At 52.5% G+C, this 56,022-nt stretch overlaps 5 protein-coding genes across 7 annotated transcripts; 2 read left to right on the top strand and 3 right to left on the bottom strand.

Moving 5' to 3' along the window:
• Positions 1-260: 260 nt before the first annotated feature.
• Positions 261-1,745, bottom strand: HCST (hematopoietic cell signal transducer). Of its 2 annotated transcripts, none has more exons than XM_030298841.1 (4): positions 1,653-1,745; positions 1,240-1,263; positions 643-774; positions 261-414 (listed from the first exon to the last, which is right to left on the bottom strand). In XM_030298841.1, the coding sequence occupies exons 1-4, from the start codon at positions 1,693-1,695 to the stop codon at positions 374-376; spliced, it is 240 nt and encodes a 79-aa protein (XP_030154701.1). In that variant the 5' UTR covers positions 1,696-1,745; the 3' UTR covers positions 261-373. The 2 variants fall into 2 exon arrangements, with proteins under 2 accessions (XP_030154701.1, XP_030154702.1); XM_030298842.1 differs by having other exon boundaries at positions 261-411.
• A 3,604-nt stretch (positions 1,746-5,349) lies between these two features.
• On the top strand, positions 5,350-10,671 carry NFKBID (NFKB inhibitor delta). The gene is made up of 9 exons (XM_030298840.1): positions 5,350-5,599; positions 5,835-6,025; positions 6,108-6,213; positions 6,311-6,457; positions 6,573-6,624; positions 6,708-6,856; positions 8,740-8,856; positions 9,205-9,369; positions 10,004-10,671. Exons 1-9 carry the CDS (start codon positions 5,594-5,596, stop codon positions 10,055-10,057), a joined length of 987 nt encoding a protein of 328 aa, XP_030154700.1. The 5' UTR covers positions 5,350-5,593; the 3' UTR covers positions 10,058-10,671.
• Positions 10,672-14,832: 4,161 nt separating this feature from the next.
• On the bottom strand, positions 14,833-24,465 carry APLP1 (amyloid beta precursor like protein 1). Of its 2 annotated transcripts, none has more exons than XM_030299152.1 (17): positions 24,269-24,465; positions 23,234-23,377; positions 22,352-22,484; positions 22,029-22,141; positions 21,663-21,796; positions 21,369-21,553; positions 20,782-20,912; positions 20,332-20,406; positions 19,308-19,466; positions 19,102-19,230; positions 17,601-17,700; positions 16,521-16,628; positions 16,237-16,263; positions 15,977-16,047; positions 15,681-15,743; positions 15,406-15,549; positions 14,833-15,287 (listed from the first exon to the last, which is right to left on the bottom strand). In XM_030299152.1, the coding sequence occupies exons 1-17, from the start codon at positions 24,413-24,415 to the stop codon at positions 15,189-15,191; spliced, it is 1,962 nt and encodes a 653-aa protein (XP_030155012.1). In that variant the 5' UTR covers positions 24,416-24,465; the 3' UTR covers positions 14,833-15,188. The 2 variants fall into 2 exon arrangements, with proteins under 2 accessions (XP_030155012.1, XP_030155013.1); XM_030299153.1 differs by having other exon boundaries at positions 16,237-16,260; positions 24,269-24,464.
• A 1,140-nt stretch (positions 24,466-25,605) lies between these two features.
• On the bottom strand, positions 25,606-33,785 carry KIRREL2 (kirre like nephrin family adhesion molecule 2). Its single transcript, XM_030299583.1, is given in 16 exon segments — positions 25,606-26,540; positions 27,703-27,768; positions 28,116-28,219; positions 28,511-28,615; positions 29,108-29,327; positions 29,492-29,592; positions 29,899-30,031; positions 30,123-30,250; positions 30,479-30,627; positions 30,741-30,846; positions 31,370-31,520; positions 31,914-32,074; positions 32,234-32,383; positions 32,926-33,075; positions 33,276-33,737; positions 33,740-33,785. Coding segments are annotated over 16 exon segments (2,568 nt in total). The 3' UTR covers positions 25,606-26,204.
• Positions 33,786-36,830: 3,045 nt separating this feature from the next.
• Positions 36,831-55,756, top strand: NPHS1 (NPHS1 adhesion molecule, nephrin). Its single transcript, XM_030299588.1, has 29 exons — positions 36,831-37,091; positions 37,201-37,416; positions 37,500-37,622; positions 37,827-37,955; positions 38,481-38,562; positions 38,938-39,041; positions 39,226-39,353; positions 39,436-39,607; positions 39,791-39,948; positions 40,206-40,350; positions 40,472-40,596; positions 41,802-41,988; positions 42,163-42,292; positions 42,462-42,634; positions 43,068-43,208; positions 43,291-43,431; positions 43,975-44,096; positions 45,084-45,255; positions 45,354-45,510; positions 45,606-45,757; positions 47,161-47,272; positions 47,356-47,537; positions 49,594-49,650; positions 51,349-51,468; positions 51,608-51,632; positions 51,739-51,814; positions 52,208-52,301; positions 52,398-52,510; positions 54,775-55,756. Exons 1-29 carry the CDS (start codon positions 37,034-37,036, stop codon positions 54,904-54,906), a joined length of 3,726 nt encoding a protein of 1,241 aa, XP_030155448.1. The 5' UTR covers positions 36,831-37,033; the 3' UTR covers positions 54,907-55,756.
• Positions 55,757-56,022: the final 266 nt, after the last annotated feature.

The following is a 56,022-nucleotide window of genomic DNA, read 5'->3' as shown; positions in this document are numbered from 1 at the left end:
CAGGCGCCCTTACAATCTTTTTTTTTTTAATGTTTATTTATTTATTTTTGAGAGAGAGAGTGTGGGAGAGGGGCAGACAGAGGGAGACCGAGAATCCCAGGCAGGTGCTGAGCTGTCAGTGCAGACGCGGGGCTCCATCTCACCAACCACGTGATTATGATCTGAGCCAAAGTCAAGAGTCAGACGCTTAACTGATGGAGCCACCCAGGCGCCCCCCCAAAACATCTTAAAAAACAAACAAACAAACAAACAAACAGAACTAGAGGTATTTCAGTTGCTTTATTCCAACCCAAGTCGGGAGTGGGTATCCTGTGCCACCACACACAATGCAGGATGAGAGGGTCAGAAGTCAAAGGTGTCACTTACAAGGGGGTCAGCCCCTGCCAGGCATGTTCATGTAGATTTTGTCATCTTCTGGGGGTGGGGGGAGAGAAAGCATGAGGCCTGACCACCTACCAGCCACCCACGTCTCCACCTTCCTGGGGACCCCCTGCCTCAGGGGTTTCCTCAGGAGTTCCCCCATGCACCACCCCCAGGGTTTCCCCAGCATATCCTCCAGGGCTTCCCTGGGGGACACCTCCCTGGGGACCCCCTCCCTAGGGCCATCAGCCCCTCCGGGCCCCATCCTGTCTCTGCCCTCACCTTGGGTGGGCCTGCGGCGGGGGCAAGCACACACAAACACCACGGCAATGATCAGCAGCGACACCACCAAATCGGCGGCCATGAGGCCTACCAGCATCGGCAGGGAGGGGGGCCCACATCCGGAACAGGAACCTGGTGGGTGGCGCCCAGACAGAAGGGGATTGAGGTGGGGGGAGGGGGTTCCAGACCCTCAGGACTGCACTTTGGGCATATGGGACAGAGGAAGTCCCTGGGGTGTGGGGGGTGGGGGGGCGGGTGTCAGAGATTCTCTGGGTTTGACTTGGGGGATGAAAGGGGAGGTGGAGGACTGGAGACAGGTGGGGGTGTCCCAGCACAGAGAGACATGGGTGGTGCTTCGGGCCTAGTGGGTACTCCCAAAGAAGGCTGGGGGGGTGGCTGAGTCCCTGGGGCTTCAATTTGGTGATGAGAGCAGTGATACGGGGACCCAGAGAGGGCTGCAGGTCCTCTGGGGGCTCTGATTTGGGGGTGAGAGGTGAGGTGGTGACCTGGGGTGTTCCAGGACCCTCAGGCCACACTTTAGGACAGAAGCAGTACCTGAAGGGCCATGGCAAAAGGGAAGGAGTGCTGATTTCTCACCTGGGGTTGTCAGAGCCGCAGCCACTGTGAAAAGAGAGGGAAGGTGGGTCAGCAGGGAGAGGTGGTTCCCAAAACAGGGTGCAGGGAAAGGTGGTGTCCTGAGAAGCAACCTCCATTCCAGAGGGAGCAGATGAGAAAGAGGCCAGATGGGAAGGGGAGCTCCCAAAGACACACAGAGATAGGAAATCAGAAGAAGAAGTAGAGACAGACCCAGCAGGGAGATGGGGCGATTAACAGGCAGAGGCTCCAGACTCCGTTTCTCTCCCCAGAGAACCAGCCTCTGAAGCCAAATGGATCTCGAGGAAGGAAGGGGTACTGTGAGGATCTGCTCAGCACCCCTCCCTTCAGATGCCACCTGAGCCACCCTTTTCATAAATACCGTGCCTGCCACCCCCCATAGCCACTGGCTTCACCTGGGAGCAAAAGCAGAAACAGGATGTCACTGGAAGGGGCCATGGTGGTTAGGGGCTAGAAGGGGTCTGGCAAAAGGCTTTGGTCCAGAGAAGTCCTGAGGAACAGTGGGGGAGTTAGAGAAGCAAGCAATAGCGGATATCACCCTGCTGGTGACAGGCCACCTGCTTCCTGTGTGTGCGGGAGGGGTAGAAGTGGTGAGTCCCTGTGACTGCCTTTGGGGGTAGGGTCAGAGACCAGGGAGGCTGCTATGTTTGTCCAGGTGGGAGGTGACAGATGGACCACGTTGTGGGCACTGGAGAGATGGAAAGATTCTGGAAGTAGAACCAACAAAATTTGTTAACCATGTAGGTATGGGCGTGTGAGAGACAGAAGGATTCAGGAAGACTAAAACTTCTGGACTGAGCAACTGAAAAGTTGGGGCATCCTTTGACAGAGATGGCAAATGAGGGGAAGCAGGTTTACGGGAAAGTGTCAAGGTCTGGGGACACTGAGTTGGAAATGCCTGACAGATTCCTCGTGGAACTGAATGACCACAGCTGCATCTATGAATTCAGGGGATAAATCTGGTCTGGAAATGTAAATTTTCAGGCTGATGGCTTATGGATGGTATTTAAAGCCACGAGACTGGATGAGGTCACCAAGGAAGTGAGTACAGACAGAGGAGTGCCCCTGGCCCCCAAGAATGGGTGAAGAGGCGGAAACAGCCAGGGAAGCAACAGCATGTGAGGGAGGAGAACCAGGAGAGCAGAAGCCTTGAGAGCCTGGGAGAAATGATTAACATGATCACTGAGATGGGAACCGAGAATGAGCCTCCCCTGGAATGTCAGTTGGCTTGAGGGCTGGGAATTCCTGGCTGCTTAGTTCACAGCTATACCACAGCACCCAGCAAAGTACCTCTCTTGCAGTAATAAATCATTTTTAATGATGATGAATAAATGAGAACTGCCCTCTGAAAAAGAAGGTGATGTGGGGGAAAGGGAGAAATTTGAGCCCACCTATGGTCGCTCTTACCAACAGATCTTCCCTCCCTGGGGACCGGGACCCCAGTCCCCTCTTCCCCAGGACACAGTAATACTGTCCCCTCTCAGCCCAGGGCCCAGAAATCGAAACCTCCATCACCCCCTTGGATAGAGCCTCAGAAGTCTAGGCCCTCAGTGCTCTCCTCCTTCAGGACTCGGCTGTTCTAGGCCCACTTCTCCTTCAGACCTAAGATGGGGCCCCCAGCTGCCTCTTTCCTGGGAGACTCAGGAGTCTGGCTCGCAGCGTCAGCCCCGCCCATTCAGAGACTCGGCTTGCTAGAGCGCGACACGGGGACTCCCAGGCCTGTGGGCGGGGCCCTACCCATGACCGGGCGGTGCTAGAACCCCAGTTTAAAAACTCGCGGGGCACCAACCCTAGATCGGGGACCCGGCGGCGGCTCCGCGGGAAAGAGCGAGGCTGGCGCAGCGCCGAGGCCGCGGCCCTGGGGGCCCGCAATCCGCGCCACGGAATCCCCGAGGTAATGGGGGTGGGGTGGGGAGGTGAGACACGCTCGGCCCCTTGAGGGAGCGAGGGGCTGGGAGTCCGGCTCTTGAGGATGCCAGAGACGGAGCTGGGAGGATCAGGCCTGGGTGCTGAGAGTCAGGGTACTTGGTGTTTGGAGGGGCCAGGAGGCCCGGGCATCTGGGTGGTGATGGAGGAGCGGCTGGGACTCTGGACTCCTGGGTCCTGGGCGGTAGGGGATTGGAGGTTCGGAATCCCGGGTCCCGGAGGTGAAGGGGCTGGAGGCCCGACCCCTGGGTCCTGTGGGAGGACGGGGCTGGGAAGGAGTGTAGAAAGGGGCTAGGTTGAGTCCTGGGGGAGGGGGCGTGGTTGTTTGAAAATCAGCCACGGGTCCGCGGGGGTAAGATCCGGCGCCTGGCCGCAGGGGTCCACGCAGGCCTTGACCCTACCCCCCACCCCGGGAATTCCCGAGTCTCCACCAGCCCTGGGTCCCTGGGCTGCTCGGGAATTCCCCACGTGCGGGGATTCCACGCGCTCCACGCTTGGCCAAGCGCCCCGCCTCTCAGCGGGACACCTGCTGCGCGCGGCCAGGCGTGGAAGGGGTGGTTGGAAGATTCCCTTGCGTGAGAGCCGTGACGTCAGCGCGTCGCGGCTGGGCTGTTTCCGAGTCTGCCCTCCCCCGCTTAACCCTTCCTCCTCCGGAATCCGGGCTCTGAAGGGTGAGCGTTGAACGCCCGGACTTCCGGGGTGGTGTGGACCAGGCTTCTGCAAACTGGGACTCCCAGGTGCTAGAGAGGAAGAGGCTGAGGGCCCGGACTCCTGGGTCTTGGGGAAACGGGTGCTAGGCTCTCGGACTCCCGCAAAATGGGGCCTGGACTGTTAGGTCTCAAGGGGGAATGGCGTCTGGACTTCTGGAACCCAGATGAGCTAGGGGCTATTGATTCGTGGTTCCTTGGGGAGAGGGGCTGGGGACTCGGACGCCTGGTTTCCAGAGGAAAGTGTGTCAGCTTCTAGGGCAGAGATGTTGAGAACCTAGATGTGCATGCGTCTCAGGGAGTGATTCCCAGAGACCCCCGAGGCCTCGGGAATGGGAGATCTGGGGGCTGGGATTTTTCACGGAAGTTGGGGGGAGGTGCTGCAGAGGAGCGCCCTCCTCCCCCTTCCTCAGTTTCCACGACGCTGGTGGAAAGTTGGGTCAGAGGGGAAAGTGCGAAGCAAAGGGAAGGAAACAGCGGCGGCGGAGGCGGATGCTGCACCTGAAAGCTAAGATTGGCTTTGGAGTTCGCAGGCGGAGTCAATGTGCCAGTTTTTCCGTGCAGGAGGGTGAGGCAGGGAGCCCAAAACCACTCCCCCGCGTGGTTGGGTGACTTAAAGACCCCTAATTATTTCCCTCCATCTCTTCCTCCCCACCCCCCCCCCTGCCCCCCGCCGTAGTGAGCCGGGGTGAACGCAGCCACTGCCCTTCACAAACAGTGAAGAAGCTCCTGGAGGAACAGAGGCGCCGTCAGCAGCAGCCTGATGCTGGTGGGGTACCGGTAAGGCCCATGGAGCCTTGTGAACTACAACTCTCATGAGGCTCTGCCCCATTGGGCAAGGACTTGATGGCCTGCTGGGCCCTCAGAACAGATGAGAGGCTAGTCCTGACTTAGATACGCTGTGGGTGGGGGAATGGATGCTGAGGGATCGGTCATATAAATTCTCCCTTGTTCCTTTTTGTCTCTGCCTCTACAGGGACAGTTTCCACCTCCTCTGGCCCAGTCCCTGACCCCATCTGTGAATGAGAGTGAGGCAGGTAAGTCTGGAAAATCATCTGCTTCCCTCAGCTCACAGCCCCAGCTTTCTTCAGGGACTCAAACATTCCAAATCTTAGGACTTTTGGGAGCGTAGGAGTCAGACCTTCTCTTGCTGGGACCCAGTGGCAGTTTGATCTCCCAGATTCTTTGGAGCCCTGTAATCTATGTACGTAGCCCTTCCGTGTTGCAGGCGCCCAGGCTCCCAGCCTTCTGTTGCTCCGGGAGTCTAGGCCCTCAGCCCCACAGTGTCCCAGGAGTCCAGGTTTCAGAAGTCCAAGCTTCCAACCCCTCGGCGTCCTGGATTCGGGGTCCCAGCCCTTTGGTGTCCCACACGGACGAGGACTAGCTCCCAGCACCTTGGGAGGTTCCGGGCTCTCACACAGGTCCTCCAGCCTTGATGACTTCCCTGACTCTGGTAACCAGGCCTGCCCCTGCTCCTCCTCTCACACACAGGCCATTCTCGCTTGCCAGTACACCAGGAGACTGTGGGTTCTGGACTTGGCAGCCTGGCCCCCACCACAGGCTTTCCAGACTGGGACCCCAACACGCATGCTGCCTACACAGACAGCCCCTACTCTTACCCTGCTTCTGCTGCTGAAGGTTTCCTGACTCCCGACTTCTACCCACCCTCCGACCCAGGGCGCCAGTGTCCATTTTCTGTGGGGATGGAGGTGAGATACAGAGTGGGAACAGGATACTGAAGGGCCCCTAAAATCCCCAGTTGCCCTCATGCTGGATTAAGGTCCTATTCTTCAGATGGGCAACACTGAGGCCCAGAGGTCCAAGGTCACTTGGTACAGATGGGACACCCAGCCACTGTACCTGGCACTCTGTATGTGTATGTATATATGTTAGGAAGAGAGAATGCTCAGCTGATTGGCTCTTCCCACCACATGCACCCTTCAGGACCCCCTGGATACCCGGCTTTATGCAGAACCTTCCCTGCCACAGGCAGGATCCTGGAGAGGTTCTGGACTCCCCTCAGGACCCCCACAGATGCCTCCTGTGACCACCGGACCATCTCTGGACACAGCCCGTGCTCACATGCTGGCTTTGGGGCCACAACGGCTGCTGGCCCAGGATGAGGAGGGAGACACGTGAGTATAGGGGATCGCAGTCTGCATGCTCCTGGCTTAGCTGGGGTGCTGTGCTCACTGGTGTCCCCCTGCCTGTCCTCAGGCTCCTGCACCTGTTTGCGGCTCGTGGCTTGCGCTGGGCAGCATATGCTGCAGCTGAGATGCTCCAAATGTACAGACATCTGGACATTCGTGAGCATAAGGGCAAGGTGAGGGCCAGGGGCCTGGACTCCTGGATTGAAGGCAGAAGGTCTGGGGCCTGGATTTCAGACGGGGGCCCCAGACTGACCTTCTTATGTCTTGCAGACCCCTCTCCTGGTGGCTGCCGCCGCCAACCAGCCCCTGATTGTGGAGGATCTACTGAACCTGGGAGCAGAGCCCAATGCCACTGATCATCGGGGACGTTCTGTCTTGCATGTGGCCGCTACCTATGGGCTCCCAGGAGTCCTCTCGGTATGGCCCGCTGACCAGGGGGGTGGATGGGATGGACTGGTTGCTCAAATCATGGCTTCCGGGGCTAGGAGGCCCAGGGAGACTCTAATCCAGCACTCTGCCTTCTCCTACTCAGGCTGTGATTAACTCCGGGGTTCAGGTTGACCTAGAAGCCAGAGACTTTGAGGGTGAGTTGGGTGGTGAGCAGGGCAGGTGTGGCAGGTGGGGTGGGTGCTTCAGACACAGAGCCCTCACTGTCTCCATTCTGCAGGCCTCACCCCTCTCCACACGGCCATCCTGGCCCTCAATGTTGCTATGCACCCACCTGACCTATGTTCCCGGGTGCTGAGTACCCAGGCCCGAGACAGGCTGGCTTGTGTCCAAATGTTGCTGCACATGGGTGCTGATCACACCAGCCAGGTGAGCTGGGCAGTGGGCCGCCCCTAGGAGGGTGGGTCACCTGGATGGTGTGGGGCGGGTCACCTGGATGTCCAGGGGCTTCAAACAAATGCTGGCTTTGTCTCTTCCCAGCTATGTGAACTTGAGCCTATGACTTCATTTTTCTGTGCCCCTAAGAGTAACATTACTGATCTTAGCTTATATTTATTCAGCACCTACTATTCATCTAGTACTGCGTTTCATGGATTAGCTAATTGAGTCCACAAACATCCTTTGACATGTGTGCTATTATCACTTTTTCTGTTTCACTGGTAAGAAAAACTGAGGCACAGTGTCAAAAATCTTACAGCTTGTGAGTATCAGAGAAGGGATTAGAACCCAGGTGGTCTGACGCCAGAATCCACCTCTTCATAAATATATTATTCTCCTTCCTCTGATAGTAGCTTCTTCACAGGCTGGCTGAGAGAATTAAACATCCACTTATTATTTAGTTTTGTTTTTTAGTTAAGGAATTTTGAACACAGATAAAATACAGAAAATGGTATAGTGAACTCCCCGTACCCAACATCAATAATCAGCAACTAGTAGCCAGTCCTGCCCCATCCATTCCCTCACTTGCCTATATTATTTTATTTAGAAAAAATTTTTTAGTGTTTGTTTATTTTGGGAGAGAGAGAGTGAGTAAGAGAGGGGCAGAGAGAGAGAGGGAGAGGGAGAATCCCAAATGGGCTCTGCCATGTCAGCACAGGGCCCGATGTGGGGCTGGGTCCCATGAACTGTGAGATCCTGACCTGAGCTGAAATCAAGAGTCGGATGCCTAACCGACTGAGCCACCCATGCATCCCTATGTTATTTTAGACCAAACCCGAGCATTTTTTATCCATAAATATTTGTGTCTTTAAAGTTAAGAACTCTTTTAACCTCAGTACGATTATTCCACCTTAAAAAAATTAACCTCAAAATACCAAATTTCCTGGCCGTGTTCAAATTTCTGATTGACTCTAAATGGATATTTATTTTTTTTCATTACAAAAACTAGGATCCAGATAAAGCCCACATATTGCCATAATAAGACTTTTAAGGTCCCTCTTAATTTAGAGCTTCTCCCTCCATCTCCTTTTCTTCTCTTCATAATATATTTGGTGAGCCAACTAGGTTATTTTGACTTGTATAAACAAACATATATTTTTTTTAAATTTTAAGGCTTATTTATTTTGAGAGAGAGTGTGTGTGCACGCACGTGCATGCATGTGCAGGGAAGGGGCAGAGAGAGAGAGAATGAATCCCAAACAGGCTCCTTGCTGTCAGTGTAGAGCCTGACTCGGGACTTGATCGCATGAACTGTGAGATCATGACCTGAGGAGAGAGAGGCACCGGATGCTTTACCAACTGAGCCACCCAGGCATTCCTAAACACATAATATTTTTTAATGTCCGTTATCATTACAAACTCTTTAAGGGTACATAATAAGGTTTCACCCTGGAAAATGCATTTATTTGCTCCAAAGTATGAAGAGAACAACTCAGTATAGAAGTGGATATAGGCTTGCTTAGGCTCCTGATTGATGCTGCTCAGGTCCCATCCTTATAGGTAAAGACTGTCCATGTGGGATGCAGGTACATTTTACTGTGCCTCTTAGAATGTGGAGTGGCCAGGCAGCTGCTCACCCAGAGTCACTTGGGCTGGAAAATTGTCATAATAAATGTATAGTTCTGGGATGTGTTCGATGTGAAAGGCACCCCCTTAAACGTGGTACTCTTGTATGGTGCACAACACCTATAACTGTATAAGGCACCGCTGGGTGCTTGTAAAGGGGAGACAAGGTGTCTAAAGGCTCTTGGGTTCCATGGGAGGGACCCTGGGTGTGAGGACTGGCCTGACCTCTGCTGTTCCCTTCTCTATAGGAAATCAAGAGCAATAAGACGGTTCTGCATCTGGCCGTGCAGGCTGCCAATCCCACCCTGGTTCAGCTGCTGCTGGAGCTGCCACGGGGAGACTTGCGGGCCTTTGTCAACATGAAGGTAGGGGCCTAGGCTGGCATGTGCAGGTTGTGTGAGATATGACAGAGAGGGGCAGTGGGATGTTGGGAGTCCTGTGGGCTATGGCTGTGGAGGGGACAATGTACGGAGCATGGGAGGGGACTGTGTAGGATGTGGATGTAATTGGGGGAATGCATAGGACATAGAGGGGTGTGTGGAATGTGATTGTAGAGGGGATTCTGGGATGTCACTGGGGGCATGTGGGACATGGATGTGAAGGCGGGAGTGTGGGACTTGGGTGTGGCAGAATGTGGAATATGAAGGGTACCTGTTGAGGGTCCAGGCCAGCTGAGTCTGAATCCTTATCAGTCCTCCCCTCACTGTCTCCAGGCCCATGGGAACACAGCCCTCCACATGGCGGCTGCGCTGCCCCCTGGGCCACCCCAGGAGGCCATCGTGCGGCGCCTGCTGGCAGCTGGGGCAGATCCAACACTGCGAAACCTGGAGAATGAGCAGCCTGTCCACCTGCTGCGGCCCGGGCCGGGCCCCGAAGGGGTGAGCACTGAGCCCACCCTGACTGTAGAGTGGCCTCTGACTTAACAGGGTGAACGCCTGACGCTACTCATTCATGACTTTAGAGGGTGATTTTAATCTCAGAAGGTGACTTTGATCCCTATCCAACCCTGACTTGAAAATATGATCTCTGACCCCAGTGTTGGATTTCATACCTGGTATTGGTGACTCCTCCTAACCTCTCCTTTCAACCTTGACCTCAGAGTATGGCCTCTACTTCTACCCCTGAATCATGACGTCAGGGTGTGACCTTTGATTCCCAAGTTTGACCTCCAACGCCCTGCCCCAGCCCTGATGTCAGAGTGGGACTTCTGACCCCTAAATGTGACGTCTGATCCCTTGCCTCTACTCTTTGACTCCCAGTCCTCAATGGTAACCCCAAGGTGGGAACACGCCCCAGCTTTCCTTCCATCCCCAGTTCTGGCTCCTGAACCTTTTCTCAGTGTTTGAACCTTCGTCCCTAACCCTAAATCTTGACTCTGAACCTCTGACCTGCAAACCCAGTTGATCTTACTCTGCTTCTCCACTTTAACCCCCAACTTCACAGTGTTTGTGTCCCCCCACCTCTCCTTCCAACCTCCCTAACTTCTCTTCCTCTGCCTTGTCTTGTCTGCAGCTCCGGCAGCTGTTGAAAAGGAGCCGTGTGGCACCCCCAGGCCTGTCCTCTTAGGACTCAAACCCAGAACCTGGACTGATTTTCCAGTCCCCACCGTCCTGTGGGACAGCCAGCGTATGCTAATGTTGCAAATCCGTGATAATGTATGTGGAATGTCCTGCCATTGGGGTCTTACATTAAAACCCCAAAATGGCTGCGGGGGTGTAAACAATCCCCAATATTTGGGGTGGTGTAATACCCCTCTCCCACCTACAAGGAGCCCTCTTGATGATTTCTGTGAAATCGAGGCCCCTTGATTGTTTCTGTGAAACACCTGGACCCCTAGCCCTTTCCCCATTGGGATCTTTTGGGGCCCCCTCCCCTACTCGACCGTTCACACCTAGAACCCCAGATGTGATTTCCCTACACAGTACTTGGAGTACCCCCAAATAGCTCCCAGTGCCACCCAGTAGAGCTCCTAAGATGACCCCCCAAACCTCCCCAGGACCCACACCATTCAGGTCCTTACCTCTGAGACATAGGAAGGACTCTTCTAGATGTGAGTTCCCTAGGTCATACGCTTTCTAATTCAGAACTCCACTGGCTGGACCCCCCTGTCCCCAATCTCCCCATTTCCATTGAATCCCTCCCCGATGTGGAACTCCTTATTAAACTCAATTTGGACTCAACTGTCTGTCTTAATCTCTGGAGGCACTGGTGCAGGGGAGTGGCTGTGGTGCTTGGCTGGGTAGGCATGTTTGGATGAAGGTGCCTGGGGGGTTTGTAGCAGACACTGTGGGTGCTACTGTCACCCTTACGGTATCAACATCTGGTGGTCTGACCTGCTCTGTCCTGGCTGTGAGCACGGCAACCTTAAATGCCAGTGAGTTTATACTGCTTCCCATCTAACAGCCCTCCTTTCAGAAGGAGATGGCATAGAACTACTCCAGGTCCTGGGGCGCCTGGGTGGCTCAGTCTGTTGAGTGTGTGACTCTTGATTTTGGTTCAGGTCATGATGCCAGGGTTGTGGGATTGAGCCCCATGTTGGGCTCCGCCCTGAGTGTGGAGCCTGCTTAAGATTCTCTCTCTCTGTCCCTCTCCCCCATTTGCTCCTCCTCTTTAAAATACACACATACATACATACTCCAGATCCCTCACCTCTCTGTGAGGATAATGGGGAAGTATGTGTTCTGTACAGGCTCTCAGTTTCCCAACAGAATCAAGCTCCAAGCCCCGCACTGGTTCTGGCTTGATAACATACTCTTTCTCGACTGCTTTCCCTTTTCTGTGTCATATCCCACCTCCCCTACCAATAAGTTGTCCTCAAATCCTGCTTCTGGAAAAACCCAAACTAGAGAGAAGACCTCCATAATGCCCCCTTCTCGTAATTGCCCCAACAGCCTCTGCTCCGGACTTCATCTGAGTCTCATCACTCAAAGAGCCCCTCCCCCTCTGAAAGCCCTCTGACCCATCATAGCCCCCCACTGCTCAGAGCCTCTCAAGGACAACAAACCAAGCACACTTCGGGGCATGTACTACTGTCTCTACCCCGAAACTTGAGGCTTAGAACAACCATCACTATTTGCTCATGATTCTGCAATCTGGGCTGGGCTCTACTGGACAGTCCTATCCTGCTTTGGTCACTCATGTGGCCACAGTCAGCTAGAGGCCTGATTAGGCTGGCCAACTTCACTCACGTGTCTGATAGCTCAGTTGAGATGGCCGGAACCACTGGGTGTGGGCCGAGCATCTCTTTGTCCGTGTGGTCTCCCCAGGAAGGTGGGCGGATCTCTTCACACGGCGGTTCCAAGAGAACAAGCCCTTGCTTGCATCGTGCTTGCTGACATCACCTTGGTCAAAGTCATTTACGTGGCCAAGCCCAGAGTCTGGGGAGGGGGAACCACACGAGGGCTTGAAACTGAGAGGTGGAGTTTCAGAGGCCACATCACCTCCCTGTACCAGCATGCGTTGCTTTCCTGTGTATGCACGTAGTGGCAGCTGACCCATGAAGAATTCATGGGAATGTTATGTCATAGATTCAAACAATTTAACTGGAGTTAATCTTACAGTCATAGCGTGGCTTAATTTCTGTATTTTGGGGTGCCTGGGTGGCTCGGGTAAGTGTCTGACTCTTGCTTTCAGCTCAGGTCGTAATCTCATGGTTTGTGAGTTCGAACCCCACATTGGGCTCCATGCTGACAGTGTGGAGTCTGCTTGGGAGTCTCTCTCCCTCTCTCTCTGCTCCTCCCCTGCTCTCTCTCTCTGTCTCTCAAAAATTAAAAAAAAAAAAAAACCACAAAACTTTAAAAAAAATTTCTGTTTTTTTCCCCTTGTGGTAAAGACAATTCTTACCATTGATGGCATCTTAGATTCTTTTTTTTTTTTTTTAATTTTCTTTTTTCAACGTTTATTTTTGGGACAGAGAGAGACAGAGCATGAACGGGGGAGGGGCAGAGAGAGAGGGAGACACAGAATCGGAAACAGGCTCCAGGCTCTGAGCCATCAGCCCAGAGCCCGACGCGGGGCTCGAGCTCACGGACCGCGAGATCGTGACCTGGCTGAAGTCGGACGCTTAACCGACTGCGCCACCCAGGCACCCTGATGGCATCTTAGATTCTATTGACATATAAGATGCATATCCCAGGGCACCGGAGTGGCTCAGTTAAGGTCTGACTTCAGGTCATGATATCAAGGTTCGTGAGTTTGAGACCCACCTTACCTCTCTGCTCTCAGTGCAGAGCCCGCTTCAAATCTTCTGTTCCTCTCCCTCTCTGCCCCTCCTCAACTCGTTCTTTCTCTCAAAAATATTTTTTAAAAATCTAAAAAGAAGATGTATATCCCAACATGTATCAACACACACATGCACGTGCACACACACACACACACACATACACACATTAACATGATAAAATTATGTCTCTAAGAAACTGTATTATTAAAAGAAAAATTAACAAATTGTTTTCAATGGGAAAAGAGGGCAGCGTCAAGCAAACAATAGCAAAGTTATTCTTCCTGCTGGAATTTCAATAAGTGTTTTAAAATTACCCTAAGTATTGCCATTAATATGTAAACATTAAGGAATCATACACTGAGCGTAGTGAGCAAAACGGCCTTTCATTTCCTGTTCCATCTGCTTGGAGCTCCTTACCCATTGTTAGCCTGTTGATCACACTTACCTGTGAAAACACACAAAAGCAACTTTTTCCCCTACCTGTGGTGCTAGTTATAGGTTTCTGCTAGGGTTGTCTCAGTACAACTGAAGCTAAAACCGAAATCAGAATGACGTCGCAAACTGGGTTCTCTAATGAAGCTGTGGCATTGTATCCAACTTGCATCATGTAGGCATCTCCCTCACAATGTCTACTAGGTCTGTATTTAATATACATGACCTGTATTTACATGCATGTATTGTAAGAGACATTGTGAGCTCAAAGGCCCTCGGGAAAATTAGAAACATGCTCCCAGGCGCCTGGGTGGCTTCGTCGGTTAAGTGTCCAACATGATCTCATGGTTGGTGGGTTCGAGACCCTTGTTGGGCTCTGCACTGGCAGTGTGGAGCCTGCTTAGGATTCTCTCCTTCTCTCTCCCCTTCTCTGCCCCTTCCTGACTCAGGCTTTCTCTCTCTCTCAAAATAAACGTTAAAAAGAAAGAAAGAAATAGATGCTCCCTCCCTAGGCCGTATGTCAGAAAATTGTGTGACATTAGAACATGGCATATTACTGCCACCTGCTGGGAAGTTGTGGTAAAAATGCAAATCCATAGTGAATGGTATGACTTGGAATTTTGCAGTGTACAGCTTGAACTGCCTCAAATTACCAGACAGCTGGTTAGCAAAATGGCCAAGAGTATGGGTGCTGGGGTGAGGTTGCCTGGGTTGAATCTCTAGCTCTGACCATTCCTATATAGTGACCGTGGACATGTGATATGACTTCTTATATCCATTTCTTAATCTATAAATGGGAATGAATAATCATAATACCTCCTTTATGGGATCGAAGTAATGATTAAGTGTGTCAGTGTATGTAAAAAGCTCTCAGAGCAGGGGTGCCTGGCTGGCTCAGTCGGTAGAGCACACGATTCTTGAGCTCAGAGTAGTTGGCTCAAACCACGCGTTGGGCATGGGGCCTACTTAAAAAAAAAAAAAAGCTCTTGGAGCCGTACTCAGCACAGAGGGAGTGCCATGAGTATTTGCTGCCACACTGTTTTAAAATTTATTTAACAAATACTTGTGAAGTGGTTGTGAAATGGCAGGCACATTTCTAAGTCTCCACAAGTATCAACCCTTTTAATCCCTGTAACAACCCTTTTGGGACAGGTAACAGCATATGTAGAGGGTTAACTCCAGTGTTACAAAATGGGGCGCATGAGGGTTTAAATTCCAGTAGGGGCTTGCAGACATCACATACCCCTCCCTAGGACATAACTGGATTTCCACATATCAGGGGGATTCCTATTGCCTCCCAAAGAAGTGATGAAGGCTTGTGAATGGGAAGAGAGTTTCAAGATCCTCATTCTCTCCTTAGGCTCGAAGGTTGGGGGTGGATGCTGTGTGTGACTGAGAGTGAGGGTGAACAGAAGGCAGGAGAAACTGCTAGAAACAGCTTCCTCGGAGTCTACCCTGGGGTTCAGCAAATACAGGTCTAGAAGTAACACACCGTTTGGCACCTCGGAAAGCTTCTGAGCGGGCAGAGGGAGCCTTCCAAGTCTTTGGGCCCCACCCTTCCTAAAGGCCCCGCCCAGATTTAAAGATCCTTCTTACTGTTTTCAGAGGTGAAGGAGGCCTGGGCAGGGATCCGCACCAGAGTCCAGAGCTATGATTACACACTGATTCCCCCCCAAGAGACGCAGGATGGCCTGGTGGGGAAAAGGATTTTATTGGGATGTTAGTGGGGATCACATGGGAGGGTGAATTCTAGGCAACAACAGACACTGGGACCAAGCTGGTGGTCACCTTAAGGAACAATAAATTAACTTACAAAATAAATTAAAGTGAGGAGGTCCCAAGCAGGGAGGCAGCTGGGAATACCTGGGGATTTCTTGGGGATGGAATTTGGAATTGGAAAGGGGAAATAAGAATTTCCAGTCCCCTCGCAAAGAGTGTGAAATGAACAATTTTGAGACGCCTCCCCCAGGCTGGGAGTTGGGGTTCTGGGGCTCCAGGAAGAGGGAAGCTCTGGGCTCAGCCAAAGGGGTGAAGGGGGCTGGTTCAGGGTCGTTCCTCCAGGAAGCGGTAGGTGGGGTTCTCATAGCCATGACGCTGCAGTTCACGCAGCTGCTGCTCCTCCAGGGTCAGCATAGGGTCCACCTGCATTTGGGGCGGGGAGGAACAGAGGGGCATAGAGACCTGACCGCAGATCTCACAGCGCCCCTGTGCCCAGGCTCTGGAACTCCTTCCCCATATACCATGTCTTTGTGCCTCTCACCTCCACCACTCCATGGCTGATAGCCCCATAGGGCTTCTTCCTGCGCAAGAGCAGGAGGGAGAGGACGATCAGGGAGCCCCCACCTGCTCCCATGATCAGCAGACCAGACACGGCCTCTCGGGATACACCTGTCCCAGCTGGTGCCTGCATGGAGAGGACATGGGGCAGGGGCCATCTGTGAGGCTCACCAGGGCCCTGTGTGGCTTTGGGAGTCACAGCCTAGCCACTGCCTTCTGACCTCTCCCCCTAGGTATCCAGAATAATCCTCCTCTTACCAGCTCATCTCTCTGAATCTCCGCTGAGTGGAAAGGAAAACCCCTTGGAACAGATACATTCACCTGGGGGAGCAGGAGGTGTCAGGGACTCAGGCGTCTGGGCACCAGCCTCCTCCTCCCCTGGGCCCCAGTAGGGCATCCCCAGCCTTCTTCTTCCTTAGGACCCCAAAGTCCTTGTCCTCAATCCCTTATTCCCTCAGGCCAAAGAATCCAAACCCCTAACACCCTCCTCCTTCAGACCGAGGAGTCCAGGACCCCTCTCCCATCCACCCTCAACGTCCACAGGTCTCACTTACCTTTCGCTCATACTGCTCCAGGGGGGACATCTTCTCTTTCCCAGAGGATGCAGCGTCTTGTTCTGTGGACCCTAACCCCCAAGTCCTATCTCATTACTGAGAGTTGAGAATGGTGCTACCCCTGCCTGAGGAGGCGGTCAGAAGGGGCACTGGACTTTACCCCGGCAGGTCGGGAGTTCCCAATGTATGGACCCTTTTCCGTTCGGGGCTCAGGGACTAGTGGGATTTGGTGGCTGGGGTCTATTCTGGGAGATACTCACCTTTCGGAAGGGCCATGGGGGTGTCTGCTGGCAGCCAGAAGAAGCAAGACAGGTGGAACAGTGAAGAAAGGAGGGCATCATGGAGGAAAAGGGTGGAGACACACCCTCCCAGCCAAGGCAGGAGGATCAAGGATCCTACAGAGGCTTCCACAACCTTAGACATCCGTTCCTATCCTCTCCCATTCACTGTGGTGGCTAAGATACCCCCCAAATTTAAGGGATTAGGATTGGGTTGGGTGCCTGTCCCCCAAAGTCTAGGGTTATCTACATTTGGGTGAACTCACCATCCTTGGAATCCAGAGGCTGCAGCCCACCCTTGTCCTCACTGCTGCCCCCTGGGGCGGGGGCTTCCAATTCATTGGGACCCAGGTGCTCAGAGTGGAGAAGTTCCTCTGAGGGGAACATGCAGAAAGGGGGTCGACATCACGACCCCCATAGGGATGCCACAAAACAAAACCAGGTGAATAAATGGCACCCTAATACTAGAGTGATTGGGGGTAGCTGTAAGTATGATCTGGGGAAATTGGGGAGCTAGATGAAGGCACCCCTGGCAGGGAGGACGGAGGTTGAAGTTTCAAGAGAATGGCCTCTTTTTAAAAAATGTTTATTTAGTTATTTTGAGAGAGAGAGAGAAAGAGCATGAGTGGGGGAGGCATATAGAGAGAGAGAAGGAGAACGAGTGAGAATCCCAGCAGGCTCCACACTGTCAGTGCAGGGCCTGATGCAGGGCTTGATCCCACGAACTGTGAGATCATGACCTGAGCTGAAATCAAGGTCAGACACTTAACTGACTGAGTCACCCAGGCACCCCAAGACTGGCCTCTTTAAAGAGCAGGGATAGGTGTGGGACATCCAGTAGGAAGTCACAATAGATCTGGGGGCTTTGGGAGATCACACTTTTTGGTGCTCACACTCTCATGTAGGCCTCCTCCCTTTGAATCTGGACTGAGTTTGTCACTTGCTTTAATCAACAGAAGGTGGGCCCCTGCCTTAAGAAGACTTGGCAGCTTTCACTTTCATGCTTTGGGGAGCGTGAACCACTGTGCAGGAAGTCCAGGTATCCTGCTGAGAGACCATGCAGAGGGGCTCCATGGATAAGAGACCCTGAGCTGACATGGAGAGGAAGAGAGGCCTGTTTGTGCCAGAGTCCCATCCCTTAACTGATCTGCTAGCCAAGAGTAGCCACATACCGACCAGATGGCAGAATCATGAGCAAAGAAAATAGTTGTCTTTAAAGCCACTATGTTCTGGAGTTTGTTACATAGGAATAAATAACTGAAACGGTGGAGGGGGGAAGAAAAGTTTGGGGGTCAATATCTGCCTTCACAGATCAGGAATGGGAACCAGGGGTCACAGGCACTCACGGATCTGGGGCCGCAACTCCTGAGCCAGGCGGGGGTTCTGGTCCAGCAACCCCAGGCTCTGATTCATCCTTTCCTCAATTACTTGAAGGTGGGTCTGCACCTGTGGGGAGGTGAGGATGAACGATGAACTGGGCAGTAGGCAGTTCTCTAGCCTACTGCCGAGAGATGGGGAAACTGAGGCAGAGTGCAGAAGGAAGGTCAATAGGGTCCAAGGAAAAATAGCATATACAATGGACAGGAAGTAGGGCACAAGAGCCAGTAATTGGGCCAGAGGAGGAAGGAAACTGGAGGCGAAGCAGAATAAAAAGAAAAGGAAAAGGTGTATAGAAGACAGGAAGTGAGAGGCTTGGAAAAGGAATTAAGGCAAAAAGAAAAGGAGTAGTCACTAGGAAAAATGCACAAGAGACAATGTACGTATAACATACCAGGGATATGGCATAGAAGATAGGAAGTGGAGGAAGTGGGTAGGAGGAGCAGAAAGTAGGGTCTGAGAAATAGAAAGTAAGGTTTCAGGGATTATAGAGAAAGAAATAGGATTAGAGAGTCATATACAAATGATGTCTTTCTTCTTTTTTGTTTAAAATTTTAAAAATTTTTTATGTTTATATTTTGAGAGAGAGACAGATACAGATACAGAGACAGAGCACAAGTTGGGGGAGGGCAGAGAGAGAGGGAAACACAGAATCTGAAGCAGGCTCCAGGCTCTGAGCTGTCAGCACAGAGTCCAACATGGGGCTCAAATTCACGAGCTGTGAGATCATGACCTGAGCCGAAGTCACTCAGCTGACTGAACACCCAAGGCACCCCCTGTTTAATGTTTTTTATTTATTTATTTTTGAGAGAGTATAAGCAAGGGAGGTGGGGGGAGAGAGAGAGAGAGAGAGAGAGAGAGAGAGAGAGAGAGAGAGAGAGAATCTGAAGAAGGCTCCAGGCTCTGAGCTGTCAGCACACAGCCTGACGCAGGGCTCGAACTCACGAACCGTGAGATCATGATCTGAGCTGAAGTCAGATGCTTAACCAACTGAGCCACCCAGGAGCCCCAGAAATGATGTCTTTCAAGGGCAAGACATGGAATTCAAGAGCACAGAATGGAGTATTCATGGACAGGAAGAGAACATTGAAGAACTAGGAATTGGGATCTGAGGGCACAGAATAAGGGTTGCATGGAAAATAAGTGGTGTTTGGGAGGAAGGAGAACTGAGGGACAGGAATAGGGTTCAAGGCATTGGAGGAAAATTCTGGGAAAGGAAGTAGGAATCAAAGGGACAAGAAGGGGGTCAAAGGCAAGGAGCCAGGGTGGGGGTAAAGGGCAACATTCCAGGGGCAGGAAGTAGGGATCCAAGGGGCTGGAAAGGTCCCAAGACTGGGGAGAGGCGTGGGGGCAAGCTTGCCAGGGATAGGTAGAGGTCCAAGGGACAGAAAGAGGGTCTGAGGGGTGGGGCCCTGGAGACTGGGGTCTGAGGGACAACAGGGTATTTGGGAGCCAGGAGCATCTGAGCACCTGGAAGCGCATCTGCTGGGCCTTCTCAGGATCCACAGCAGCCACGTGCTGGTAGTGCCTCAGCGTGTGCCTTCGTTCCTTCTGCTCTGCACGCAGGTAACGCCGCAGGGCCAGCAGGACGCGCTCTGCCTGTGGAAGGGACAAAGGCTGCCTAGGCCTGCCCCAGACCTTTTCACCCACCGCCCCTGCCCCCACGGCTCCCACACCTGAGGCGGATCTCCCTGCAGTGCTGCCAGGAAACCTTCCAAGGCTGCCCGGCGCTGGTCGTTGATAAGGGCGATGACTCGGGTGGCATGGGTCTCCACCAGGCGCTGTCGCTCACCAGACACCTGCTCCTCCAGGGTCTGCAGAATGGACTGGAAGTGCTGGCAAGGGGGTGAGCACAGGGCCAGGAGAGGTGAAGATAGGTGAAAGTCCAGGTCAACACTCTGAAAAGGCAGTCTGTAGGGCCATGTGGCGGAGGGTGGTGCGGTGGGTCTAGGCACGAGTAGAATCGACTCTAGGGTGGGACCAGATCACAGGATGTGGACTGGAAGGAGTGGGGATACAGGACCAGGCAGAGTGCAGGCAGGACCAGGCCAATTGGGAGCTGATCTGAGGATGTAAACTCTACCGGGTGGGAACAATCTAGGAACTGAGGCAGCTCATGTTCTGGTGAAATATTTTCCAAGTATTATAGGAAAGGTAAGGCTGTAGGCCTGGGCGGGGCCAACTGGAGATGGCTGTGCCTAAATAGGACCTAGAGGGGTGGAGCAAAGATCAGGAATGGGGCTAACCTAAGAGGAGGGGGTGGGGCCTCTAGAGGTGATCAGTGAGTCATGAGGCTGGGCCTACTGAGGAGGGACTGAGAGTGAAAGTGAGATTAGAGGGGTGGGACCAGAGTCAGGGGATGGGGCCTAATAGGAATGTGAATGAATCAAGGATGCTGAGAAGGACCAGGATGCATCTTGCTGGGACTCAGTTTGGGAGATGACCACAGAGCCTGCTCTGAGAGGTAAGGATCAAGTGAGGATCAAGGCAAAACAAGGCCAGTCTGGAGAGGAGAGAAATGCCAGGTCAGACATAGGCCAAGAGGAGTGGAGCCAAATGGAGGGAGGGGGCCAGGAGAGACCAATATAAGTAGGAAGGGGTGGGACAGGATGAGCCAAGACCAGGCCTGGACCCAACTGAGACCAGGTGTGTCCTAGGTATCGGACAGGCAAAAGTAGGACCCGCCAGAGGGTGTCCTACCTCGTTCAGGGCCTGTCTGTCAGCTTTCGGCAAGTTCTTGGACTGGTTGTCTGCCATGGCCCATTCACGCATCACCTAGGGGCAAGAGGAACTTCGGGATCCTCGAATCTACCCTGCTCCACCCAGTGAGTCCCCCAATCCCTCTTCCAGACTTTGGAGGCTCCAGATCCTATAAGTCCTACTTGCTCTTGAGTTCACAAGAGGTCAGGCTCTGAAGGAATGTAAGTGGAAGAATGCAGTTCACCAGAGTTTCCATAGAATCTGCTGGCATCTCAGTGGGATTCTAGGTGGGTCAGTGATCCCTGGTCATCCCAGAGGTGGTGTTGAGGATTAGGGGTTGGATGGGGGCTTGGGGAGTCTTTGGAGGTAGTCTCAATGTGCCTCTGAAGAAATTCCTGGTATTCAGGGAGTTCCATGTTGTGGGAAATCCTGAGGCCCCAGTATCATCACCTCATTAATCTGGCGCATCCTACGTTCCTCCAGGTCCATCTTGGCTCTCAGGAAACCCTCATGTTCGCTGATTTCTCCAGGCATGCCAAAGTACACGTCCACACCATCTGTGGGCCTTGCGGTGGTGGTCACTGCAAGGCCAGGAACCGGGGAATCAGTCTGAAGCCCATCTTCAGGTTACCCTCCCTTCTTGGAGAACTACATTTCCTAGAGCACACTGGAGACCACCATGTGTCTACTTAACCATAGATGGTGCAGGGCATCATGAGAGATATAGTTCTGAACTGGGCATGTTCTTGCAAAGCTTAGAAATCTACACCATCCTTCAAGCTTCCCCAAAATAATCCTTAGGAACTACCAGATGGCTCCTCCAGTTTCAGGTACCCCCAAGCCACCCTCACCCTTTGCATTCTGCACAGGACAGCCCTTCCACCTCTTCTTTACCCAGCGTTACTCCCATCCCTTCCATTCCCCCCAGTTGGGTCTCTCCCCAACAGGTCCCTCCCAAAGATGCCTCTACACCAAGGCTCCCTCAAATCATCCTCCCTCCAGGATAGAGGGAACTAAGAGTTCAGAGACAGTCTCACCTTTGCTGAACCCTGCAGGGCTATGGGAGCTTGAGGGTGGGACTCTTTCCTCCTCTTCTTCCTCTTCAGCCCGTGGGGGCTCCACGAAGTAATCGTCTACTGGCTGTAGGAAGGATTCCTCTTCTTCCTCGTCCTCACCCCCCTCTACTCTGCCCCCTAGGGGCCAGGACCGGGTGGAGGGGTCACTGAGGGAACAGAAGACTTGAGGCAGTGAGAATACGACCCAGGCCCCCAGGCTTCCATTTCCTGCTTCAGGAGCCTTGGGATGGGCGTGGAGGGTTCCTTCCCACTCACCCAACTGCTGTCCCAGATGGATCAGGGGTGACTGGAGGGGGGCAGCACACATACTCCACACCTCGGAACCGATCCGTGCCACAGGGCAAAAGCATGCCCGAGCCATGCAGGATGAGGCCCTGGGAACGGCAGGCCTGCGGGAAGAGTAGGCCCAGATGCCAGGATTGTGGGCTAGGAGAGGGTAGAGAGGGAGCCTGGATGCCTGGGTCTTGGGGGCTGATGGGACTGGGGGCCTGGATTCCTGATTCTGTCCCAGTGGGGAGAGGGGGCTGAGGCCCAGAGTCAGGTTTGGGGAGGGGGGTGTGGGTTGTTAGGGGACTGGATTCCTGGGTTGGGGAGTGAGAATGGATGGGCCAGGGTCCTGACCTCCTGTGCCTCCTGATGCCTCCGAGTTGAACTCTCACACTGGTCCATGCGCTCCTGATGCAAGAACCGGCAGCCTTCAGGCACCAGCAGGGCCTCGCTCACGAATTCACCTGCTGGAGAGTGGGGGCACCAGAGTGAGACCCTCCCACAGACACTAGCTCTACCCTCTTCAGAATCCAGACATTTTATCCTCAGAGGTTTCTCTGCCCCACTCTGGACCCAGGCATGCATCCAGCTTCCTAATATGAGCCTGAGACCAGGGCTCAGAATCTCACCCCAGGGAAACCCCCACTTCTGTTCCCTGCCCCCAGCCTGGTACTCACGCAGGCATTGGAAAGGCACCACCTGGTGGTGGGGGTGAGCACAGCGGCCACCTCGAGAGCCCCCACACCAGCGCTCCATGGGGATGGCCTGTGTCGCCTGTTCCACACGTGCAATCTGCAGCTCCGGGTACATCTGGGGGCAGCGGGTGAGAGTGATCAGCCCACAGCCTCACCCCCTGCCAGCTGTGCTTCTCCACTGGCCATGGCCCTTTACAAGGCTCTAGTGATCTCCCTAGGTTCTGCTTCTCGGTAGACTCGGTAGCTAAGCCAGCAAGCTCCTTGGCCACGCCCCCAGTAGCTCTCCCTCAGAAGCCCCGCCATCTGCCCAGAAACTCAATCCCCGTAAACCTGCCTCTCTTCTTGTCACCTCTGTCCCCTCCTCCAATAGGTTCCGCCCTCCTTTTAAGCCTCACCGTTTTCTCTGTTTGGCCTCTCAGTAAGCATCCCTTCTCTTTGTATTAGAACTGGCTTTTCATAGCTACACCTCCCAGCTTTCCACTCTCGCATTGGGCTCCACTCTCTTGCAGGTCCAAAAGGTCTTTTTTCTTAGCCCCGCCTCTCCTTTGACCACGCCCACCTGTGCCCCTACTCCTTAAGGTACCTACCACAGATTGCTAAACTGTCTCTTCACTGGATACAGTTCTTAGCTGACCCTCTTTGCACAGTTCTCCTTTCCTGCCCTAGTTTCTCAAAAACAGGTCCTGCCCTATCCTAACTTCGCCTCTTTCTCAGCCACGCCCCCTAGCTTCCCCTGACTACTTAGATCTCTCATTCTCCCTGGACCATGCCTTTTGCACGACTAGCTTCTTTCTTTTGGGCTATCCGGACAGTCTCGGAACCGTTTTCCTGCGGACCACGCCCCTCCCAGCAGGTCCCGCCCACCTGTCTGCAGTATTCCAGCACCCGTTGCGGGTCGCGGAGACAGCGTCGTGAGCGCTGTTGGTCTGGTTCCCAGCGGCCGGTGCGCAGGTCCCGGTGAAGAGTTAGGTGTCCACATAGTCCAGCCACCTGGGCCGACCCTGGAGCCTGAGGGTCGGGTCAGAGGGGTCAGAGAGGGCCCAGGGACGCTGGCACGTGTGTCCCCCAGACCTTTGCTCCTTAGGACCCGGAGGTTCAGAACCCCAGCACCAGCCCCTCCACCAAGTACCGCGCACCCGCCTCCTAAGAGGTACTGTTCCCCGGGAAACAGCTCCCACTGGGCGGGGGCGCCGCAGCTCTCCCGTTGCTATGGCGACCCAGGTCCCCCGAGAGGCTCGCGGCCTTGTTGCCACGGAGACAGGCTCCGCCCCCACCCCGGCGCAGCCGCACTGGAGCCCGAAGGGGTTAAAACTGAATCGCGGGGGAGGAGGCCAGAACCCAGGCGTTCTGGCCCCTCCTCCCACCATCCCTAGCTCAGGGTCCTATTCTCCGGTGCAAAGACGACAAGGCCTGGCTTCAGGGCCCTGCAGGCCTGGGCACCAGGTCCTTTGAGGGCTGGAAAGCTACATCCTGGGTCGGGAGTCGGTGTCTGAAGACCTAGACTCCTCGGTTCTGGGAGGCTGAGGGGGCCCTCAAATATGTCCAGAGGATGCAAGGGGCCAAGATTCTTGGATCCAGGTGTCTTACTGTCTGGTGGGTCCTGTCTGGTTGGGGCTGACTCACCTAGGTCGAGAGGGTCTGAGGGGGCTGGGCTTTTGGGACCACGGCTCTGGAAAAGCCAGTTCCTAAGCTAGCGGCGGGAGGCAGCTGGGAGGACAGAAGATGGGGGAACTGGGACCTGAACCCCTGGGTTCATGAATGCCTAGTGCCATTAGGGACGTATGGGGGCCTACCACTTGGCCGGAAAGACTGCGCTTTCTGCCCTGGACGCGTCCGCGTCCGGGCCCAAGGCCCGGTCCCGCCCCTTCCCCCATCCCCCAGGACCCGGCCGGGCCTCACCTCGGCCGCGCCGGGGCTCCCACCGGCCAGGCTCCCGACGGCGAGCTGCGCGCGCAGAAGCAGCAGCAATAGTGGCAGCAACAGCGGCAGCGGCGGCGGGCCCGGGTGGCGGCCCAGACCGCGAGCGGCAGGGCTAGTGGGCCCCATGTCCCGGCCCTCGCGCCCTCACGTCCCCTGCACTCCGGCCCGGCCCGGCCCGGCCCCAGCGGTGACAGGAGCTCCCAGCGCCACCGCCGCCGCCGCCGCCTCCTCCCGCCGCCCCCGGGCTGCGCCGGCGCCGCCAGCCCCGCCCCACGCCGGCCCCGCCTTCCTAGCCAGGACAATAGCGTGGCAGCTCTGCGCAGACTGGAGCAGCTCGGGAACCCCGGGTGGGAGCCAGCGCCAGGCCCCCGCCTCCTAGAGATTCCAGGAGTCCCACCCCATGCAAGGGCCTAGCCGGCAGTCTGGGTCATAGGCTCCGCCGTTTTGAGCCCTTTCTCAGGACCCTCACCCCCAGCTTTCTCTTCCCTCAGACCCAGACACTCACAAATCAGCCTCTTTCTCTTCCAGGCATGCCAACATTGAAGACCTCCACCGTCCCCCGATAGATTTGTCTCTTGAGGTCCCAGGAATACAGGTTCTGAAATTTCCCTAATCAAGGACGCAGCAGATGAGATCCAGTCCCCTTCTTCCTCAGATCCAGGAATCTGGACTGCGGGCCCTTTCTTTTTCAGGACCAGAGAACAAGCCCCCACCCTTTCTCCCTAGGACCTGGGGTCTTGGCCTTCTGCTCTGCTTTCCAAGGATCCCAGGTGTCTGGACCTTTAATTCCTAGCTCAAGGATGCATAAAACCAAAGCCCGTAGGTCCTTTCTTTAAGGATGACCTGAGTCAGGTACCCAGCACCTCAGGACAAGGGCCTCAACCCTATCCTTGCTTTAAGGACCATGGCATTTCTATTTTCTCACCCCTAGCCTCTCCCACCCTGCCTACTCTTCAGGGCTCACTGCTTTGTCTCCTTAAATAACTGTAGAATTCTGTTTTTCGCAAGCCAACTGGGGCAGCACTATCATGTATGTGCATCTGTGCATGTGTGTTTATGTAGATGTATGTTAAAAGAGCCTGGAGTGCTAAATGGGTAGCAAAAGGCTGGGAGGTGGCTCAAGGTTTTGTTCCTACAGCCACTTCATCACCTAGGGTAGAGAATAGGGTAGAGGAAGGGTCTTAGGGCTGATTTAATGGACCCCTTCCTTGATGGAGGGTAATAATGCCAGGAGGATCTCCAAGACGCATTCACTTATTGACTTTTTTTTTTTTATTATTAAACATAAATATTCTCATTCCAAGATTCCACCCCACCCACCCCACACTACTCTCCTCTCCCCATGATGGTTCTCACCCTATCTTCATTCCTTGGATTCAGTTCATCCAGGTCCCTTAAGGAAGTTGAAAGGAATCGAGATGGTGGCCATCTGGGGTTCCCAGAGAGTAATTAGCTATCTTGGCTGCACTTGAATTGGCCAAGCAAAGGGTCCCTCAGGGAGAACCAGGACAGGGCCTGGTCTGGCCTCCATCTTAACCTACGTTGCCTTTTTCTCAGTATAGGTGGTCATCTTGAAATCTCTTCTTTCCACACCTGGAAACAATTTCCATCCCTGCCTTCCATCCCATCACCCCCTGTCCCCGTCCATCTACAAAGAGCCCATCTGCCATCTTGAATCTCTTTTACACAGGGGAATAGTCGGTCATAGTGGCCATCTTGCTCCCACTTGGGGACCTCAGTCCCCTTTGACTGAGCTGACTGTACACCAGTAATCCAGACAATTGTAATGATCTTTCTCTCCCATCAGTGTTCAATTTTGGAGGAGTAAGGTCACCATCTTGTTCTGGTTCCTCAGAAATCAGGACAATCCATTATGGCAAGTTGAAGATCCCAGGACTCTTCACTTGGAGAGGTGTCACACATGAGTTTGGAGACGTGGGTGGCTGGGTGTAGGGAAGGCAGCGTATGGGAAGGGTGGAGTCCTGGGGGTCAGATCTGGGGGTCCAATGGATGTAGGTTTGATGTAGCTGGTAAAAGCTCGAGGATGGGGTGTGGTGAGATAACCTGCCCGAGCTCTATACAGTCTGCAGGGTGGGACCATGCCTAGGTGTGGGTTGAAGTCATAGAAGGTAGGGGTCCCTGGAGGTCCAAGGGGGGAGGGGGGCGGCAAGAAGAGGCCGCCTCCAGGGCCTTCACCAAGGCTCAGGCTCACACTGACTCCTCGGACCTTGTAGTAACCATTGGTTGGGTCCTGAGGGACAAATGGGATTTGTTAATGTATGTGAGGATATAAGATGGGGTGAGGGTCACTAATGGAGAGATACACTTAGAGCCAGACCTAGAGAGAGACAAAAAGACAGAAGCAAGAGCAAACAGAGACCCAGAGTCAGAGAGATAGACATACAGACTGATAGGAAGACAAATTGGGACAGGAAAACAGAGACAAGAGATAAAAGGACAGACGGAAATGGGCAGAGAAAGGCAGCAACAGAGGAGTATAGGCTTGCTGAGGGCTGGTGGTTTGGAAGGAGATGCAGTGGGAACAGAGGGGTTGAGACCAAGACATTCATTCATTCATCTGCCCACCGGCCCCAAGGCTTTGATTCTGTGTCATGTCTTATGCTGCTGCTGGACATGTCTATCAAGGGGAGAGACTGGGCCCTGCCTACATGGAGATCCCAGGCCAAAGAGGAAATGGCAAATCACCAGAGTCCAGGGGGGTCAGGGTAGTGATGAGGGAAATACAGGCAGAGTGAGAAGGCCTGATGGGGAAGCACAAACAGGATTTCAGGGCTGGGATGGGAATCCAGGGCAGAGTCATCCTAGTTGTGGCAGGTGGAACACAGACAGAATGATCAGGGCTGTGAGTAGGGAAGCATGGACTTTCTAGAACAAGAAATGTGTGAGCTGAGACCAGAGGAATGAAGGGCAGAATTAGGTAGTATGGGAAGGAAAGTGGTGTTTCAGGCCAATAGAATAGCATGTGCTAGGTACAGAGGGGACAGAGAAGGGCTCTGGGCTAGGGACTGAGGTCAGTGGAGGCCAAGAGAGGGGACTTCAAAGGAAGGGCCGGTTTGGGGAGAAGTGAGGCCAGTGCGGGAGCTGGTAGGTAGGAAGGGGCCTGGCAGAGGCATCCAGGAGACCTGAGGCAGGACTGTGATGGGAAAGCACAGGCAGAGTGAGCCCTGATGTGGGGCTCCAAGAGGGAGGCCAAGGCTGGGACACATTTGTGGGCATTATCAGCAGCTGTGCAAACAGGACCTGGAGGTGGGTGAAGTGGCCCAGGAGGCAGGAGGAAAGTGTGGAGGGGGCTAGGTCCTAGCTCTGGGGGCAAGAGAGTGAAAAAGGAGGGGACCAAGCAGGGAGAGAGCTGGAGACTCCGTGAAAGGAAACCATCCCTTCCCAACACTTACCTTGGTCTCCAGAGCCCCTTCCTCATCCAGAACCAGGTCACTGTGATCCGTGTGCACGATGGGGCCCTGGGATAGGGTGCTTAGTGAGAGGGGGCACTCAGAGGATCCTCCTGGTCCAGCACCAGACCCTAACAACCCTCAGTTGGACAGTGGAGGCCAGGCAGGAGGGACCAAGAGCACCTGGAGCTGGGGTCTAGACTCAAGACAACAAAGGGCCCTGGGGACATATTTGGTCTAGGGGATAACTGGGTCAGGAGCATATTTGGACTTAGGGGACATGTTAGCCCGGGATTACTTATTAGGATGTGGACCGCCTTTGAGTTTGGGGGCTCAGTGGGGACTGGGAGAACAGTTGGGACTGGGTTACTAGTTGTTCTAGAGGCTGAGTCTTGTCTGGGGACCCTGCATCCTACCCGGTCCTCGCCACTGCCGGTCTCCTCCTCTTCAGGGCCTCTTGAACTGGAGCCATCACTGCTGCCTGGGATTCGTACCAGGTTCTTTTGCTTGGAGAAAGAGGCTGAGGCCAGGGACAGTGGGAGGCAGAGATAAGTGATGGGGCAGGGTCATGGTTTGCAGAGACCAATGAACAGGAAGAGAGAGGGCTGGGTTGGGTCAGGAGGCTGGGAACCAATGAGAACCTGCAAGGGGGAGGAGTGTGACCCTGAGGAGAAGGACTTAGGGCATGAGGGAGGAACCAGGGTCTGAAGGTGAGTCTGAGGCCAGAGAGGTGAGACTGGGGCGGGTCTCAGCCAGGTCAGTGGGGGGAGGGGGCTGGGGGATGGTGCTGAGGTGGGGCTCAGTCACTGACCCTTGCCATGGCGCCAGCAGCAGAGGGCCACCCCAATGATGACCATAAGAAGAGTCACGGCTGCAGCAGCCACTGCAGCCACAATCCGCACTGTGGGCAGCAAGTCTACAGGAAGGAGAGGGGATGTTCTGAGGAGGGTAAGCATGAGACCCAGGAAGAACTGGGGAACAGGGACACAGGACTTGCTTGCGTTGGCGTCTCTGGATTCAAAAAGTCCCCAAGTTTGGGGATACCCAAGTTTGTAGGTCCCTTAGCTTGAGGTCCCTTAGGCTTACAGGCTCACGAATTTGAGGTTCCACAAGTTTACACTCCCTGGCTCTAGGGAGTCCTAGAGTTTGAAGGGTTTTTAACTTTACCATTCCCCATATTTGGAACTTCCTTTCTTTGGGGCACCTAGGTGTGGGGGGGGGTCTCTCAGTTTAGAATTCCGTATTTGAAGGAATTTACTGTTTTGAGGGTCTCAGGATTCAAGGGACTCATAGTTTTGAGGCTTTCGAGATTTGAGGGTGTCTGCATTTGGAGGTCTTTAATTTAGAGACTGTGGCGTGTGGGGGTTTGGGATCCTCAGATTTGGAGGCTTCAGGCCCAGGATCTCACCTCTACGCCCCAGGCTGACCCAGGCGCCTCCCTCACCCAACCGGTTCCTGGCACTGCAGTTGAAACCCCTGCTGAAGTCCGATTCCTGGGTCCCCGAAATGTGTAGCACAGAGATCAGGGCTGGGCCCTGGCCCCCACGGCCCTCCGGGGCTGGGAATGTCTCCACCAGGAACCGACCCTGGGACCCCGCCGCCAGAAAGCCCTCATCCCAAGACCAGACCTGGGGGCACACACAAAAAGGAGGTCATTAAGGAGACTGGAGAAGGAAGGAAGGGCAGGCAAGGTGTCGAAAAGTTAGAGGTGGTCGTAGCAGTTTTGGGGGTCTGGCTTGGGAGGACAGGGATAACAACTGGGCTGGTCGTGAGAGCGGGGACATTCCCTTACCACAGCATCTGGGGCCGGAGATGCAAAGACTAGACATTGCAGGCGGGCGGGGCCCCTCAGGAAGGCGGGCGCAGAATGTAGGGCGGTCACAATTGGGGGAGCTGTTTTGGAGATTGTGGACCAGTCATATAGAGGCCCTGCCCTCAGAAACGTCAGTTCTCAATAAGGCGGGGCCAGGTCTCGGCACTCTTCACTAAAGTCAATCAACCAGGCCACGCCCCTCAACAAACCCCGAATCCCTCAGAGGCTCGCCTTCGCGTGGTCTGGCTCCCAGCCCCAGGCCCCGCCGTCCAAAAAGCTCTCCCTCTCAAGGGCACGCCCACCCCCGTTTAGGGCTGGCCCCCTCTGCCCACTCTGTGTCCCGTCCCAGGCTCTGCCAGGTCTTCTAGGAAGCGCCACTTTCTCACCGTTCACAGTCAACCTAGCCTCCGCAGCGCCGCCCCCCAGGCCAGAGAGCCCCGGCTCAGCTCTGCACACGTAGTCGCCTGCATCCTCGGGCCCCACCGACGGAAGACGCAGCGTGGGCCCAGAGCCCAGCACCTGGGAGAGGGTAGGGGCATCAGGGGCAGGACCTTGAGAGGAAGTTCTGTCCACCGCCAGCCACGGCCACAGGCTTTAGATCGGGTCTCACCTGCGCGTCCCCGCTGCGGGTCCAAGTTACCCGTGGGAGCGGGTTCCCGCGCCAGGCACAGCTGAAGGAAGCGTCTCCCCCTACGTCTACAGACATGGGCTCCGGCCTTGCCTGCAGAATCGGCCCGACTGGAGGAGAGGAGAGGAGGTGTCACATGGTCGGGAGGGATGCAACTTCAGACCCAGGATCGGCTACTCAGAAACGACACCTTCCCGCCCCTGCTCTCCGTGGCGTTGACCCAGCACAGCCAATCCCTGCCTACATCCTTTTCCGTCCCACCTTCTCCCGCAGCCAGTCGCAGCCACGCCCCCCATCTGCCCCACTTTGGCCACACCCAGGGCCCCGCCCCCGCTCACACTGCACGTCCAGCGCTGTGCTGCGGTTGGCGCTACCCACTGCGTTGCTGACCTCGCAGGACACTGGCTCAATCAGGAAAGAGGCGTCTGCCACAACCTCCAACATTGGTCCGCGGGCCCCGAGCACGGGGGAACCTCCCTTTGCCCACCTGCAGAGGCAGTGAGGCTGCTCATGTTGTCCCTGCTCCCCTGGCACTCCCGCGCACGTCCCAACCCTAGTCCTCCCTAAACCCTGCTCTGGGCTGAGGAGAGGCGACCTCACCTATAGCCTGTGACAGGAGGTTGGGCTGTTGCTTGGCACAGGAAAGTGACCTTCTCTCCCTCCAGCACACTCTGTGGTTCTGCAGACAGAGTCACCACTGGGGGATCTGTGGAGGTAGGTCAATGGTTAGCGGTGGGCAAGGACCTGGAACACCTCCATGGAGCATCTGAGTCCAGTGCCCAGCCTCTCCACCCCAGGAGTCTGGGTCCCCACTCTCCTCTTCCTTTTTTTTTTTTAATGTTTATTTTTGAGAGAGAAAGAGAGAGAGAGAGAGAGAGAGCGCGCGCGCGCGCGCGAGCATGAGAAGGGGAGGGGCAGAGAGAGAGGGAGACACAGAATTTGAAGCAGGCTCCAGGCTCCCAGCTGTCAGCACAGAGCCCGACGTGGGGCTGGAACTCACAGACCATGAGATCATGACCTGAGCCGAAGTTTGAATTTCAACTGACTGAACCACCCAGGCGCCCCTCTCCTCTTCCTTTTGAGCTAAGAAGTCCAAGACTCCAGTTCCCAATTTCCCCAGGGTCCCAGGTCCACAGCCTCCTCTTTCCTCAAACCTTGGAGTCCAGACCTCAGGCCTCTCTTTTCCCAAGGGCCTGCAGCCTGAAGGGTCAATTTTTAACCGCACTCACACTGCAGGCTTAGTGTGATAGCTGTATCCTTCCCTGAGGGCAGGGCCTGGCTCCGGGCCCGGCAGACCAAGGTGGCTCCGTCATCAGCGCTGGAAGGAGTCAAGGATAAGATGCTCTCCACCGACCTAGTGGTTCCTTCCTTCAGCAGGGTCTGGAGGTTATGAATAATAATAATGATTTCATCTTCTTGCTATATTGTGTTTACTATGTATCAGGCACTTCAAAGTACTTTATTTAATCCTCACGATTACCCTATGAAGTGAATATTATTGTCCCTATTGTACAGATAAGGAAACTTGAGGGACAGAGAGGTTAAGTTACCTGAACTCAAGATCAATCAACTAGCAAGTGATTTGATCAACTAGCAAGGATTTGAACCCGAGATGTCTGGCTCTGGAATCCTTACCCTTAATCACATACTAAGGGTCCTAACCCTTGAACTTCCTTCCTCCCATGCCCTTTTCTCCTCTGGATAAGCCTGTGGTCTGAGCAGACCCCAGATTTCCCTGAATGGGCAAGAGCTGCACAGGGATTTCGACCTGACCTGGTGGAAGGTGGTCCCATCCAGACGGATCCCATCTCGGAACCACAGCAGCTCAGGGATGGGGCGGGCATCCCCACGGCTCCGACAGGTCAGATTTGCAGGAACTCCAGCAACCAGAGACACAAAGGGGCCTCCCAGTACCTGGGGGGCTTCTGGGGGTACTGTGGGGTGGATTGGAGTCAGAGCTGGACCCTGGGCCCAGAGACCCCAATCTTCCCAGCTCTAACTAACCACCCCTCTGGGCTCCTCGGACTCTGACACTCAGCTAAGCACTGGCTGTCCCCCTGGGCTTCCCAGGTACAAGTGGATTGAGTCCTCACCCAGCACATGCAGTTGGGCTGGCCGAGAGCGGAGGCCTGCTTGTGTAGCCTGACATTCATATGATGCTTGATCCTCTAGCTCCACGGGCCTAATGTAAAGGTCGTGCTGGCCACTGGCTGCGTTCCCTGATATCCAGTACCGGGACCACCCTGAAGTTAAGGAAGAGGCAGTCACACCATGATTCTGAGTTCCTGGCCTCAGTCTCCTTTCCCAGGCACCCCACACCAGAAAGACACCAAAAAGTGGGTGCTGAGCCAGAGAGACTAACCCTCTCCCATCCAGAGTCATGGCAAACTTGGGGGTGAAAACGTCAGAAAAAAGAAAACAATTGCTATAAAAAGCAGATTAGTACTACGTCTGGGGTGAGGAGAGGGCTATGGTAGGAGAGGGAATAAGAAAGTCTTCTGAGGAGCTGACAAGGGTCATGAGTAGTAGTTACACGAGTGTCTCCTTTATTTGGCAAATCTTCCTTTTGTGTTTTATATGCCTTCCTACATTTATGTAGTATTTTATAATACAAACAAAAATCTCCTACCCCCTAAAGAAGCTAAAACTTCAGTTCTCCCAGATGTTTATCTGAGCCCATCAATTTCCTAAATTTGAAAACATTAAAATAGAGACTTCAGATACGGCGCAAGCTCAGCACCCCCACCTGGAGCCAACCCCTCCTGAGTAGAGAGAACAGTCTCACCTGGTAGGTCCCTTTCACCCCCTAGAGCCAGCCCGTCCTTGGTCCACTGAACCAGCCCCCAGTATTCGCCCAGGGCACAGGGCAGCCGGGCCTCAGCCCCCAGCAGTGCTACCAGGTCATCCGGTTGTTGCAGGAAATGGGGCGACGGGCCTAGGAGAATTGGGGGAAGGGAGTAAGGTTGAGTTTAGCAACGATCTTAGCTCCCTCATTCGGGACCCAGGAGTCTAGGCTCCCGAAGTTCTCCTCCGGCAGATCTAGGAGTCTGAACCCCCAGTTCCATCCACCCCAGTAAAGAGGCAGCTGGCAAACAATCCTCCCCCCCCCCCAAATTCATCCGTCCCTAGAGGTACCTGCATGCCCTCTGAGGCAGAAGAGGAGAACGAGGAGGGCGGAGACCAGCATCCCCGTCGTGTGTCCCCCAAGATTCCGCAGACTTGCTGCACGGGCTTCCCTGCTAACTTCTTCCTCAGTAGCACACCTCTCACGACCCTGGTCGGAGCTCCCTTCGCGCCCGACTCTTCGCCCCAGGCTAGAGGCCACCCCGTTTCTGGCCTGGAGTTCCCCCAGTCTGCCCAGCTGCAGGCTCCAACACTCTGAAACACAGGCGGGTTCCGCGCCCTCTGTCTCTGAGAGACCGGGGAGGGCCCGATCCCACTCGCCCCGCCCCCTTGGAGACCCGCCCTTTCCCATTGAGGAACTCGCGCGGCAGAGACTTGGATGAATGGGGGCAACCAGGGCGGGGTTTCCCCGCGGGCGGGCGCCCCAGCCAAATTGGGGTCTGGGAGCCAGAACACCTGGGTCGAAGAAGGGCGTCCCGGCTGAGTTGGACACCTGCACCCAGCCAGGCTTGTGGGGGACATGGCGGGGGGAGAGAGTGGAAGAAACTTGCTCAGCCCAGGTCCTCGGAGGGACGGCGCTGAGTGGAAACGAAGCTATAAACGGGAGCCTCTGGGGCCTCGCTAGTTTCCGCGCCCTGGGGAGGCGGGGCCCGGGCCCCCCCTGGGCCTGAGGGTCAGGAAGAGGACACCGGGGTGCCTGGGGCAACCGGGACCCCCGAGAAGAGGAGGGGGTCCAGCTCTTCTCGCTTCAAAACCCCTCTTAAAAACGGGTTGAACCCCTTTTGCTGCAACCCATAGCACGTCCAAGGATCCAGGAATCCAGGCCCCCAGCATCCCCCCCTTCCCGAGACCCCGCAGTCCCGGCTCAGCCCCTCGTCCCCGCTGTGGTTGCTGGGCGACGGCTGGGAGGCGGCGGTGCCCGAGCTGGGGCAGGCGGGGAGGCTGGGAACCGCGCAGCTTGTCCTGACGGCCGCCTGCCGCCCAGCTGGGGCGTTCCCACGCTTCTGGCCGGCCGGTGCGCTGCGCAGCTGGCCCGGCAGGTGGGCGGGACCCCGAGCCAATCGAGTGCGACCTGGAGGGGGCTGGGACCCTGGGTCTGACATTCCTGAGCCTGTAGTGACTGGGGGCCCACACTCAGGTTCTCTCTCGTTCCTGAGCTCAGATTCTGACGTCCTCACATGGCAGGCGTTTGGACTCTAGGATTCTAAGACTGGGCGAACAGACCTCTGTTGACTGACAAGTTAATGGCCTGAACTGCCAGTTTCTGAGGAGCTGGGGACTCAGCTAGGTCCCCTGCCTACAGCATGGTGCAGTTGGGAGAGGATGATAGGGGGTCAGAAAATCTGGTCTTAAGTCTTAGAGTCAGTGGATTAACCACCAATCTCTCCCACCCCCACGCAGACCCAGGAGGATTTGAAAATCACAGACGGTGAACATCTGCCCTAAGTCCTGTGTGTGCGTTGAGGGGGGAGGGTTGGAGGCCTCAACTCCTAGGACCTTGGGGAGAAGCTTCAGGACTCCTGAGTCTGAGAGACTTCTAGGTCTGGCGGCCTGAACTGGCTTCCTTCTGGGGACTCCAGTGACTGCATTTTGTCATAGGATGAGCTTGGAGCCAGGACTCCTGAGTCCTGGGGAGGAAGTCGGGTAGTAAGGCTGTTTTTCCAGACACCTGACATCGCTTCCCCTTCCTAGCTCTCTTGGGCCACAGGCATGGAAAGATGGAGAGCCTGAGGTCCCAGGAGCATCCAGAGAAGGAAAACAGCCAAAGTGGAGGGTGGAAGGTTTGTGCTAATTAAAGGTCCCAGCAACTGACAGCTTTACACCCTGGCCCTGAGGGACACCATCTGGTGAGAGGGCCCTAAGACAGAACCTCCAGTTCTGCATCTAGTCTGTGCCCCGGGAGGCGTGGGGGGGGGGGGCAGTTGGGAGAGGGAATGTGGGGGAGGGTTAGGGGTCAGTAATGGGAGGGAAGCAGAAAGACTAGAGCAAACATGAAGTATGGAGCTGTGGGGGCTCAGACCAGATGCCTCATCTTTTTCCTGGAGGAAGACCAGAGGAGGGAGTCATGGCGATAGGGGTGGGGGGAGGAAACGGGCCGTTCCAATTCCTGCAGGAGATAAGCAGGCAGAAGAAGCTTATCCCATGTGAGTGTGTGTGTGCGCGCACACTGGGATGGGGAGGGCAGGCCAAGCAGCATATGGTTATAAAATTCAAAGATGTGAGAAACAGGAGGACTCAGAGATGGAGAAACAAATAAAAGAAAGAGGTATAATCAAATATTGACTGAGAACAAATATTTATTGAGTTTCTGGTGCGTGTGAGAGACAGAACACTGGGGGGAGAGTGGGGGATAGAGATGAGAACAAAGAAACACAGAAAAACAGAGACATGTAGAGGCATAAAGAGAGACAGTGACGGAGGTAAAGGTTGACTGAGGTGTAACCACCTTATGGAGAGGGAGGGAGGGAGGAAAGGAGCGGGGAGAGAGGTGGGGGAGGAGGGGAAGGAGGAAGAGAGAGGCTGGGGAGAGACAGAGGGAAGCTTCATGAACTAAAACTCACACAGCCAAGGGCTCCCAAGCTGGGCTCGCTCCTATACCCACTCAGCGAGTGTAGTCTTGAGCTCCGCCTTTCACTCCCACCACTCTGACTGCCTTGCACACTTATACCTCAAGTACTCTTTTTTTTTAATTTTTAAAAATGTTTTTATTTATTTTTGAGACAGAGAGAGACAGAGTATGAGCAGTAGAGGGGCGGAGAGGGAGACACAGAATCCGAAGCAGGCTCCAGGCTCCGAGCTGTCAGCACAGAGCCCGACACGGGGCTCCAACCCACAAACCGTGAGATCACGACCTGAGCCGAAGTCGGACACTTAACCGACTGAGCCACCCAGGCACCCCATGTACCTCACGTACTCTTGCGTATACCTTCACAGGTCACAATTCACTCTCACTTCCCCATGCTCACATGCATGCTCATGCACTCACACACACATGCACACACAGATATCTGCACTCCTGCGGTCTGTCAAACACACCCTTGCACGCTTTCCAGTAGAGACCCCTGATGGCAATGGGGGGAATGAGGTCTACTCAGGGAAGGAAGACACTTGCCAAGATCATGTACCAGGGGAGGAGAGAGCTGGGGAGTCCTAGATGACCCAGTTCTCCACCTGGGTCTGACCTGCTCCCCCTTATCCTTGGCCCAAGCCAGGCTCTTGGGGTCATCGGGGCTGGGGAGGCACCGAGGAATATTCCTGGCATGTGCTGACAGGGGATTTCATGCTCTGGCTGGGCTGGGAGGAGCCTGCTGGGCAGAGGCCTGGAACTGGAGGCTCTCGGGAGGGCACCTGGGGGAGGCAGCATTGTGAAGACAACAGTGGCTGGGTCTCTGTCACTGAGGGTCTCTGCCACTGATCACATCAGCCTCATCACTCTCCTGGGCTCCTGAGGCCTGCCGGACTCTGAGCAGCCATCCTCCCTGAGGGACTGAGTGGTGAGAGGAGAGCAGGGGAGGGGGTGGCAGGAGAGAAGAGACTGAAGAGGAGGAAAAAGAGAGAGAGAGAGGGAGAGAGAGAGAGAGAGAGAGAGGGAGAGAGAGACTGACAGACTGACTCCTGGGAAGAGAGGAAACCAGAGAAAGAGAAGGAGACAAATGGACAAAGAGGGACAATAAGCAAAGCAAGAGACATAGAAGGACCCAGAGAAAGACAGAAACAGAGGCAGCAGGTAGGCAGTGGACACCACAGGAGCCACAGGCAGAGGACCTGGGATGGCCCTGAGGACCCCTGGCAGGGTTCCCCTGCTCCTTCTGGGGCTGCTGACCACAGGTGAGTGGAATCCTGATCTTGTGACCCAGCACCATGTGGCCCTCATTTCCCACTCATGTTCTCCAGACAGACCCCCTGCCCTCTCCTGCTGACAGCCCTGTGTCCCCAGGCCTGGCCCATTTGCCACTCCCTGCTTCCACCCCCCGAGGCTTCTGGGCTCTGCCTGAAAACTTGACGGTGGTCGAGGGGGCCACTGCTGAGCTGCGGTGCGGGGTCAGTGCCCCTGGCAGTGCGGTGCAATGGGCCAAAGATGGGCTACTCCTAGGCCCTGATCCTAGGATCCCCAGCTTTCCGAGGTACCGCCTAGAAGGGGACCCCGATAGAGGTAAGTGGTCAGGGCCTAAGACTCTAAGCCACCAGCAGGGGCTGACTGTGGCCCTGACCTGGGACTCTTGGTCTTACCTGCAGGTGAATTCCACCTGCACATTGAAGCATGTGACCTCAGTGACGATGCAGAGTATGAATGTCAGGTCGGCCGCTCAGAGACAGGCCCCGAGCTCGTGTCCCCCAGAGTGATCCTTACCATCCTGGGTATGGGTGAGAGACCCCCAGGACCCTTGAGTCCAGATTTCCAGCCCTCTCCTATCCCAGGGCCCAGGGTTCCAAGTCCCCAGTCCCCAGTCCCCAGTCCCAGACCCAGGGCGCCGAGCTCATTTCATGAGCAACGAGACTGAAAACCCAAATCCTCATATCTTTCTCAGTGGTGGCAGCTCACCTCAGACCCTTTCTCACCAGTGCCCCCCAAGGTGCTTCAGCTGACCCCTGAGGCAGGAAGCACAGTCACATGGGTAGCTGGGCAGGAGTACGTGGTCAGCTGTGTGTCTGGGGATGCAAAGCCAGCACCTGACATCACCTTCATCCAGAGTGAGTGGGTGAACTGGTGGGAACAGTGTAAAGCCTCTGGAGTGGGGAGGGGGTGTGTCCCCGCCCAGTGCCCTCCTAGGGGTCCCAGAAAATAGGACCTTCCTGAGTGATGGGGATGCAGGAGGGGGCTTGGAGAGATGTTGAGGTCAGCATGAGACCCTGTAAATAGGAGGGAACATCCAGGGAAAGGTACCAGAGCGATTGCAGGACTGCAAGTCTGGAACTCAGGGAAGAGCCCGAGGCTCCAGACAGAGATATGCGTGTCATCATTGGTGCAGAAGCAAAAAGCTGGGTGATGGGGGTGAGTGATAAAACCCAGCAAGGTGGTGAGGACAGGGGTGAGGCCCAGGACTTGGCCCCAGGGACTCCGGGAGGGCTGAACGTGCGGAGGAACAGAGCTGGTGCTTTTCCTCTGGAACTAGGAGGGAGGGGGCAATATGTGCGCCCTAGGATTTCCAGGCCATTCTCTTCAGGATCTACCTTGGGGGGAACCTGGTACCCCTTTAGCCCTCTTGTTACCCCAAGGTGGACAAACAATTTCTGACATCTCTGCTAATGTGAATGTGGGGTCCCAGGAGAAACTCTTCACCACAGAGGCCACAGCCAGGTATGAAAATTGGGATGCCTTCCCTCAGCCTTCCCCAAATTTTCCCATGAAAACCCCATATCCCAGGGATTTATGCACAGAGACTAGAGTCAGGTGTGAACATCTGGGACCTAATTCTTTACTCTGACACTTCAAAACACCTTCATGGAAATGAATGCAAATTCCAGAGCATCAAGTACAAGGGCTTTGGTGTGGGCTCCGGGATCCCAGTTTTCACTGCTGACCCCCCAGATGTCTTCCATAGAACTCTAGATCCTAGAGGAAACCAGCAGAGAAACTTAGACCTGATGTGGGAAACTGGGATCCCCACCTCTTCACCCTGACTCCCCAAATTTCAGATGACTCTGACTCCAGAACCCCAACTTCCCACCCCAGGGTGACACCTCAGAGCTCAGATAATGGGAAGCTGCTGGTCTGTGAGGGGTCCAGCCCAGCATTGGACACCCCTATCCGGGTCTCAGTCACCATGAATATTCTGTGTAAGTAGGGAACTGAGTCAGCTATGGACATTAGGGGTGGGAAGTAGGAATTGGGGGTCCTGGGGAGTTCAGGGATTATGGAAGGTTCAGACTCTCAAGGAGAAACATGGGGGTTCAAGAGGCAGATTGTGGGTCCTGGAAAGAATGGATGAGCTCCACAGGCCCAATGAGTGCTGCTTCCCAGTCCCCCCAGGACCTCCTGTCATTGAATGGCCAGGCCTGGACGAGGGGCACGTGCGGGCAGGACAGAGCTTGGAGCTGCTGTGTGTGTCCCGAGGGGGAAATCCGCCAGCCACACTGCAGTGGCTGAAGGTGAGGACAGAGGCAGGCATGGGGTGGGAGGGTAGGGGGAGGAGCTCGCCCTGAGCTGGCCCAGGTCTGTCTCTGTCTCCAGAATGGCCAGCCCATGTCCACAGCGTGGGGCACAGAGCATGCTGAGGCAGTGGCCCGAAGCATGCTAGTGATGATTGTGCGACCAGAAGACCACGGGGCGAGGCTCAGCTGTGAGGCCCACAACAGCGTATCGACGGGAATCCAGGAACGTGGGGTCACCCTGCAGGTCACCTGTGAGTCCTGATGCCAGCTGCCCGTCTGTCAGTCTGTGCCCCAGAGAACCATCTGTTTGTGCTCCCAAATCATGCCTGACTGATGCCAAAGACCTTGTCATCTGTCCCCAGTCCCTTATCTGGGCCGGCCTGTGAGGCATCCAGCCTAGTTTAGTGTCTCTCCTCTGTCCATCGTCTCTGCAGTCCCCCCCAGTGCCATTACCATCCTGGGATCTGCGTCCCAGTCTGAGAACAAGAACGTTACACTCTCCTGCATCACCAAGTCCAGTCGCCCACGGGTCCTGTTGCGATGGTGGCTGGGTTGGCGGCAGCTGCTGCCCACAGAAGACATGGTCATGGATGTGAGGCGGTGGCCAGGCTCCCGGGTCTGAGGGAGGAGGGAGCTGAGGGCATGACTCCTGGATCTGGGCGAGGATGGGTCTGGCAGCCTGGATGCCTTGGTCCTCGGGGAGTATGCACTGGGGTCCTGGCCTCCTGGGTCTCAGAGGAGAGGGTGGAGATGCTTTATGTGTCCCTGCTAGGGTCCCAGTTGAGCCCAGCCTCAGTACCATGGATGGGAGTGATCTCGTTCCCAAGTCTGAAGCTCTCTCCCTGCCAGGGCCTGCATGGTGGCCACATCTCCATGTCCAACTTGACGTTCTTGGTGCGACGGGAGGACAATGGTCTGACCCTCACGTGTGAAGCCTTTAGTGAGGCCTTCACCAAGGAGACCTTCAAGAAGTCACTTATCCTGAATGTGAAATGTGAGCCCCCACCTTTGCCCAGAGGCGCCCCACCCCTTAGAGACCCCTCCCCACCCCCCACCCCCACCCCCGTCAGGCCCAGCCCAGAGAGAAAGGCCATTCTTCCTGGCTCTCCCCACAGATCCTGCCCAGAAGTTGTGGATAGAGGGCCCCCCAGAGGGACAGCGCCTCCGGGCTGGGACTCGGGTGAGGCTGGTGTGTTTGGCCATTGGAGGCAACCCAGACCCATCTCTTACCTGGTTCAAGGTTGGTGCCAAGCAAGGGGTGTGGGGTGGCCAGAAAAGTGGGGGAAAGATGAAGCCCTTTCTTTCCTCCAGAGTCTTGGGAAATCTTGGGAAAACTTGAATTTCTTGAAAAATACTGGAGAGTTTGAGTTTTGGTAGGGAACTGGGAAAGACACAAATGCCATTAGAATTAAATGGAATCCTAGGAAAACTCTTGGAATTCTGGGAAAACAGTGAGAATTCTGGGGAAAAAGAGGCATTCTAGAGCAGGATAGGGAATTCTAGAGAAAAGGCAATTAATTTCATCAAAAGTAAAGAAAATTCTCATGAAATTTTGGGGATTCAGATGCAATGGCAGGAATTTTAGAGAAAGACTAAGAATTCCAGGAACAAAGACAATGATAGGGTAAAGGCTGGAAATTTTGGGGAGAGACTAGTTATTCCACAGAACATTTGTAAATCTATTCATATTAATTAATTCGTGGGACTTGGGGGCAAGAAAGTGAAATTCCATTAAAATTAAGAGAAATTCTGACAGAATTCTGAAAAAATCCTGGGAAATTAGGGGGTTAGTGGAAATTTTGGGGGAAAGACTAGGGATTATAGGGATGAAATGTCATGGGAGAGAATTCTGGGAAAATGCCAAGAATTTGGGCATTACACAGGTAAAAGACTATTTTAGGGTAATAAGAGAATATTGGGAACGGATTCAGAAACCTGTGGAAAGACTATAGAATTAAAAGAACAATCAAAGGAAATCTTTGGGGAAAGTGGGAATGTAAAGAAAAAGAACTAAAGATAGGAAAAAATGAAGAAATTCTGGGAAAGGCTTGGGGATTCCATGGGAGTTTCCAGGCAGGTGGTTGCTAAGCGTAGCTGGAGTGGTTGTTGAGGAGTGGGGCTGAGGGTCGGCAGGGGGCGCTAATAACTGCTGGCCTCCAGAGAACAGAGCAGGCGGGGCGGGGAATGGGGGCGTGGGCCTGGAAGCCAGATCCCACCGCAAAACCGCGGAGCTCTGGGGCCCCAGGGTAAATGGGAGAGACTCCAGGTGGGAGGTGCTCAGTTCCAATCCCCATTCCTCTACCCTAGCTGGGTCCCAGCGGAAGGGGGCGCCTTTTCTTCATCACAGGAAGGCTTTATCTGGACTGGGGACAGCCAACCCGATGAAGCTCTTTCTGGGGGAAATGGCAGGCCTACGCGGTCCCCCCCGTCAGTCTTTGCCCCCAGGACTCCCGTGCGGTGACCGAACCGCGGCCGCCCCAGGAGCCGCGGAGGGTGCAGCTGGGAAGTCTGGAGAAGTCGGGGAGCACCTTCTCCCGCGAGCTTGTACTGATCACGGGTCCGTCGGACAACCAGGCCAAGTTCACGTGCAAGGCGGGTCAGCTCAGCGCATCCACGCAGCTTGTGGTGCAGTGTGAGGGCGCGCACGGCCGTGGCCTGGGGGAGGGCTTGGTCGCGGCGGGGAACTAAGCCAGAGCCCGGCTGGGGGACAGTGGATGCCAAGAGCCAGGACTTGTGCAGCTGGGCCTGGAGTCTAGGTGAGGCGGAAGCAGGCTCTGAGCCTCGCTTTTCCGACTCATTCTTGAAGTTCCCCCAACAAACGTGACGATCCTGGCCAATGCGTCGGCGCTGCGCCCAGGGGATGCCTTAAACTTGACTTGCGTCAGCGTTAGCAGTAACCCTCCTGTCAATTTGTCATGGGACAAGGAGGGGGAGAGGTGAGAGTGCGAACGGCCCCACCACTCTCTGGTTCTGGTCATGCCTCTTTACCGTCTGAGCCCCCCTCCCCACCCCTGGTGTCCTGCCCTGTACCTAGTATGCCTCTGGCTCTGGTTCCATCCCTGAGCTGGCTCTGGCCTGACTCCGCCACCCCTGCCTGGTCCACAGGCTGGAAAGTGTGGCCATACCACCCCGTAGTGCCCCATTCAAAGGATCTGCAGCAGCCAGGAGTGTCCTTCTGAGAATGTCATCCCGTGACCATGGCCACCGAGTGACCTGCCGAGCCCACAGCACTGAGCTGCGGGAAACCATGAGCGCCTTCTACCGCCTCAATGTGCTGTGTATGTGGAACCCTCTGGATTCCCTCCTGATCCTCTACTACTTCGGTCTTCACCTTGACACTGCCCTTTATCTCCAATCTAAAGCTTGAAACTTTCCGGACCTTTATCCTGACCCCCGACTCTACACCAACTCCAACCCTGCCCAACCTCCATTTTGCCTTTGCCCTCTATCCTGACCCCTGACAGTGACCTCCATCCCGAACCCTCTCTCCATCTTCTAACCTGACTCTGGCCTTTATCCTTTTCCTACACTGGATTCTGACCTCTATCCTGAACCTAACCTCTGAGCTCAGCTCTGAACTTGTTACCTTGTCCACAACCTTAAATCTAGTTATGACCTAACTTTAACCCTTATACCGGTACCTGATCTCAAATCCATCTCGGACCCCAGCCTTAACAACAATCTTGACTCGTGGTGGTGCTCCTTCCACAGACCCTCCAGAGTTCTTGGGGGAGCAGGTGCTTGTGGTGACCGCGGTGGAGCAGGGTGAGGCACTGCTGCCTGTGTCTGTGTCTGCCAACCCTGCCCCGGAGGCCTTCAACTGGACCTTCCGGGGCTACCGCCTCAGCCCAGGTGCGCGGAGTGGGCATAGAGAAGGGTGTGGGTCTCCTGGATATAGAGAAGGGTGCAGGCCCCTCACCCTGACCTTCCCCAGCTGGTGGCCCTCGGCATCGCATCCTGTCTGGTGGAGCACTGCAGCTATGGAACGTGACCCGTGCTGACGATGGCCTTTATCAGCTGCATTGCCAGAACTCAGAGGGCACCGCCGAAGCGCTAGTGCGGCTGGATGTACACTGTGAGCCCCCTTCATCATCCTAGGAAACTAGAGTGTTCTGGGGGGCCTGCCCTCCATGGTAACCACACCAACTCAGGGAACCTTGCCCACTGTGGAGTCTCCTTATTGTGGAAGCTCCACACACCCAGAGATATTCACCCATCCTGAAAGCTTCCCACTCCGGGAGCCTCTACTGTGATGGAGTCACTCCCACTTTGGGAACCCTGTCCACTACTGAGAACCTATGTGGAATTTGCTCAGACAGGGGGCCCACCTACATAGGAATTACTCTCATCAGGAAGCCAAGCCTGCTGTGGAAGCTCCATTTCCACACAATCCTGGAAGTCCACCAGACCTACTCTTGTCACTACAGAGACACAGTAGAGGGTGGGGAATGTCTCACTAACACTGAGAACTTTACTCCAAGTGCTCTTCATAAAGGGCAGTCTGTATTACACCTGTAACTTTCCTGAACACCTCTAAGACACCTCTCCTACTTGGGACCTTCTCTCACCATCAATTGTGTAGGCCCAAGTGTCTTCCCCAAATCCTTGCCTCCGCCAGATGCCCCCACTATACGAGTTCTCCAGGACCCTACTGAGGTGAATATTGGGGGTTCTGTGGATATAGTCTGCACCGTTGATGCCAATCCCATCCTTCCAGGGATGTTCAACTGGGAGAGGCTGGTAAGGATCCAACCTTTGGTAAATGGAAGTGGGGTCTGGGGATGTGGTTTCTTAACTGTGAATTCCTTGGGAGGAGGGATCACATCTACACGATCCTGTATAATTACATATTTATTGGGAGATACTCCAGTGAACTGGAGAACTGGCAGGTGAATGGCAGATGGGTGGGTGCATTTGTGGATAGATAACCAAATGAGCGGGTGGGCAGGTAGATGGATATATGGATCAATAGGTAGGTGGATGGATGGATGAATGAATGAATGAATGGATGGACAAATGGACAAGTGAATGAATAGACTGATGATGAATAGATAAGTAGGTAAATGACTGAATGAGAGAAATAAATGGATTAGATTAGAGAGTAAATGGATGGATAAATACACCATCAATAGAAAGATGTCTGTGAAAAGATTATGGATGGATGCATGGATGGATGGGTGCAGAGGTCAGTGGAGAGATGAAGAGATAAATGAATAGGTATCTGGATGGGCTGATGAACAGTTGCATGTATTTATGGGTATGTGCGCATATGAACAAATAGATGAGGTGGATGGGTGGACAGATGGAAGGGTGGGCAGATGGATAGATAGAAGGAAGATAAATAGCTGGGTGAATGAATGGGCAAATGAATGAATGGATAGGAGAGGTAGATGGATGGACAGATAAATGAATAAATTGATAAATAGGTGCGTGGTCAAATAGACAGGTGGATGGGTAGATAAATGGTTCCAAGCATGAATGGTTGGATAAATGGATGGGTGAATAGTTGTCTGGATTGGTGGATGAATGGATGGACCCATGCACAAATGATTGGATAAATGGATAGATAGATGGATGACTGGGGGAATGGATAGGGAATTTTTTCTTTGCTAGATCTGTGGAGGATGATTGTGCCTAGGAGAATAAAGATACAGGAGGGACCCAGTTTGGGGGATAACAGAGCTGGGGTCAGACTTGGGGGCCATCTCCTGTATCTTGTGCCTCAAGGGAGAAGAGGAAGAGGACCACAGCCTGGATGACATGGAGAAGATGTCAAAGGGATCCACAGGGCGTCTTCGAATTCGCCATGCCAAATTGGACCAGGCTGGTGCTTACCAGTGCATCGTGGACAATGGAGTAGCACCTCCAGCCCGAGGGCTGGTCCGACTTGTTGTCAGATGTGAGTGACACCCAAAATCCTGACTTCAAGGCCTGCCACTAAGCCCACATTCCTCATGTCCTTCCACATACCTTATGTTGACCAACAACCCCTCCTAGTTGCCCCCCAGGTGGAGCACCCCACGCCCCTAACTAAGGTGGCGGCAGCTGGAGATAGCACCAGTTCTGCCACCCTCCACTGTCGTGCCCGAGGTGTCCCTAACATCGTCTTCACTTGGACCAAAAATGGAGTCGCTCTGGATCTCCAGGATCCCAGGTGAGTCAAGGCCTAGCCATGTAGCACCCTAGTCCCAACTTTGGTCCCCCAACCCTAGTTACCTTCCCTGAGTCCCTGCCACACCTCTTCTCCAGATACACAGAGCACACATACCACCAGGGTATGGTCCACAGCAGTCTCCTGACTATTGCCAATGTGTCTGCGGCCCAGGATTATGCCCTGTTCACGTGCACAGCCACCAACCCCCTTGGCTCAGACCGCACCAACATTCAACTCGTCAGCATCAGTATGGTGGGAGTGGGGTGTGAGGGTGTTGGGAGGGTGCTCCCTGGGTCAATCCCCAAGTCTCTGGTTGGCCCAGAATGGCAGTGTTCCCCAAACCTGAGAGGTGTTTATGAGTGAAGATGGAGTTTCTGCCTGCCCTGAAAATCCTAATAGATTCTGGATCTTTAGGAAAACTCATAGCAAAGAAAAAAAAAAAAGGCAGTGGGTGGGTGAGGGATAATTTATTGGCCCAAGTAACCAAAAAGTAGATCATTAGGAGTTGCTAGATCTAGGTTCACTGCCATCCAGAACTCTCTGTCTCTCAGGTCTGCTTTTCTGTGTTGGCTTTATTCTAAGGCTCCTCATGGAGGGCTGTTAGACTTACCAGGGGACATAGAATTTTTTCTTTTCCTAACAGTGGTATGAAAGTACTAGAGTTAAGACTCATTGGCTCTACTCAGCTCCCATCCCACCCCTGAACAAACCCTGTGGTCAGGGAAGGCGACATTCTGGTTTGTTTGGCCTGGACACAAATCTATCCTACAAGGGAGTGGAGTCACTTCCATCAGAAGCATGTGGCCTAAGAATGTGGGCTAGTGGTTTTCCAAAGGATACTCAGGATTTTGTAACCAGAAGAAATGAGGAATGGATGTGAAATAGACACCAAAAAATCCACACAAGGAATGTATGTCATGTACAGACAATACTCATTACTTGTCAAGTCTGTATTTGTAAATTTGCCTACTTGCTAAAGTTTATTTGTAACCTCAAAATCAACACTCATGCTGCTTTCTTGGTCACTCGGGGACATGTCCAGAGCAGGCAAAAAAATTGAGTTGCCCAGTGAGGACATTCTCAGCTGAGGTAGAATAAGGTGACACTCTGCCTTCTTGTTCCGCTTTCATCCTATAACGAAGTGTCTTCTTTGTGGCCCTATCTGGTGCCACATTTTTTTTGCACTTTTGTGCTTTTTGTTAGTGATCTTGCTATTTAAAATGGCCTCTAGGCACAGTCCTGAATTGCTATCTACTGTTCCTAAACATATGGAGAAAACACTTCTCTTGGATAGGCTTCCTTCAAACATCAATTATGACATTGTTGGCTGTGAGTTCAATGTTAATGAGTCGACAATAAGATATATTAAATAAGGTGTCTTTAGACAGAAGCACACACAAAACAAGATCATGTATTGACTGGTTGATGAAAATGTGACTGCAGGCTCACAGGGGTCTGACTCTGCATTTCTCCCAGAAGCAATGATTTGATATTCTGTAATTCAGTGGTCATAGCAACTTTATAGAACATAACCACTACTAATAACAAGAATCAACTGTATATTTAAAATCATTCTTAGAAAAATCTGGAAGGAATCTTGCAGAACCCTTTTGTATCCTCTGACTATTTCCCTCATCCTTTTCCTCAAAGGCCGCCCAGATCCCCCAACAGGATTAAAGGTCATGAGCAAGACCCCATACTCAGTGGGGTTGGAATGGAAGCCTGGCTTTGATGGGGGTTTGCCACAGAGGTTCCAAATCAGGTGGGTTCCTGTCAAGGCAGGAAGGGATGGCAGCCAGCAGGGCTGGGGCACCTCCCTCAATGACTGCCCTTCCTCTCATGCAGGTATGAGGCTCTGGGGACTCCAGGGTTCCTCTACATGGATGTCCTACCACCTCAGGCCACCACCTTCACACTGACTGGGCTGCAGCCCTCTACACGATACAGGGTCTGGCTGCTGGCCAGCAATGCCCTGGGGGACAGCGGACTAATGGACAAGCGGTCCCAGATCTCTGTCACCACCCCAGGTGGGAAAAGACAGTCTTGAGCAGGTTTTAGACCTCCTCAGGGGACTTGTAGGATGGTATAGTGAAGTAGATACTATTATTCCCTTTTTATAGATGAAGAAACTGAGGACTAGAGAGGTTAAGCAAACTGTTGAAGCTCACACAGCTAGAAGGAGGTAGAGATGAGATTGGAACTCAGGAAGATGAACTCCAGGAAGAAGTTTTTAGCCACTAAACTATACTGTCTGAATGTGATTAATGACACAAGGGAAATTAGAAGAAAGTTTGAATTGAATGAAAATGAAAACATGAAATTGTGGGCTGCAGCTAAAGCAGTGCTTAGCAGGAAATTTGTAACATTGAGTGCTCATTTAGATTTTTAAAAAGGCTTCAAATTGATGCTTAGTTTCTATCTTAAGAAATTAGAAAAAGAAGGGCAAATTAAACCTAAAGGAAACAGGAAGAAAATAATAAAGGTAAGAGCAAAAATCGATGGACTAGAAAACAGAAAAACAATAGAAAAAAATCAATGAAGCCAAAAGCTGCTGCTTTGAAAAGATCAATAACCTTTATAAAGCTAATCAAGGCAGGGGCGACTGGGTGGTTCAGTTGGTTTAAGCGTCTGACTCTTGGTTTCAGCTCAGGTCATGATCTCACTGTTCGGTTCATGAGTTCGAGCCCCATGTCAGTCTCGGTGCTGACAGTGAGCTCAGAGCCTGCTTGGGATTCTGTGTCTCCCTCTCTCTCTCTGCCCCTCCCCCACTCATGCTGTCTCTGTCTCTCTCAAAAATAAACTTTAAAAAAAGAACAAAAAAACCCCAACAAAAATCAAGGCAAAAAAGAGGGAAGACGCAACCTCACCATTATCAGGAATGAGAGAGGACATTACTACTAATCTACAGATATTAAGGACAAGTTAGGGAATATTATGGACAACTTTATGCCAATAAATTCAGCAACTTTGATGAAAGGGGCAAATTCTTTACTATGACTAATGAGAAGAACGTTTTGACTCTGACAGGCACTGTAGTGTGGTGGTTAATCACACAGAGCCTGGTTCAGACAAGCCTGGATTCAGGTCTCAGCCCTGCCACTTCCTAGTTGTGAGACCTTGGGCAAATTACTTAACATTTTTGAGCCTCAGTTTCTAAAAATAAGGTATCTCAGATCTCTGTGCCTATTTCTGAAAGTAAGGTGTCTCTCAGACAGTGTGAGGATTAAATAATATGTCTAAAGTGCTTAAAACATGGACCCATACAAAGTAAATGCTATGTAAATGCCGATTCAAAGAAATGCACCCCCCTCCCGCCCCCGCTCAACTTCTGTTTACACTGCCCCATGAAAACTCACTCTTTCTGTCTTTTCCTTCCTGACAGAGCAGTCTTTTTCCTCATGGAAGTAAGGAGTTCTTCCCATTCCTCCTCTTTCTTTCCCCCAGTGGAGTCTTCTCTTTAGGTACTAAAGCATAAAGTACCACATTCACTTCACTTGCTCTACAACTTGATGCCTCTATGAAGACATTCTGAGAGGAGCACCTGGGTGGCTCAGTCAGTTGAGTGTCCAACTCTTGATTTCGGCTCAGGTCATGATCCCAGGGTTCTGGGATTGAGCCTTGAGTCTCATCTACACTGAACATGGGGCCTGCTTGAGATTCTCTCTCTGTCTCTCTGTCTCTGTCTCTCTCTCTTCCTCTGTCCCTCTCCCTGACTTGTGTTCTCTCTCTAAAATAAAATAAAATAAAATAAAATAAAATAAAATATAAAAAAAGACATTCCGAGAGCCCAGCATTGTTTTTGATTAACTCCCCAAAACTGATAATTCAGGTTAAAAGGACATTCCATAGCATAAAGCACTCATCAATAATAATAATTAGTAGTAGTAGTATTAGAGAGTGGCTATTAATAGTATTGCCATTACTATCAGGATTTGCAGATGTCTTTGAAATATTCTTAAGAAGACAAAAATCAGTTCCTCAAAATGGGTTGAAAAGCTTAATAGGAAACTAAGAAATACTTAAGGCTTATCCCAGATTCTTGGTGTTAATTCACAATCTCTTTATCCCCCCCCCCCCCCCCAGGTCTAGACCAGCCTTCTGGAGAACCTGACTATCAACTGCCCACAGAGCAGCCTACAAGTAAGTTTTCAATCAGCTGAGTATCCCTCCCTCCCCTGAGAATAGAACCTTCTGGTTTCCAGCTCCGCCTGCTCTGTTTTGTGGCCACAGCCCCTTAAGACTTAGCTCTGTCCCTCACACACATCCTCAGCTCTTTCTCTTGCCTGGATGTGATACATTTTCTCTCTGCCTAATTCAATTTAATTCTGAAAGAATTAGCTGGTTCTCTGCCCTGTGCAGAGCCTGTATCAGTTAGCGTTTGAGGCAAAATAAAGCGCTTCAAACACGGGTACTTAGAGCTACAACCATTGTTTTTCTTGATTCTATGAGTGACCCAATACTTCTGTTCTGGGCCACAGGCAGCTGGAGGCTCAGCTGGGACTAGTCGATCTAGAATGGCCTCCTCCTCACACATCTGACAATCTGGCTCTTGGTTGGGATAACGGAAGTAACTGGGCCACATGTCTCTTCTTGGCTTGCTCACATGGAGGTGGTCACAGGAGTCTCAAGAACAGCGGGACAGGACAAGCACTTTCAAGCTTCTGATTCTGTCATATTTGCTATTGCCTCATGGGCTGAAGCAAGTGACGTGGCTCAACTCAGAGTCAGTGTGGAAGGGGACTACTCAAGAGTGTGGTTATAGGGACAGAATTATGACCATTTTGCAAACAGTCCCCCTTCAAAGTCTGAGAAGAAGGTTGCAAGTGACATAAATTCACCTGTGTGGGCAGTAAAAAGAAATGCTTGGCTTGTGAAATTGAAAACTCCAATACGTGCTCACAACATTCACCAAGGATCTATTTCTCATCCCCTCTCAACTTTGCCTTTGTCTTTTATAGCTTCCTTCTCAGGTTCTTTCATCAAGAGAGCAAAGAATTAACACCCCCCCCCCACACACACACATACTTCTAGCTCTGTTCTCCTTCTTAGCAGCCAGCAGAGGAGTGTTCTAATTATTCTGGCAAAAATCCACCTTGGGTAAAATGCTGGATTGGTCTGAACTGATCACTGTGGAAAGAGGGATGGGTGCTCCCGTCGGCCAGGGTGGGCCATTGTGTCCTCCATGGAAGTCTGCAGAAACATACAGCCTGAGAGTGAGGGATGGTTATTTCCTTGAAGGAAATTAGTGCTGTCAGCAGAAGATGGGGAGATGGATGCTGAGCAGACGTCTACTTAGAGGGATTTAGTCTTGCCCTTAGGGATATAGCAGGGATTCCGATATTATCTGGAATGGAAGCTTGTGCAAAGAGGAAGTCATTTGAGAAGAAAATCAGTTGAGAAGAAAAGCCATTTAAGGACAGACATTTGACTATTCCAAATAGTCACACTTATAGGTGTGGCTTTGCCTCAGTGATTCTGGAAATAACCAGTGGTTAATTTGTGTGGCCAGAGGGTCCAACACCAGGGTCTATGGTTGGTGGGCAAGGCTTGATACCTTGGGAGAGGCCTTGAATGCCCAGCTAAGGAGCTGAAGCTCCCCCCTGAATCCACACGTGGGGCTCAGACAGAAGTAGGACCCACTGTTAGTGGCTTGACTTGAGAAAGTAGCCACCTGCCCTGGGGTGGAAAGAAGGAATGGACATGGAAATCCCTGCCCATCTGCTTTTCCAACCTGGGAAGAGACCTTTGCTTAATCAGAAATGAGCATTGTCAGAGAATGTTGCTCCGGGCCTACAGCCAGTTGTTTTGGGTTCATTGAGGGGTACCTTCTGCCCCCAGGACCCTCAAGGCTGCCCCTGATGCCTGTGCTGTTTGCTGTTGGGGGTCTTTTGCTGCTTTCTAACATCTCCTGTGTTGGGGGATTCCTCTGGCAGCGGAGACTGAGGCGTCTTGCTGAAGGTGAGGAGAGACCCTCTTCCCCTGTGGGGATGGAGGCCCAAGGGTGACATGAAGCCCTGAGCTTCATATTGAAAGTCTCTCAGGGCCTGGCTGGCCAGAGGAGGGGTGTCTCTGATCCCTTTTTCCCTGCTTCCCTCAGGCATCTCAGAAAAGACAGAGGCAGGGTAAGTGGGAATATTTTTCTGTAAGAAAGATTCTGAGGGAGGGGTTTTGGGGATGAGAGGTGTCAGAATCAACACCCAACTGCCCTCCATACCTCTATCCTGGAAGGTCAGAGGAAGACCGAGTCAGGAATGAATATGAGGACAGCCAGTGGACTGGAGGCCAGGACACTCAAAGCTCCATGGTGAGTGGGGGTGCTTCCAAATGCTCTGCTAACAGTGAATGACTAAAAGACTGTCATTAGCTTTGGGTTTATCATTGTCCTTTCTGGGAGCTATGGAATCAGAGGATAGAAAACATTTTAGGGGCGCCTGGGTGGCGCAGTCGGTTGAGCGTCTGACTTCAGCCAGGTCACGATCTCGCGGTCCGTGAGTTCGAGCCCCGCGTCAGGCTCTGGGCTGATGGCTCAGAGCCTGGAGCCTGTTTCCGATTCTGTGTCTCCCTCTCTCTGCCCCTCCCCCGTTCATGCTCTGTCTCTCTCTGTCCCAAAAAAATAAATAAATGTTGAAAAAAAAAAAAGAAACATTTTATCTGTTGTTTTTTTTTTTGGGGGGGCATGGGTGGGCATTATTGACAGGTTAGCACAACAGATGTAGAGCCATATTACCACTCCATGAAGGACTTCAGCCCCCAGCTACCACCAACACTGGAGGAGGTGTCTTATCCCCGAGGTGAGTCATGACCACATCAGAACTCCCCCTGCTCATAGATAGCCTTGACATATGGATGGGTGCCCTGATCATCCCTTCCTTTCACTCCAACTCCAGGTCTCACACATCTTGAGGAGGATATGGCTTTTCCTGGACACCTGTATGATGAAGTGGAAAGACTGAATGCCCCATCTGGGGCCTGGGGACCCCTGTATGATGAAGTACCAATGGTGAGGAGATTTGTATCAGCATAAGTCTTTTCTGGCTCATGCCAGAAACCCACCTCCTACTGCTCATATTGGTGAGGGTAAGCTAGACACCATAGCAAAAAGTCCTGGCTACAATCCAGTGGTCTAAAGATTGCCTATTTCTTTCTCACATAGCAATCAGAGGTGAGTGACCTTGTTGCACTTGGTTATTCCAGAATTCAAGTTCTTTCCATTGTGTTCCTCTGCTATCTGTGAGTACATTGTTCAAATTTGCATGGATAGGCCAGTCCACTGGGGGTTTCAACTGGTGGGATAGGGAAAAATAGAGTGTAGTGGAGGCACAACCCTGCCTTATGGCCCAGGCCCAGAAATGGTACACTCTATTCATTCCCCAGTGAGAACACAGTCACATGGCCACACCTAACTGTAAAGGAGACTGAGAAATACAGTCCAGTTTGGAGATATATGCCTCACTATAGTTCTATTATTGTGGAAGAAGGAATCTATGCATTCTGTTGGATAATTAGCCTTCTCCAATACACTGGTTAAGTAGAGAGACATAGAGAAATATTTTTTTGGCCCATTCAATTGAAAAGTCAAGGGAAACCCAGAGTTTCCTCCCTAGAAATGTCCCTAGAAAATTCAGGTTTGTATCCTATTAGATTGGAAATCCTCAGAAAAAGAGAATGTCTTTTTTCCAATAGCCCTAAAGCCCCAGTGCTGACACTTTATTAGTCTAGCTTTGGTCATATACTTATTGCTGAAACACTGAGGCAGGGGAAGGACTATGCTAAGACAGGTCATATGCTAAGAAGGACTATGCTAAGCCATGGCATCAGGGATTAGGGGCCAGTTTCACTCAATCCACCAGCCCGAGTGGGAGAGGAACAGAGAGCCCAGAGGGAAGTGAAGATGGTGGCTGGGCAGGCAAGAACAACAGACACTTTTAACCATCAACTACCCCCACCTACTGCCCCACAGTAAGGGAGATGGGTCAGAACCGTTGCCTTTCTGTGTGGCCTTGGCTAATGCTCTGGCACCTCTGGGCCAAGGATTTCCCTCTGTAACTTTGTCCCAGAGAGGGCACTGTTCTCACCAGCGTGGAAATAGCAGGGCATTAAAATGCTGTCCGTGGTGCTGAACCATATGTGCCCTCTAAAGCACAGATACAGTCTGCACTCTTTCTGTAAGGGTCCAGATAATAAATATTTTGGGCTTTGCAAGACATGCTGTCCTTTTCAAAACCACTCAGCCCTGCAGCTGTACTACAAAAGCACCCATAGACAATATATAAATGAACAAATGTGGCTAAGTTCCAATAAAACTTCCTTTTTGGACACTGAAATTTGAATTTCATATAATTTTAATATGTCATAAATATTCTTATTTTGATATTTTCCCATCAATTAAAATATGTAAAACCATTATTAGCCCCTCAGCAGTACAAAAACAGGCAGCAGACCATATTTGTCCCATGGACAGATCTGCTCTAAAGTTTGCCAAGCTAAAACAACCATTTTCTCCCAATTCCAGGGCAAAGCACATGTACAGTAAGGATCCTTCTACATGGTCTTCTATTTTGATGAAAATTTGGAAATTTATAGGACTAACAGAATCACAACTCACATTCTACAATTCCTGATATCATGCTTTATTGTTTCTATTTTATTTTTTAAAAGATTTTATTTTTCTTTATTTCTTTCATTTTTTTATTTTTGAGAGAGAGAGAGCATGCATGTGTGTACACATATGAGTTGTGGAAGGGCAGAGAGACAGAGAGGGAGAGAGAGAATCCCAAGCAGACTCTGCACTCTCAGCACGGAGCCCGACATGGGGCCTGATCTCATGAACCCGTGAGATCATGACCTGAGCCAAAACCAAAAGTCAGATGCTTAACCAACTGAGCCACCCAGGCACCCCTTAAAGATCTTATTTTTAAGTTATCTCTATTCCCAAAGTGGGGCTTGAACTCACAACCCCAGAGATCAACAGTCACATGCTCTACTGACTGAACCAGCCAGGCACCCCTCCTGCATTTTTTAAAGTTTCATATTTCTGACATTTACATTATTTTTCTGAAAAAAATCATGAGATATCTTGGACTTGAGGCTCATGGAGGCTCATTATAATCACTCTCTTCTCGTATATGTTGGATTCCCTCCCATAATTAGAAACTAAAACATTTTTTTCTGGGAATTTGAGTAGGAGTGTGTATCCCTCCTAAAGCTGCAATGGTGACCCACAGGGCATCTCTCTATGGTTCTAACTCCAACTTTGTTTGTCAGGGCCTCTGTGATCCCTGCTGGCCTGAGGAGACATATGAAGATACAAGAGGAATCTATGATCAGGTGGCAGGAGACTTTGACCCGATGGAAACTGATTCTCTACCTTTTGAGCTGAGGGGACATCTGGTGTGAGAGCCTTCTCAACACCCTTTTCCTACACCTGCAGGACATAATATACCAATGGTCTTTTTTATTCCAATATGGGCTGAGCTTATTAAGTGAGCTCCATAAGACACAAAGGGACTGGACTATTTTGGGGAAAGGTGTGTGTAAGTGACAGGAGATGATTCAAGCTGGTGCCAAAAAGGCTTGTATAAATAAAGTTCCTCCTGGAGCCAGCTTTGGAAACTAAACTTCTCCAAAGGGGAACAGTAAATTATAAAAGACATCTCAATAATGAAAAAGCTATTCCAGGGTCTTTATACTTTTTTAAAGTAAAATTTTCAGAAGTTGGAAATGACATATTAAAAATAGTTCATTTTGAAGTCAACTACACCCGAAATAGCTAATAATAAGTGGAATTTATGAACCATTGTTATGTCCTACAATATTATTTTCCACAAGTATCTAAAACATGATGTATAGACTATGACACACAGCTAAACATAAATAGACTCTATAGAAAACAAAAAGACAATAAAAGAAGATAGACACAAAATAATATATATTATATGATTTCACTTACAGAAATTCTAAAACAGGCAAAGCTAATTTAAGGTGACAGAACAGATCAGTGCTTTCCTGGGGCCCAAGAAGGGAATTGACTGCAAAAGGGCACAGGGGAACTTCTGGGGGATGATGGAAATGTTCTATATCATTATTGTGGTGGTGGTTACATGGATATATAGATTTGTCAAAACTCATTGAACTGTACACTTACGATGGGTGCATTTTATGGTACATAAATGATACCTCAATGAAGGTGATTTGTAAAACAGTCTTCACAATAAAGCAGCCCAGCAAGAGAATTCTTATTGTTTATATTGAATAGCAGAAAAACTGAGAAGGCCGCCTATTTTCATGGAGAACTGACTATAGTTAAATATAATCTTTATTTAAGCCTCCACCCTCACTTGATTATCATATTACCAAAACTGTAGGCTCAAATGCTCATCCATATATTATATTTTATCAGTGCAGACTTTATCATAAGCTTTTATACCACAACACTTGAATTCATAAACACCTTAGGGTCCAAATGATTCACCTTTTAATTAAAAGATGATTCCTTTCCCTAAAAGTAGAATT

The sequence above is a fragment of the Lynx canadensis genome, chromosome E2, assembly GCF_007474595.2.
Source record: "Lynx canadensis isolate LIC74 chromosome E2, mLynCan4.pri.v2, whole genome shotgun sequence".
Lineage (NCBI taxonomy): Eukaryota > Metazoa > Chordata > Mammalia > Carnivora > Felidae > Lynx > Lynx canadensis.
This window is presented reverse-complemented; position numbering and strand designations above follow the sequence as displayed.

What these genes read in the sequence shown, in the direction of transcription:
- NFKBID (XM_030298840.1), top strand. An exon ending in TTCGTGAGCATAAGGGCAAG is followed by an intron (nt 6,214 to 6,310) that starts GTGAGGGCCAGG and finishes TATGTCTTGCAG; the next exon opens with ACCCCTCTCCTGGTGGCTGC. An exon ending in AGAAGCCAGAGACTTTGAGG is followed by an intron (nt 6,625 to 6,707) that starts GTGAGTTGGGTG and finishes TCCATTCTGCAG; the next exon opens with GCCTCACCCCTCTCCACACG.
- APLP1 (XM_030299152.1), bottom strand. Translation starts at nt 24,415, where the DNA reads ATGGGGCCCACTAGCCCTGCCGCTCGCGGTCTGGGCCGCCACCCGGGC. An exon ending in GGATGCGCCAGATTAATGAG is followed by an intron (nt 20,407 to 20,781) that starts GTGATGATACTG and finishes TCTTGCCCCTAG; the next exon opens with GTGATGCGTGAATGGGCCAT. An exon ending in TCAGCCATGGAGTGGTGGAG is followed by an intron (nt 15,288 to 15,405) that starts GTGAGAGGCACA and finishes CCCCAAATGCAG; the next exon opens with GTGGACCCTATGCTGACCCT.
- NPHS1 (XM_030299588.1), top strand. Translation starts at nt 37,034, where the DNA reads ATGGCCCTGAGGACCCCTGGCAGGGTTCCCCTGCTCCTTCTGGGGCTG. An exon ending in AGTGATCCTTACCATCCTGG is followed by an intron (nt 37,623 to 37,826) that starts GTATGGGTGAGA and finishes CTTTCTCACCAG; the next exon opens with TGCCCCCCAAGGTGCTTCAG. An exon ending in GGTCACCCTGCAGGTCACCT is followed by an intron (nt 39,608 to 39,790) that starts GTGAGTCCTGAT and finishes TCGTCTCTGCAG; the next exon opens with TCCCCCCCAGTGCCATTACC.
- HCST (XM_030298841.1), bottom strand. Translation starts at nt 1,695, where the DNA reads ATGGCCCCTTCCAGTGACATCCTGTTTCTGCTTTTGCTCCCAG. An exon ending in GTTTCTGCTTTTGCTCCCAG is followed by an intron (nt 1,264 to 1,652) that starts GTGAAGCCAGTG and finishes CTCTTTTCACAG; the next exon opens with TGGCTGCGGCTCTGACAACC. An exon ending in CCGCCGCAGGCCCACCCAAG is followed by an intron (nt 415 to 642) that starts GTGAGGGCAGAG and finishes CCCCACCCCCAG; the next exon opens with AAGATGACAAAATCTACATG.